This window comes from Aotus nancymaae, unplaced genomic scaffold, assembly GCF_030222135.1.
Source record: "Aotus nancymaae isolate 86718 unplaced genomic scaffold, 86718_ANA_hifiasm-v0.15.2.pri h1tg000032l_0, whole genome shotgun sequence".
In the NCBI taxonomy this organism is placed as follows: domain Eukaryota; kingdom Metazoa; phylum Chordata; class Mammalia; order Primates; family Aotidae; genus Aotus; species Aotus nancymaae.
In genome coordinates this window covers 2,455,610-2,527,698 of record NW_026988445.1, presented here as the reverse complement: position 1 = coordinate 2,527,698, position 72,089 = coordinate 2,455,610, and the positions used below count along the sequence as shown (strand labels likewise).

Below are 72,089 nucleotides of genomic sequence, written 5' to 3'. Positions count from 1 at the left end.
CTTCAATGAACATACTTATCACTCTGCTTCACAGTCACCCATGCAGCAGTTCTCCTTCCCCTCTTGCTTCTGGGAAGCAGTTTTATTCCTACTCCTAACCCAAACCCTGAATTCCCATCTCTTCCTAGGCACAAGGACCTCAAGCTGATCTATATCCCTCCCTTCCTCTCTAGGCACAAAAGCCTCCATCCCTTCTTTCTCAGGGACAGTGCTATTCACCTACAGATGTGATGCTTAAAGGTTTGTAAAGTCCCCTGGAATGAATGGGCCAAATTCAAAAATGCAAGGGCCAGGCTGCCCTTAAAGGGAAAGGAAGAATATTTTCCTCCTCCCTCTTCTCATTTCGTCTTAAGACTAGTACACAAGGAAGGCATCAAGTAAATTCTCAATCACTTATTCTGTTAGATATATAAATAAGTGTATTTTATGGGATCATGTGATTTACTGTATTTCATCATATCTAAGATACAATTATAAGACATCCCATCATTTTATGTTCTACTAAGAAGAAAAAGATGCTACTATAAGTATTAAACACTGTTGATTGCATGATGCATTGCAATTTCAAAAGTGTTGATATTTTTAAAAACGATCTTTAGAATCAACAAAATGTAATACTACATTATTCAGCTCGTAGCCTTTTTTAGTTAATAATTTGCCTGGGAGGTCTTTTTGTGTTGTTTTATAAGAATCTACTTATCGTATAAATCATTTTATGGTATTAATCGTTTATCTACTGAAAGATCTTATTTTTGCATTTGAAAACAATGTTTTAATGAAGATGCATATATTTTTTGTGCATTTTATGACTATTTGTCAAAATTTAATATGATCTAGTAATTCTACCAGAACTACAGTCAATTTATTCGATTAAAAAACCCTACTATTTATAATCTTGCAGTAGTGTGTGAGACTGTTCTTTTCTTCATGCCCTTGTCAAAACTGGGATAATATCAATATTTTCTATTTTTCAAATCTGATTGGCAAAATGGTATTATGTTGACTTGTCTGATTACCAATGAAGTTAAGTAGCTTTTCTTTTTTTCTTCTTTTTTTTTCCCCCTAAAATGGAGTCTCACTCTGTTGCCCAGGCTGCAGTGTAGTGGTGCAATCTTGGCTCACTGCAACCTCTGTCTCCCGGGTCCCAGCAATTCTCCTGCTTCAGCCTCCTGAGTAGCTGGAACTACAGGCATGAGCCACCATGCCTGGCTGATTTTTGTATTTTTAGTAAAGACAGGGTTTCACCACATTGGCTAGCCTGGTCTCAAGCTCCTGACCTCAAGTGATTTGCCCACCTTGGCCTCCCAAAGTGATGGGATTACACACGTGACCCACCATGCCTGGCCCGTATTTTCAAATGTTCATTGGCCATTTTTATTTCTTCCCTACTGACTATTCATGCCCTTTGCCCATTTTACCACTGAATGGTATAATTTTTTTATTGACTTATAAGTACATTTAATGCATTAAGACTTGATAGTCTATATATTCTTAATATACATTCTCTGCTTATTTTCTCTAACTTTTCCCATACTTCTGTTGTTATTGTAGCTGAGATGTAACTTTTATGTGGCCATATCTTTTATTTTACTTCTTTATGGCTTCTGGATTTTGTTTTGCTTAAAATGTCTTCTAAAGTGCAAGATAATTAAATTAGTTTTCCAGAAGCTTCATATATGTGTTATATGTGTATGTGTGCTTATGTGTTGAATATATATTTTCAACATTCTGTCAATAATTTATTTTTGTATATGTCACGAGATGTGAATCTAACTTTATTTCTTTCATATCATTAGCAAATTATTCCTATGCTATTTGTTGAATGGTTTATTTTTCCCTGCTGAATGGAAAGTAATCTTTATTATAGACTAAACTTCTATGTTTACTTGTATTTGTTTCTGGATTCCCCCTCCGCTCCCCTCCCCGCCCCTCCCCTATTCTTTTCTTTCCAAGATAGGGCCTTACTTTGTTACCCAGGCTAAAATACAGTGGCATGATCATGGCTCACTTCAAGCTTAAACTCCTGGACTTAAGCAATCCTCCTGCTTTAGCCTTCCAAGTAGCCGGGACTACAGGCATGCACATGCACTACCATACCTGGCTAACTTTTTAATGTTTTGTTTTGTTTTTCTTTTTATAGAGGTGGAGTCTCCTTGATATGTTTCCCAGGCTCGTCTTGAACTCCTGGCCATAAGCAACCCTTCCACCTCAGCCTCCCAAAGGGCTGCTATTACAGGTGTGAGCCACTGTGCCCAACCTGTTTCTGGATTTTCTAATCTGCTTCCTTGAACTGTTTCCCTCAATTCTTGTATTGATAATACATATTTACTTACTGTGATTATACATTTTGTTTTTATATCTATTGGGGCAGATCATAGAAACAATAGATAAAATATACATTTATTCTTCAAATATGTACTGAGTGTCTTCTATGTGTCAGACTCTGTTGCAAGTAGGCGTCTCTGTCAGCCTTATTGAACTTTAATATAATTTTAATGTTTTTAAAATTGATTTCCTTTTTCACCAGTGTTTTTTAGGTTTTGTGTGAAGCATTTTCTCTTTTTCATGAACTTTAGAATAGTTGTGCTAACATCTATAAACAGTCCCCTGAAATTTAACTGGGATTACTTTAATTTATAGAGTAAATTAATTGCATTAATTTGCAAGTAAAGTTATTGAGTAAATTAGGAAAAATAAGTATATTTATCATTGTGCATGTTTTCATTCAAAAAGTTACCTTATCTCACTATATCCTAGTTTCCTTGTTTTGAAAAATGACGATAGGCTGGGCGTGGTGGCTCATGCCTATAATCCCAGCACTTTGGGAGGCCGAGGTGGCAGATCACCCGAGGTTGGGAGTTTGAGACCAGCCTAACATGGAGAAAACCTGTTTCTACTAAAAATGCAAAATTAGCCAGGTGTGGTGGCACGTGCCTGTAATCTCAGCCTGGGGCAGAAGAATCCCTTGAACCCACGAGGCAGAGGTTGCAGTGAGCTGAGATGGATAATCTCAGTCAAAGTTTAGAGGATGACAGCAGCATTAACTGCCTCATGAAATTTCCAAGAAAATGAAAGAAATCACCTATGTAAAAATCTGAGTGAATTCCTGGAACATTAAAATAACACATTAAATGTTAGTTACTATTATTATTATCATCATCATTATTGTCTGTATCTATTTTTTAGGTCTTTATGGCTTTACAGTTTTATAGCTTTATTCCTAATGTTTTATAGGTTTGATTACTACATTATTTCCACTATATATTCTAGTTGTTTATTTATAGCTTTGTTCCTAATATTTTATAGGTTTAATTACTATTTTATTTCCATTGGATATTCTAGTTGTTTATTGCTAACACATAGAAAAAATAGATTGAAATACACATTAATTCTCCAGATATTTATTAAGTATCATCCAGGGTTTTTTTTCCCATTTCTTCCTCCAGTCTAGCTCTGGTGATACTGGGAAGTATCCAGAGTGGAGAAGCAAAGGCTAGAGTCAGAAATACGTTATTTCCTCTCAACGTTGACATATTTGATCTCCAGAATCAAATATAAATATAGTACATTTTCAGTGCTGTATTGTTCATACTAATCTTGCGTGTGGCCAGTTTGGATAGACTGAAGAATTGACTGCATTGAATATGGAAATAATTATTGCTATTAGAATCTTTGTATACTGGCTTATACTAAATGTGTATATTACTGTGTTTGGCCATCTACTTTGTAAATAGCCATATTATTTAAAAGTTAAAAAGCAAGTTTGTTTTGAAACACTTTGGAGAGTTCAGGATATCCAACAAGAGGATATAGCATGGTGGATTCCAACCATTGCTAAGAGAGGAAATAGCTAAATGTCACATAAACTACTAGAAATTTTAGATGTGATACCTTGAACAAGAGATATTAATGGGTAGAACTCTAGGAAGGACATAGCAGCTGAGGCTGCTATGAGGCTAAAAGAATATCACCTCTTTGGAAAATTATCTAGGAAATTCATCAGTTCATTGGTAACTGAGCCTATTTATTAATACTCAAAATAATAATGTGATCATCCCTATGATTTTTAGATTAAAAATCTCCCCAAACAGAGGTTTCCACATGGAGACTTTTTTTTAGGGGTGGAGCTGTGTCCAGGTCTAGGAAGCAGTCACACAACTATACATTTATTTATATATTTGCATTCTTTCAAATGTCAGTGGAGCCCCATGATTTATGCTTAGACAAGTTTAAAGGGAATATTGATGTTCTGAACATTGTTCAACCTTTCCTTTTCTATATTAATTCTAACTAGGATGGTATCCCCTCAAGCATTATTGGCCTTGTTCCACTATGTCAAATGTATGCAGCAGAGAAAGGGGATACACCAGCAGCTGGAGTGGCTGAGCGGAAGGAAGGACACTAAAACATATTAATCCCATTTTAAGCAACAGGCACTGTGTTAAATGATTTCAGATACAATACCACATTTAATCCTCATAACAACCTTGCAAGGAGAACACTGTCATGATTATATTCATACATGAAGAAACTGAGGCTTGGAAAAATTAAGATTTGAGCCAGGATCTATGTTCTTCCAAAGTCCATGGGTCAGAAATGCCAGCTCATTCTGGTTCCAGCTAGAACTACTAGACATCTTAGGACAGGTCTCAAGAGTCCTTGAGGTATGATCTGCATAATATCGAGGCCAAAGATGAGCCTAACGGTGTTGGAACTACCCATTTAGTGGTAGACTTCTTTACTGGCAAAATATTCTGTCAAGATCTCACCTGATGGAAAAGTCAAAATTCTTTCCAACATAACAAAGACCTGTTGTCATCATGGAAATGCTGTGATCTTGCTCTTTCAGCTCAAAAATCTACTTTCTGGAACCAGGTCATGGACTTAACAGGACTTTCCATCTACAATTTTGTTTAGGGAATTGAGATCAGATGAACAGGGCTGAGGAAGCTGTAGGCAGGCAGAATTAGTGATAATTCTTTCCCACAATACTGCACTCCATTCTTCTAACATACCTCAAGTGCATGCCCTCGGCCGAAACAGATCTGGCAAGAGGAAGATTAACAATGATGACAAAAATAGTTCCTGACTTGATAAAACAAATATCAACTGGGGCAGGAACAAGAACTGACCATAAACCAACCTTGGGATCTAATATGTTCTTCATTAGGACAGGATTGCACCATCTTAAGTATTTCACCTCTTGCTAACTCTGAAGTTAGACCTTATACCACTACCCTTGAACTTAGTCAATATTTGCAAACTGTGAAAAAAAAAAAAAGGATACAGATCAGCATGAGGGGTAAATGTAAGATATTCTGAAGTAATTTTTTTTGTTTTTCTCTAAGCTCATAAGTTCCTATTTGTTGATCTTTTAGAACCAACCTTTGGAGACTAGGTTACTTAAGCAGATGTTTCATGTAATATTGTGTGCATTGGGAGGGTGGGGTGGTGGTAAATTTTCATTGAATAAAATGTGGCTTTGTCTGGGTCTGGGCTGCCTAATTTCCTCTCAAGATAAAGATGAGCTCATTTGAACCTATCCGTCTCTAGATCAGTAAACACTCTGCATGGGTCAAATTCCAGCCCCAAACCCTGGGCTCCTGCACTTCGGGAGCACATTGATTTTCCCTTTCCTGAGGCTTCAAGGTGAGAGGTCATGGTAGGTGTGGGCGTAGGTGGCCCAGATTTCCTCTGCCTTCAGCTCTGCCTCTGTACATGCTCTGCGCAAGGCTCCAATTCCCAGAAGTGTGAGAGTTCATTCTCATTAAGCCCAAAGCAGTGTGCCTGCTTCACCATCTCCTTCCATTCTCCCATTTTGCCTTCTACCCAAACCTTCTGTTTGTGATTTTTGTGCCATCTGTTTTGCAAGTTAATTTCTTTCCTGATTACTTACCCTGAACCCTTATCTTCCTAAATAAAGTTCCTCTGCCTCTTTTTCCACTCTACTCCACTTCTCCCTTCACTGTGGTAAGAACTGCAAACCCACGACCACACTGAGAACAGCACAATGCAGCATTATGACTTGTGTGTATTTGATGCCCATCCTCCCATCTGTAACACACACACCTGTACACCCGTTGGGAGCTTTCACCTTTTGAGGATAGGGCACATGCACTCCTGTTCATGTACTCTGGTTGCCTCCTTTACCAGGTGCACAATGTGGGTTGATTTGGGCTATCACATTGAAGAAAAATAAGAAAAAAAGAATAAGGCACCAATGGTGGCATTTAAAATGCCAGTGACCACCTTGTAGGCACACTTCTCAAGGTTAACAGTAATTTGTCCTATCTGACTTCTTATTCTATCCTCTACTAAACACATGCTGTTATACCAGGTACCTCCCACAGCACATCTCATTTATTACTCAGTTTGAAGGGTAGGTGTTATTTCATAAAAGAACAAACATGACTCAAGACTGACAAGTGAACAAGTCACAGACTAAGCTTCAGACGCAGGTCTGTCTGACTCTGTAGCCCAAGCCAGTAACTGCACCACTGCTCCCTCCTGCCTTCTTCAGGTGGAGTATCTGATGGCCGAGGCAGGCTGGTCAGTGAAGACTGCCCATGGGCTGGCACAAACCAGATAAAGGGATGCATGCATCCAGGCCAGAATCTTGTTTCCTGTCTGACAGTGAAGGATACATTTACCCCCAACCCCTGCTCCACTGCTTCTCTGCCCTTGTCTCTTAATATGCTTCCTGCAAACAAATGTTGTGTTTGCAAAAAAAATTTCAAACACTATGGAAATGCATAAAGCAAATGTAAAAATTGACTCCTTATCTAAATACTTCCTTGCCTATCTCCATTACTCAGAAATTATATTTATTTATTTATTTTAAAATTATTTTAAGTTCTGAAATATATGTGCAGGATGTGCAGGTTTGTTACATAGATAAACGTGTGCCATGGTGGTTTGCTGCACCTATCAACCCATTACCTAGGTATAAAGCCCAGCATGCAGTAGCTATTTATCCTGATACTCTCTTTTCCCAGCCCATCTCTGACAGGCCCCAGAGTGTGTTGTTTCCCTCTCTGTGTCCATGTATTCTCATTGTTCAACTCTCACTTATAAATGAGAACATGCAGTGTTTGGTTTTCTGTTCCTGTGTTAGTTTGCTTAGGATAATGGCTTTTAGCTCCATCCATGTCCATACAAAGGGCATGTTCTCATTCCTTTTTATGGCTGCATGGTGTTCTGTGGTGTATATGTACCACATTTTCTTTATCTATTCTATCATTGATGGGCATTTGGGTTGATTCCTTGTCTTTGCTATTGTAAATAGTGCTGCAATTAACATACATGTGCATGTATCTTTATAATAAATTATTTTTACATTCCTTTGGGTCTATACCCAGTAATGGAATTTCTGGGTCAAATGATATTTTTAGTTCTAGGTCTTTGAGGGGTTGCCACACTGTCTTCCACAATGGTTGAACTAATTTACATTCCCACCAATAGTATAAAAGTGTTCCTATTTCTCCACAACCTCATCAGCATCTGTTGTTTCTTGACATTTTAATAACGACTGGCATGAGATGGTATCTCATTGCAGTTTTGATTTGCATTTCTCTAATGATCGGTGATGTTGAGCTTTTTTCCATATGTTTGTTGGCCACATAAATATCCTCTTTTGAGTAGTGTCTGTTCATGTCCTTTGCCCACTTTATAATTGGAATGCTTGTTTTTTTCTTGTAAATTTGTTTAAGTTCCTTGTAGATTCTGGATATTAGATCTTTGTCAGATAGATAGATTGCAAAAATTTTCTCCCATTCTGTAGGTCATCTGTTTACTCTGATGACACTTTCTTTCACCGTGCAGAAGTTCTTTAGTTTAATTACTTCCCACTTGTCAATTTTTGCTTTTGTTGCAATTGCTTTCAATGTTTTCATTATGAAATCTTTTCCCATGCCATTACTCTTTTCCTGAATGGTATTACCTAGATTTTCTTCTAGGGTGTACATAGTTTTAGGTTTTACATGTAAGTCTTTAATCCATGCTGAGTTAATTTTTGTATAAGGTGTAAGGAAGGGATCCAGTTTCAGTCTTCTGCATATGACTAGCCAGTTCTCCTAGCACCATTTATTAAACAGGAAATCTTTTCCCCCTTGCTTGTTTTTGTCAGGTTTGTCAAAGATCAGATGATTGTAGATGTATGGTCTTATTTCTAAGTTCTCTATCCTGTTCCATTGGTCTATATGTCTGTTTTTGTACCAGTACCATGCTGTTTTGGTTACTGTAGCCTTATAGTATAGTTTGAAGTCAGGTAGTGTGATGCCTCCAGCTTTGGTCTTTTTGCTTATGATTGTCTTAGCTACATGGGCTCTTTTTTTTTGTTCCATATGAATTTTAAAGTAGTTTTTTGTAATTCTGTGAAGAATATCAATGGTAGTTTAATGGGAATAGCATTGACTCTATAAATTATTTTGGGCAGTATGGCCATTACCATTTTCACAATATTGATTCTTCCTATCCATGAGCATGGAATGTTTTTCCATTTGTTTGTGTCCTCTCTGATTTCCTTGAGCAGTGGTTCATAGTTCTCCTTGAAGAAGTCCTTCACTTCCCTTGTAAGTTGTATTCCTAGGTATTTATTCTCTTTGTAGCAATTATGAATGGGAGTTCATTCATGATTTGGCTCTCTATTTGTCTGTTGTTTGTGTATAGGAATGCTTGTGAGTTTTGCACATTCATTCTGCATCCTGTGACTTTGCTGAAGTTGCTTACCAGCTTTAGAAGCTTTTGGGCTGAGACAGTGAATGGGGTTTTCTAGATACAGGAGCATGTAGAAATGACATTTATTATGATGTGGTGTGTTCTCACACATTGTGTGTGTGTATGTGTAGATGCATTGTGTGTGTGCTTTGTAGATATACATAAAGATTTATCGCCCCCCGCCACCACTTTTTTTTTGAGACCGAGTCTTGCTCTGTTGCCCACGCTGGAGTGCAGTGCCATGATCTTGGCTCATTGCAGTCTGCCCCCCAGGGTTCAAGTAATTCTTGTGCCTCAGCCTCCGGAGTAGCTGGGATTACAGGTGTGTGCCATCACACTTGGCTAACTGTTGTATTTTTAGCAGAGATGGGTCTTCACAATATTGGCCAGGCTAGTTCACCCACCTTGGCCTCCCCAAAGTGCTGGGATTACAGGCATGAGCCACTGTGCCTGGCCGATATATCAACTTTTTTAAAAGTACAAAAGTAAAGTTATGTTATCTAAAAATATCCCTATATTTACTTTTAAAATGCCACAATATATTATGAATAACTTTCTACTTCACTTCATAGCTATAGCTCAACCTCAAACTTTTAGTGGATGATTAATATTTCACAAACCATGGAATCAAAATATAAATTTACACCTAAAAGCACAAATAAAGCTTTTTTTTTTTTAAACAGGTATAATTTTTGTGTGGTTATGGTGATAATTATTCTTGGGGTTAGTTCTACCCAATTTGAGTTCACCTTAAAGAGACATAAAGTCACACAATTTAAACAATCCCCATGCTGATGACATTTGGTTTGTCTACAATTGTCTATTACTATGTATAATCCTGCAGTGACTATTGCTGAAAATGCAACATAAAATTTAGATGTATTAACTGAGGCCCTCTTGCTTTAAACTCCAGTTATCTGTGACTCTTTCCCATTCAGTCATGGGCAAGTCCTGCTTCTAGAAGGGATTCATAAAGGAAATGCAGGGACCAAAGAATCCAGGTTTTGACCACTTACATTTCTAAATAGGGTCTTAAAACTCAGTGTTGAGAAAACAGTATTGAAAATCAAGGCTTTCAATTTACTAGAGCATGGCTTTTTTGTGTGCATGATAGAAAGAGTGTTGTTCTTAGTTTCAAAAGTTTCAGCACCAAAGAATTGAGACATAAAGCTTAAGCCAGGGGTGTCCAATCTTTTGGTTTCTGTGGGCCACATGGGAAGAAAAAGAATTGTCCTGGGCCACACATAAAATACACTAATACTGATGATAGTTGATGAGCTGAAAACAATTAAAATATTAAAAATAAGGAGACACGTTTCATGTATTATTTCTGCCGAAGAGTCCTGTTGCCTGTAATGGCCACTCCCATGAGCTTTATCAAATTGCTTGGGGTCAGTACTGCCCAAGTCAACACTTATCCTACTTATCCTTTCCTCTTAGAATATAAACGGTATTTCAATTCAGTATTTTAATTTTTAATTTTAATTCAGTATTTCACAAAATAAATATATCATGATTCCCTTTATGTAGAATGAATGGCCTATCTTTAATTGGCATTACTTTCCTGGATTTTTAAAATTCTTCTCTTTTTTTTTTTTTTTTTTTTTTTTTTTTTGAGATGGAGTCTCACTCTGTCACCCAGGCTGGAGTACAGTGATGTGATCTCAGCTCACTGCAACTTCCGCCTTTCCGGTTCAAGCTATTCTCCTGCCTCAGCCTCCTGAGTATCTGGGATTACAGGCACATGCCACCACACCCAGCTAATTTTTTTGTATTTTTAGTAGAGACCAGGTTTCACCATGTTGGTTAGGCTGGTCTTGAACTCCTGATCTCGTGATCCATCCGCCTTGGCCTCCCAAAGTGTGGGGATTACAGGCATTGCACCTGGCCAAATTCTTCTCTATTTAAGTTATTGAGGGAAGTCCTTAACGCTGCACGAGATGAATCTGGCTTTTTCTAAAAACTCAGAGTTCCAAAAAAGATATGTTCAAGTAAGACAGGGCCTGAGTTAGGCAACCTTGCAAACTAAAATGGCTGAAAGAGCAAAGGCTACTTGACCCTAGTAAAATAAAAAATTAGAAGACAGTAGCACATAGTGATTGAATTAGCTGGCAGCCCAGAAAAGAAATATTTGCTTTTACCATTATTAAGAGTTAGAAAAAACTAATTAATCTATCAAGAAACTTGCTTCTAAGTGAAATGCAGGAGAAAGTCCAAATCTTTCTTCAAATCAGCTTGGTGCAAGTAATGAGCCCGATTTGTAGTATATTATTATTTTTGCTATATATACTGCTGGACTGGATTTGATTATGTTTTGTATTTATATTAATACATGTGGATTTTGTAAAGAAATTGAGTTATATATATATAAACTGTGCATATATGTATAAATACTGTATATATGTGTATATATATATATATATACTATTTACACAATATAACTTATTTTTGAATAGTTGATAGAATTCACCCATAAAACTCTAAAGGCCAGGTGCCTTTGGGGAGAGGAGAGGAGTTTTGATTTGATGTTTGTTTTGTTTTCAGAACAACTTTAAAATTTTCTTCTATGGCCTTGATTTTCTTGAAGGTTTTTGCTTCTGGAGTAAGCATTGATACCTGTATTTTGCTTAGAAATGTATCCAGTTTACTGAGATTTTTCCACATGTGTAACCAGTGTTGAGTCTACAAATTCCTAGATGTTAAGTGAAGAAAAGACATAAATAATGCTCCATTGGTAATCTACATATTGTTCATAGATTTTTCTAGCAGGAGACACCTACATGCAGATGCCCATGCTCATATTATGCTTGGACATGTGCGTGCCTACCTTCCTTTGTGCTAGACTTCAGGACTTGCTCAGTCTTACTGTCAGTTGCTGAGCCGTGAAGGGGAATTCAGGGAACACATTTTGTTTTTCTGGTTGCTAAAGATTTTTCAGTTGTGAATAATTGGAAGTATGACCATTGATTTTTGGGAATTATTTCCCAACAGGTCAAGGGTAACAACAATGACAAGAAATCCATGACTTCAATTTTCATGGTCTAGAGCTACTTACATGAAGGAATTTCCAATACCAGCAAAGCACAGAGTACTATTTGCACAAGCACTGGGGGAAAACCCAGTGCCTTCTACACTGGCAGATTTATTTGCAGAGACATAGGCATTTTTTCCAGGGTGGCTGCCAAACTATCTCCTGAGCCTGTCTAGCTAGCACCTGGGAGACTCAGCAGGGGGCTTTGCAAATAATACCCTCCCCTTTGCCAGGATTGAGGCAGTCTAAGTGATTCTGTTTCAGTGTGTTATGGTACCTTAATCTTTCTAAGCTGTGCCACTCTTATTCTGGAGCCTAGGCAAGCATGGCTGGCGGAAGGTGTGGCCACAGCAGTTATATGCCTAAGGCTGAAGGCTGGGGCCTGGGGAAATGGCAAGAGTGGGGCAGAAGTTTCCAGTTTCTGCAGCACTTCTGTGTTCTTCAGAATTTGAATGTCCTGGGAAGTTGGAATGGGTGTGGGTGTTTAAGCCCTTAGATCACATCTTAAAACAACACGGCAAGGTAACTAAAACCACTGACTAGAAGAGAAGAAAGAGAATAGAGATTCAATACAAACCAGGTGCCAGGCTCTGTGCTGTTTCCGTGGTACAAAAATAGTCTCTTTTTTAAAGATATGGTAGAACTCACATGTGTTATTACCTATTTTAATTTTCCTGTTCCTCCTTAAAGGTCTCTTACCCTACCCAATGAGAGTATTGAGTTGTGTTGTTGAGCAGAGAACACCTTTCTTCAAATGAAGGTTTGGTACTTAATACTCACATTTATACAGAGAAATCTGTTTTATCATACTTAAAGAGATCATTGTTTTAAGCACAGAACTCCTTTTACTAAATGGATATTTTACTATACCTCAATATAAATATGAAGCTCCTTTTGTTGAGGTCCTAATCTAGTGGCCCCAAGATAATAACCACATTTCTCTAGAGATCTAGGGAATAAAAGTCACTGAGTTAGGTTATTTCTGAAATATCTTCAGTGATAATCATTTGTTTTTGGAATGAGAAAAACAAACTTCTCTAGTGGAGAAGTGTACCTTCTCCTGTGAGTTCTTATGAATGAGTTTTGGAGGGTTGTAGAAGGACTCTATGACCGTGGGAAGGAAGCCAGTCCTGGAGACGGAGGGGAAGGAAGCCTGGGAGACAGAAGTGCCTTGACACATCATACTGCCATTTAGCAAGGTGCAGCCAAGAGTGATACCATTCAAATAGCCTGGCCTGATGTTTGGTGGGGAAGGCCTCTGGTCCATAATCACTCGCTTTCAGATGACATCAGACCTATACAGAAGCAGTAAAAATGTATTCCTGCAAACTGCAAATCTTTTTATGATCGGCAAGAGAAATATTAAGTCAGTGATATCTTAATGTTAACTTTAGTAGACGGCCTGTTGCTGTGAACAGAGGGTGGGCTGGGGGCAACCCAAGAACACCAGCTGCTTGACAAGAGGCAGGGACACTTACCCAAGAGAGAACCAATCATGAACAGAGAGAGAAGGATCTAGAGTCACACTTGTCTCTCTTCAGAATTTTGCCCTTGTCACTTAAATTGCCTTCTCACGAGAAGCAAAAACATTGTAACACACCATTTTCTTGGCAGGTAAGAATCCTTTGGTGAATGTCAACATGGTGACCACACTGACCCTAGCAATCCTTTAGCTCTTGTAATTATTTCAATTCTTCTGGAACACTCAAGCATTAAGTGACTTGCTTAGCTTTCCCTGGGTAGGCTGTGTAAAAAGTTTTAGAATTGAATGGATTAGAGACAGGTCTCCTAAGACCCGAAGCAACGCTCTCTTGATGACTTCTTTAGTTTCAAAAGCTACTTTTTCACTTTTTATCCCAATGTAAAGCCTCCCTCTACCAAAATGTTTTATCTTTGGTGAGGGAGTACAGCACCATTTATTTCTTCAGTAATCTTTCATAACTTTGCTTAGTTATTATATCCATTATTTTCTGAAATTGTATCTGCTATTTTCCTTTGTACACCCTTCTCTTGTATTTTATGCCTTTTAAAATTCAGGAATGTTCATAGACCCCAGAATTTGGTAGTACGTGACAAACATTTGATGTGTTTCTATGACTTTTACTCAGGAGCATCTGTATCTCACCTCTACATGTGTTAACTAATTAATTGTAAATATGTGCTGATTTGTAGCCTTGCTTTCAGAGAAAAACTTGTTAATTATTTAAAATGACTTTAATGGAGATAAAAATGAATAAAACCAGTCTTTTCTTTGTTATGAGCTTGGGAAGCTTAATGTTCAACTCCAAAGTGGGCACTGGCCACACTGAGATGCATGTGGAACAGGGTCTGTGATCATGGCTCAGATCAGGTGTTGAAGGTGGTGCCTTTTATTCTAGATCAATGACACAAGATAATTTAGAGTCACAAAAATAAGGGCTTGAGGCTACGCTTTTAATGAACCTCCTACCAAAAAACATTTCTACCTGCTGTAACTTCTTAGTGATTTGGTGGCTATGGAAATTATCCAATCTGGTATAAAGGAGATAATTGTTAAGTATCAGAAGATGGAAGAGTCATTCATGCAAATGCCTTTTCTCTTCCAAGAAGAGATCGTGGAAGGAGGGAATTTTTTCTCTCCAATCAGGGAATAAATATTTTGGCATAGAGGGACTTAGGTATGCTCTTTTGCTCAATTTGGTTAAGAAGACTAGAATTTAAATATGTGCCATTGATAGGAAAAAGAGCTGAAAGTAGAAAGATGCTATTATCCTTTAATAAAGTTTTAATATTGCGTTAACTCCAGCCACCCTTGGGTCAACAGGGTCAAAATATAGTTTTCATCATGTAGGTGAAAGCAAAAGAGGAAACCTGAGAGGTGATGTAGACTCAGTCTGCAACAGCGTGTGCAGACGCACGCAAGGTACAGCTGCAGTTAATGGTGGATAATAGTCAATCTCAAATAGCAGGCGATTTCTGCTAGTTCCTCTTGTTCCTAATTTAAGAATAAAGGAGACATGATTTTAAAACAAAGTGAAATAGATAAAAGAAATTTTCAATAGCCATACGACCACTGATCGTAGTACGGAACACGCTGCCAGCCATGTCAAGAGAAACATTTTAGAAAGGTTTTGAAAATTTACATTAGTACTTAATTCTGAGTTCATCCAAGGTAAGAACAGTACAAGGCCCGAATCCCCATATTTTAAGTAATATATTTGCCATTCTGTGACTTTTGGGAACCTCTTTCCTTGTTCTTAGAATCATTTGACATTAATAATTGTTGAATTAAGAGTAAAATGTTACTTTGAGCTAAAACTTTTTTAAGTCTGAGGGCTAAAGTTAAGCCTGAAAGAAGATGTTACAGAGAGAGAAATTCAAGCAATTACTCCAAGCATCTTAAGTAAAAAGGTTGTTTTTAGGAGCTGCATGTTAGGCTAACAGAATTAAGAATTGCAGTGAAAGAAAATCTCCATACTTGATATTACAGGCACAAGTACCCTACTGTCCTACAACTGGATACAGGTCCAAAAATTAAAAAGCCACGTTTCTTTAAGAAAATCAAACGGCACTGAGCTTGTAATGTATATTTTATTTTGCACAAGCTTGCATATATACTGCACATACATTCAGTTTAAGAGGAGATGGAAGGCACACAAGGCAATTGGACTACTGTATCCTTTAAGTGGTACAAAGCAAAAGGTAAAAGTTTGGAGAGTATACAAAAGCTTAAAACACACAAAGTAAAACCCCTTTCCCACCCTCCCCACAACAACTTTTTTTTTCCTGTTTTAAAATTTAGTAGCTGCCAAACTAATTTTTTTACTTTTCCTTTAAAATCAATTGTCTACTGCACCTTTTTTATTTTCTTTTTAATATGGACAGGGAGTCTCATTGTGTTTATCATATCAATTAATATTACAGTACATCCTTGGTAATACAAAATTGTACACCTTCATCAAATAAATTAGGATAAATTAAACCAATAAATTATGTAAAGTCTTCAGAACAATAGACAACAACAAAAATCCACAATTGAAATTGCCTCTAGCTAAAAAAAAAACAAACAAATCAAAAATTGACTTTATCAGTTCAGTTATTGTACTATATTCAAATCAAAGGGTTTTTATTACAAAAAAGAGCTTAATAATGCTATTTACAACATATTGCTAAATAATATAAAGGCAGTGTTTTGTCACGGTTTATACTATATACATATGAGAAATGGCTGGGACAATATTGAGGGAAGCCATGACCTTTGATTCTTCTGGGTAGCACTGAGACCAATCCCAAATACATTTTTTCTTAGTTTTCAATTTGAAGTGGTAATATACAATTTTAAAATGTTTTCTCCCCTTTTGTGGAGGAGTTGAATATTAAAAAAAATACAGAATGAATACATCTTCACAAAAGAAGTTAGGCTTGTTTGCCTTTTCTGCTGATGTTTGTGCATTTTGAGGGGGTGTCAGATTTGAGAGAGGGCTCAGTTGAAAAGACTCAAAGTCCAGACACTTCCACATTCTGTTATATTCTTAGAAGTATAATTATAAGAAGATGCAAAGGTTAAATACCAGTTTTGATCCCAGCTCTGAATATGAGCATTTTAGCTTTAGTTTTATAGATGGTTTACAACCAACAGATCTACAGAAAACAAAACTGCATTTCCTTCAACATAACATTTAAGTGCAATACAGTAACTGCTTACTCATATAAACCAGTTACATTTTTTAAGGGGAGCTTTTTGAAAACAATGCTTTTTGTAATTTGCAAACACAGAGTTTGTACCAGAAGGAAACATTTGTACTATTCACACCAATGAATACGCTATAATACACATGGCAAAGAGATTTTTGCACTGTCTTCACATATACACTGCTTCTTTCAGGGGAGTCTGTAAACCACTCTTTCTTTCATAAATTTATGATTGTTTCTGGAGGACATCCTATTTTTTAAAGCCCCCAAATCTTTAGCTTTATGACAATGTGTGTGTGTGTATGTGTGTGTGTGTGTGTGTGTGTGTGTGCACATGTGTACGCATGTGCATGCGTGCACACGGGAAGGGGTTGTTACTAAATGTCTTCATGTACATAGAAAAAGAAATTTCATAAATTCACAGAAACTGCATTACCCTTGCCCTTGACATCTGATAAAAGAGATTGTTAACTTTTAAAAGGAGAGAGCAGGATTTTCAAGAATGCTTTCAACTGTCTATACAGTCACTGTAGTGTTCCTAGTAAATTCGACAGATGTCGTGAGAATGTAGTTATTTATTAAAATCTCATGTCTTACATCATGACAGCCATGAGGTTAAATATTTACATTGCTTTATAAAAGTTCCCCTCTTGCTTTAGTGTTTCTGTTTTGCTTTTTTTTGTTGTTTTAAATTTTTTAAAATGATATTCACCCACACCCCTAGTACAGTAACAAAGATTCTGCAAACATAAAACACTTTAATTAAATAATACTCGGAGGCACAAAGCAAACTTCAGGAATATGTGGGTGAACGTTTACTTAAATAATTACTACATTCTAACATCTTCCACGTGTATTACCATTTAATGTGAAACATCCTCATTAAACAGCCAGAGATACAGTAAGAATTAAATGTTTTGTTGCAAATAGAACATTCTTTTCACAAAACATAACAAATGTCTAAAATAGGTTCTTAAATCTAGATAGGAAAAGGTAAGCTTTCCACTTCACACGCATATATATATATGTATATTTTTACATGTGTGTATATGTGTGTATGTGTTTTTATGTTCACACATCTGCACACACATATATAGCACATGGTATGAAATATTGCTTCTATACTACTTTTCATTAGGCTAAGAAAACACAAGATTTGCACCACAGTTACAAAAAATTGGCTTCTACAAGAATTTTCAAAACTCGAATGCTGCTCAAACAATTGAGGAAAAAATAATTTGCGGTATCAAACTGTTCTAAAAATTCTCTTCTTCAAAAACGTATTCTCCCGCTTTGTTTTAAAAAGACACAAAATATGCATAGCTATCAACGTTATGTCAAACAGCCAGAAAAAAAATCTAGTGTTTATTGCAGCTGTAGTAATTGGAAATAAAGTCAAAAAGATGAAATCGAAAGCCACAGAAGGCACAAGAACAATTGTACTTGTTGGGAAAAAACTGGTATTTTGAAGGATTTTTAAAAATCCCCCCCGCTGGTGCATTTTAGGTCTAGGCACAGACTATAACCTCAAGCATATACGCAAAAATAATTTAGGGTTAGCAGAAAATAAGTGGTAGTGTGGTTGTTCAACATGGACTTTAGACTTTTTTTTCCCTGTGTAAACTGTCCCTCATCCTTCTTCACCGTCCCACCAGAGAAAGTTAACTTTCCTCCCAAGTAGCCAATTTTCACTTGGTGAGAGTTGAGCTAAGATTTGAAAAATGGTGATTTAAAAAAAACACCAAACTGTTAAATAGGAATTTGGAGAGACAGGCTTTTGTCATTTTCCAGTGCACTTGGGAGGCACAAGATTTTGATTGTGAAAGGGAAAACCACCGGAAAGCATAGTGATAAAGTTCTATTTTCAGAACAAAGAGGTGAGTTTATCCTCATGCTGTAATTTCTATTCTGAAATAATTTCTATGCCTCAGTGAACATTGAGAGGATATTATCAGTAAATAAGGGCATCAACATTTGGTTGTGAACACACACTTTTGCTTAATTTGTCTATTTAAATTAGAAAGAGAGGGGAAAACAATACCAAAAAAATCCAAATAAGTCTGGAATCAATATTGAACTTGCCCCAGATCAAAAAGATACCTAACAATCTTTCTACATAGGTGAATACACTACAGCTTTGCCTTTTACCTTGCAAATGGCAACACAATGTTAATATGAATTACACAGAACAGCAAAAACCCAGTGGAATACTGACATGAACAAGGAATGCCATACTCTTTTAAATGAAGCCAGTCAAAACGTGGCTACAAGTTAGGATTGCTTCCCTATTTTGTGCTGATTGAATTTTTTCCCTCTTTATTCCAATGTCATGATTATCCAAAATTCTTTTTTTTATTTTAAAGCAAGTCTGAAAAATAACAAATTGGATCTAATGACTCTGTGCATTAGGAGAGTGTGAGCTGAGAGATATTTGAGGCTGCGGGTGCAGAGTGAAGCGGCTGGTCCCCCAGCCCATGCAGCTGCACTCTCTGTCCACACTGCGAGGCCCTGTTAGTCTCCTGGATGATGTGCAGGGCATCATAGGACTGCACCATTTAATTTAAAGTCAGCAGGTTTTAAGGCTTTGTGCTGACAATAATTGAGTTCATACATTCCTGTCCATCAGCAGAATTTATAAATGACGTTAAATTACAGCGATTGGGTCAGCTAGTAAGTCATATGGGTCAAAACCTGTATTCTCCAAAGTCAAATGTAATTTTTATTAAAATTGAATAAAAAATGGCATTTATGTTCTATATATTCTAAATACCAGATTTGTTACTGTTTCATTTTAGGAGGTGTAGATCAAATTACCTAAGGGAAAGGAGGGGTCTGGAAAACAGTTTTAGGATGAACAATGAATTCTTACTGCATCTGCACACAAAAACCCACCTAAGAAAAAAAGGTGAATGCCATATGATTTTTTTCAATGTAAGTATGGGACACTGTACATCATTGAAAAGCAGGGGAAAAAGAGGAGAACCATGGAAGAAAGCATAAAATAGCAGCTAGCTTTCTTACGTGTGCTGGAATTGTTTCTTTTGGGTTAACCCCAAATTTTCCTATGCTATACACTCTTCTCACGTTTTGGTCAATATTAGCTTCTGAATTGGAAGAGGCATTATCAATTACTTTAAAATGTTATATCTAAAATGAAGAAACACTGAGTTAGACTGTCACCACTTTGAATACCCATCAGGATAGTGTGGAATTCTATGTGAAAATACACGTGTTCCTCTCAGGAGATGAAGATCAAGCCAGCTCACAGCTGTCAACAAACTTCTAGTGTAGGCAAGAATTTCATGGTCAAGTTGGGATTTTCTTTATTCCTTACTAGAGCAAAGTATTCAGAAAATAGTATTTTAGGGGAAAAAAGTGTTAAGTAAACAGAAATAATCCTTTTCAGCATATAAACAAAGTTGAGCAGTGTAAATTCGAAACTTAGTCCCTTTTAGTATCTGGAGAAAAATGATAGCAAGTTACAGGGTTTTTCTTTATGAAGAATGATATAAGCTCACTTATGAAGAAGAACCAATTGAAAGTTTAGAGAGGTGGCTAGAAGACCAGGTGTGAATTTCTAGTCTCATCTTGAGAGAGCTGGTTTTGTGCAAAATTGCTTTGCCTCCCTAGGAAACGGATACTACTTTCAGGATTTGCCACTTTTCTTAGAAAAGGCTTGATAGTGATTGTTCTTCTTTTTTAATTTGGCCTTTTGGGGTACTTTGGAAAAGTGAGCCGCTCATCTGTCACTGGCATTATTTTTAAACCTGTAAAGAAAAGCTACTGATTGAGTTAAAACCAAACAAAATACTTAAATGTATGAAGTGGTTTCATTGAAGTTTCAGACCTTAGCAGTAAAAACAAGACACATCACTGTCTGTAGAGCTGTGCTGTGTCATGGGTTTTTCTCGGCCAACCGCCATTTGCAATAAGCCATCTATCAAGTGGATGCATTGTTAATAAATTCCCTTCCTTGCTAATATAGACTTTACACACGCCAACATTCTTTTTCCCTGAAAATTAACCCTATTTTAACTGTCCAAATGTTAAGGGCCTTGGGCAAAAGTAAACTAAAAGCAGAAGGAAAAGAACCATCCCCTTGCAATGGAAAACAAAAGGAAATGAGAGAAAGATGATGAGGAGGAATTACCAGCTGATTTCATAATATATCCATGCCTCCCATACACATATACATGAAATTAAAATCTAGACACGTATAACTTGGACATCCAAAGGGGACTGCTACTCTTCATACATTCAAAAAGAGTTGTTGAAATTTCTACTCATGAAGCAGCTCTTGTAGGCAGTTCGGGGATTTGAAAATCTCAGGGACTTCACTATCCAGCTTGCAGATGACCTTGTATATGGCCTTCTTCCAGGAAGGATCAACATCTTTGCCTGCGATAATGGCATTGAAAAACTCCCGTAATGTGATCTGAGCAACTTCCAGGAATCTCTCTGGAACCTGCTGATACAAGGAGACAATGGCATTAATAAAGTTTTCAGTTTCAAGTCTATAGTTATTCTAAGGAAACTGAGCTAAGTTCATTCTTGCAGAAAGGGGCTTACATGGCACCTGCATTTTCTAAAAATGTCTGGCCTCTATTCTCTTATGTAAAGTCATTATATATAGCAGCATTGTGATGAGGGGTTGACAGCTTTGTTTTAAGAAGAGTGTGCGAAAGATCCACGCAGACCTACTGAAAAACTAGGATATCATTGTGAATATTAGGATAGGAATATGGGATATGACTTTTGGAATTCCTCACTTTATTAAATAGGTGCTGTCCAGAAGAGAGTCTCCAATTAATTTTTCAGAACTTGAATCCTATTTCCTTTGGATTGCCATTATGAAAACAAAATGTGTTCTCAAAATAGAATAACAAATCATTGGGATCCTTTATAAATTAAACCCACACTTTCAATGAAGAAAATATTCTAAAATGTCAGTTATCTGTATTGGAGGATTGTTGACTCAGATGCTAAGTTGTGTATTAATCTGAAATATAAAGTACTCTGTGTACACAAAGGAGTGAAATAATGATGTTAACATGAAGCCACAAAACTAATCCTAAAATATTACTTCAGAAACTACTTAACCTTGAGATTAGAATTGCTCCAATAGAGAGTGATTTACTCAGCTGATATTAATAATACAAACTAACATTTATTGAGTATTTACTACTTGCCAGGCACTGTTTTATGTACTGAATGTGAATTTTGTCATTCAGTTCTCCCAATCTCTCTATGAGGTGTTATTATCCCAATTACACAATGGAAAGCTGAGGCTCAGAGAGGGTAAGGAAATTGCTCAAGGTCCTTATCGTCCAAAATAAACTTTCCCCAAATATTCGTTTTAGAACCCCAATTTGTTAAGGCTTTTCTTCCACAGCAATTAATATGTATGTGTGTTGTGTGTGTGTATGTGTGTGTGTTTTCTCTTAATTACTTATTTAATAATCTGATCTCTTGACTAGGGAAAACAGTAGCTATTGATGTACTTATTTTGTATTCTTTGTAAGTTACTCATAGTAAAGCATGGGCTATCCCCACACCAACATAATGGACTCACAGAATTATCCATGAACTCATAATTTTCCAAGTACACACTACAGTATATTTCTTTTAGTGGGGGTACTTATATATCAGTAAAGTTTCATTTTTACATTAAGTGTAGACATACGGGACATAAATGTACCACAGGCGAACATGTAGCCATATTTATCTACACATATACAAGAGATAAAAGACTTTTCATCCAAGTTCAGATATGCCACTTACCAAAGTAAAAAGGAGGTATTGTAATATAGAACATGTTTCATTTTCTCACCACCTTTGGTGCAATGTACTTTTTAATAATAGTAGTAACTGGTAAAGACAACCAGAATCATCACCCAACATCCCTGTTTTTCACAATTAAAATTAGAAAAAGAAGTTCATTGCTCCCAGTGGCAAGTCAATTGTCCTTTATTAAAAAAAGAGCAATAACTCCACAGAAAAAATGAAAGGGACTTCATTTGGTGCCAATCAGTCTTAAAAATGTAATTATTTGAGCAGACCCTCCCAAAGACTTTCACAGTGGCCCACTTTCTTAGGACACAGTTCCCAATGTTGCCTGGAACATCCTTCAAAGTGCCGCTTTGTCTGCCATGAATGTGCAAAACCATACACCCCAAGGGCCATTCTCTGCTGAAAATTCATGTGGATTTTCCACAGACCTTTGAGTGATTTCCTCCCAAATTTCCTGTATATGTGAGTATTTGTTGGAAGAGAGCTTAGCTCTCCAACTCACCTTATCCAAATAAAAATTTGTGAAGCAATTTTTTTAGTACAGTCAACTCTACCCTCAAAGATAATCCTCTACATTTTATCAAATGAGCATTACTGAGTGAGGGAATGTGGTTGGAGAACAGTGAGGCAGTGCAGCTGCCCACTCTCACTCCTTGGGAGTTGTTAGCCAAATGCTACAGAAACATAATCATAGGCATGTGTTTGTTTATTTATTTATTTATTTTGAGATGGAGTTTCACTCTGTCACCCAGGCTGAAGTACAGTGGCACAATCTCAGCTACTGGAACCTCTGCCTCCTGGTTCAAGCAGTTCTCCTGCCCCAGCCTCCCGAGCTGGGACTACAGGCACCTGCCACCACGCCTGGCATAGAGACAGTGTTTCACCATGTTGGCCAGGCTGGTGTCGAACTCCTGACTGCGGGTGATCTGCCCGTCTTGGCCTTCCAGAGTGCTGGGATTACAGGTGTGAGCCACTGCGCCTGGCCAATCATAGGCATTTATTAAAATAAACATTTCAAAAAGGGTGGTTTCACCGGCCATCGACAATACAGCCTCAATGAAAATCTACATTCCTTGAGCACTCAGGGATGCAGCATGATGTGACAGAGAGCTTTGAGGGGTGAAGGTGTGGGCAGCTGCCCCAGAGAAGCCAGAGAAGGCCGGAAGCCCTGCCCACACCAAGAACTGCACGGGAGGTCTGGGGAGCCGGGGACAGGGGAAGAGCGGGCATTGTCCAAAATTGTCAGAGGAGGGAGAAGAGGTACATCTAGAACATCAGCACCAAGGGAGGGAGGGAAGTGTAACTGAAGGATTTTAATGCTTTTTCAGCAATTTCTACTATTTATATGAGGCACCAAAACCTTGAAAAGCTGTGCCTCTGTAATCTTGAGAAACCACAGAGAAGCTGGTAACTTCAAAGTAAATGGGAATGGTATAAAAGAGGCCCAGGAGGAAACTTTGGTTATTGGTTTATGTTTGGGAAGGAATGAATTCTTTGTGAACAAATGAAATGATTAGATAATATAGTGTTTACTTTGAGGCAATACTCATGCAATGGACTGGACTAGATGAAAGAAAGTAGTCCGGACACAGTGGCTCACGCCTGTAATCCCAGCACTTTGGGAGGCCAAGGCGGGCAGATCATGAGGTCAGGAGATTGAGACCATCCTGGCTAACACCATGAAACCCCATCTGTACTAAAAATACAAAAAATTAGCCTGGCATGGTGGCATGCACCTGTAATCCCAGCTACTCGGGAGGCTGAGGCAGGAGAATCGCTTGAGCCCAAGAGGCTGAGGTTGCAGTGAGCCAAGATTGTGCCACTGCACTCCAGCCTGGGCGACAGAGCAAGACTCTGTCTCTCACACACAAAAAGCATTATAATGAGACACTAAACTACTGGAGCAGCTCATGTCTTTGGTGGCTCCCAGAGGTACACATTTGGGTAGCAACTGATCTTCTGAATCTTCTGAGAGGGTGCCAGTGAATTTCATCAACAGGTAGAAACGTCACCCGTGGAAAAAGAGACCCTTGCCTCTGCTTGAAAACTCCCAGCTCCATTGAACAGAAGAATAGGGGGTACTTTCTGATGTTTTGTGGGAGCATCTTAGAGATCAGTCTTATCAGAATGATGTTGCCCATATTTTTCTGCACCTCTTCACACCTAATGGCTTTCCAATCACCAATAAACATCTGCAGAAAATCCCTTAGTGACAAGTAATCCCTTATCTAGGTTTCTTTTAATAGAACCCAACAATCTGCAGAATGAACACTAGAGTATCTCCTCAGCATCAGGTGGTAACAGTCAATCAAGTCACTGGAATGCAAGACAATGCAGGCTGCTGGGGGGGAGGTTGGGAGGAGGAGGGGAGAAGGCCGTGCCTTTGGACATGCCACAGGGAAAAAACAAAAGGCTTCCAAAGTCTTTGGCTGGAACTCTGAGGCTATTGTGGGAGCTGCTTTGCCCAGCGTTCCTCAGGAGAGGAGAGTGGAAACTTTGTTTTGATAAAAAGGCATCCCAATATAGGAACCTCATCCCAGATGGTCTTGCCTTGATATTTGGGGGAGAATATAAAGTAATGAGGTACTTGAAGATATGCATACATTTGAAGGGGGCTGGGTATCAGCCTCTACCAATTTCATCACAGTTTGTACTTGAATCTCCTCAGAGCAAACAAGGGCCTTGTGGGCTTCCATGAAATGCGGAATATGAGAAGAGGTTTTCAAGTCTGCCCAGTCCACAGCTGGGTTGCATGCACGCACACACACATGCACACACACAGACACACACGCACACACCGTGTGTTGGTTGGGTGGTTGTTTTGCTGTTCTTTTTTTTTTTTTTTTCCATCGGAATGAGTGGCAAAGACACATTTTTTCCCCCGTCTTCCTCCTCCTCTTCCCAGTTGCTTTACCTTCAAGGATGATTTGTTTTATTAAACTGACTGTCCCTAGCCTCTGCAGTACATAATAAAAGCCTGACATAGCAGGCTGCCTGCCTTCTGTGTCCTGCAGATACTCATCATAAGTGTCAGGACATACCAAGGTTAGCGGTCACTGGAAGTGTGCTCGCTGGCCCAAACCTTGCCAAACGCTCTTGGCAGCTGAATGAATGTCACAGAGAATAGAAGGGGAATTACAAAGGTTAAAAAGAAGACAGCCTCTCCTATTTTCTGGAGACAGAGAAGCTGATTTTTCACACCTCTGAACTGTCCGTAAGCTCATTCATCAGCCTCTTGCGGGGGACCTAAACCTTGCCCCTTGCTCAGTTCTCCACGGACACTCCTCCATCCTCAATCCCCTTTAAAAATTGGCCCTCTGGCCTCATTTCATCACTGAAATGATCTTCACTGAAATGGACAGAAAACAAACCAGGCATCGACTTCTTTCCCTAGCTACCCACCCCCCAAGCCATAATCAAAGACTCCAATGGCCTATCAAGCCTATCAATAGATTACAAACTTATCAAGGGAAATCATCTTCACAGTTGGTCTTTCAAGCTAATTTTTTTTTCAAACTTGCTTTGATGGAGAAATGGAAAAGGTTGCATGTGTACCGGCAGGATGGCTAACGAATGTAAAATCCTGCCTAGTATTTTGGTGAATTAGTTTGTATGTGGGTTTTCCTTCTTCCTCCTCCATTTTTTTTTAATACTATAAAAGGGCAATAAAATGCTGACTGTAAGAAGACAATGTCAAGGAGAAAAGGGTACTGGTATTTTGGATACTCTTCACTGCTCGCCTTGGAGAGAGAGTTATTCTTGTCACAAACCCTTTTGTCTGCATCTGCTGACTGCTTGCCTGTAGCCAGCAGCATACTTTAACTGTTTTGTCACCTCCTAACATCACATGCATCAGCTGTTGGGCTTTTGTTACGGGTATTGTAGAACTAATCCGCTGTGGCTGTTCTACTGTGCAGTAAATAAAACAGAAACGGGCTTCTCAGACTATTCTGCATGAATATTTCAGATGGCTTTTACAACTCCGATTCACAAAATCAAATAAATAAATAACTCCCCCAGCCGCCCCCCAGCTCCTCCCCACACCCAGAAACAAAACCCCTCCATCTAGCCCCAGATGCCTCCAAGTCAAGTGCATTGAAGTCGCTGACTTGATCCTTCAAGCAATTGTTTCAGAGAACTTGAAAGAACTTTCACAGTGTGGAATTCATATATATTATTAGACTTAAATATATCTAATGCTGACAACTAGGTAAGCAGCTCTGAAAATGTGGAGAGAGTTACTTTTTGTCCCTTTGGGCCTTTAAAAATATATAGGTAATGCCATAAAAAATACATAGAGTTGCCTTGTCAAACTGCTTTTATTGTTATCTGTATTTTCTTCCCTTCCACTCATCTGGAAGGGGTCAAAGGAAGATGCTTGTTCATTTAGTTTATCCTAAGAGTCTTTCCAAATGGTTAACCTATACAAGAGCACAAAAGAAGAATCAAACTTTGCTGGGTTTGAAAACCTGAATCTGCATCATGAGCTCTTTAATGGTATAATGATGTACCAATCATACGTAGTGAGGTGTTTTTCTAGATGACTTCGAAGTGTCTTTGGAGAAGTTAAAAAGAGAAAGTGCATCTGCACACGTGTGTGTGCACACACACGCACACAAAGATCTTAGGGAAGGAGACAAACAGTTGAAGTACTTTCCCGAGCATTCATTCACCCTAGTGTGCACATGATTCCTCTAAACAAACTCTCCCATCCCTGCTGTTTGTTAAGTAAATATTGATCAAGGAGAGACGTATCTCCTGACAGCAGTGGCACAAGCTGGGGACTTATACTGCAGACAGAGTGGACTTAAATGGATAAACTCAGATGCTTTAGTAACTCCTCATAGAGATTATCAGATGAAAAGGCAAGAACAGATACGTTATTGCTGCTCCTCTTCACTGTCTCACTCACACTAAAGTCTGCCAGAGGCAGAAAAGAGGAATCATGGAGCTATAAAATATGGTCACAAGATGCAGTTACTAAGGGTCTCCCTTTGCAGTCATGCGTGCATTTATCCTGTGTGTACAGCCAGGGACTAACAGGCCCTCCAGAAGAGAAGGAATCGTGCAGGATGCTACACACGGTGAATCCTGAGATTCTATTCCAGTGCCTTCTTATTCCAGAGAAGGATCAGATGGGAAATCAAACATGAATGCACTTTGGGAAGTGTAAAATATCATCCAAATATAAGGTGGTTTACAAGTTTGAACCTTTAAAGAGGAGCCCTAATTCCTGGGAGGCATTTCACTGTGATTAATAAATGTCTGCCAAGCACCGTTTTGAGAGGTGCTCTGAGGAGGTTCGCTTGGGTGAGTTTGTTGGCTGAGTCAACCAGTTGAGAAAAGTTGCTTTGTGTTCCCTACGTTTTATTTTGGCCATTTCACAATTATGAGTCAAAATCCTGTTTTCTGCACTGTTCGTAGCTGAATGGATATGTGTACTTCCCTGGGAAGGTCAGTTTTAAAATCATCTTTAGAGATTAGGTTTTGTGTATTGAACACTGAACACCGTGGTCAAAGGGCAAGATGTTATATTTAGAGTTCCCAATGGCTAAATGGTGTTTGAATTTTATTAGGATGATGGTGTTTGGAAAGACTAGTAGGATCCAGGAGCACTGGCTGTGAAGTTGCTTTCAGGTGCCTGCTGTGTTACCCCAAATGAGGCAGAGGAAGGTTCTTCAGCAACATCTGTGCTTAGGCCTAAAGTCTCTCTCCCTCTAGTGCTCCAGGTGGCATTCACCTTTCAGGAACCACAGAGGATTAGATTCGTCTAATACCCATGCAGTTTGGACCCACTTTCTAGCTGCGGGTTTTCCTATTTAAATATGTGAAGAGTAAATGCTTGTAGGAAGTGGCTATAGTTCAAGGCTGTCTTAAAAAAAAAACCTAAAAACTGTGTTTCCTTGGTCTAAGCAAAGGAACACATGGCAATAACAGTCAGTATCTTTTTTTTTATAAAGCTTCGAAAGAACAATGTTCTGTTGAGCAAAATTCAGTAGCATTCTGTAAACATTAATTTAAGGAAATCAATAGACTCAGTGAGCTAAAGCCATATTGCAAGATAAACTGGCCAGAGTGCCACTTTGTCAAATAGATTTTCGTTTTCTCGGCTAGATAAAGACAGTTTCAAAACGGGGCAGACGTGTTGCAACCAGGGTTTGAAAAGTATGTGGCCTTCAAACAGTCTGCTTGTTCCTACTACAAAGCTGGATAAACATACTTTAAAAATGATAAGACTGGCTTAGAATTTATTTGGCTTTCAAATTTTACATATAGTAGATTTCTTGGTCATCTCACAGGAAAAGAATAAAACAAAATACCATGCATTCAGAATAGAAAATGTACTTAGGTGAAAGGGGTTAAAATGTCTTGAGAGACAGAGCTTTGGGAGCAGTTTCAGTTGATGCTCGACTTTAAAAAAGAAAGGAAGAAAGAAATCTTTATTCATGCTGACCTGATGGGCAATCAGCCTTCTTGCCAAAATCCCGAAGCCAAACTCTCTAGTGAGTTTGGGATCAGAGGTTTCAGCTGGTGGAGGCTTGCTCTCGTTCTGTGCACACCAGGCAATGTCATGTTAATGTGTGAGGGGGTGTGGGGGTTGGGGGACGCAAACCCAGGGAAAGGCTAGGGAAGGAGCCGAAGTGATGAGCCACCCAATAGCCCCAAGGTTTTTGTCAGCCAGACCAAAAGAGCTGCAGGGATCATCAGAAATGGTGGCAAAAGGAAAGCAGGTCTCTCCTGTCACCTACATGGAGTTTGTGGCAGTACACTTCCATGTCAGATGGCTTGACATCCTCCAATGCCACACTAGCCCTTATAAATGCTGATAGCAACCAGATATGACATGGTGGAAATGGCCCCCTGGAGGAAGTGTAATAAAAAGAATGAACAGTCACATGGAAACTGCCAAGGAGGGAGGTTAAGGATCTACCTTGAATGAACAAGGGAACTTCATGGAAAAGGATCACAGGAACTGAACTTTGGTCTGTGGTGTGGGGATCTTGGGGGCTGCTATTGGCCAAACCCCTCACACAGACTTCTCTGACCACAGGATGAATGAAGGGCAGAGACACATCCTGAGTATCATCTTTATTTTTCTACCTGAATTTGAGTCTTTGTCTTTTAAGAGTGGGTATTTAGAAAGTACAAAATTCACAATAAAATTTCTACAATATTGTGATGTTGATAACATATGTTGTTAAAATATTATTATCAACAATGTGCTAGAGTTGAGCATTTTGAATAATTGTGACTTTCAGGTAATAGAAAAGCATGTCTTAACATCTTCTATTCTACCTTTAATAAACTGTGCATACATTTTAAATTATGTAAGTATTCCATTGGCAAATCTACACATAGAAATAAAGGTAAATAAAACCATCTCTTCCATAGCCCCAGTAAAAAGATAGTACTAGCTTGCTAGGAGCAGAATGACAAAAATCTATGAGAGACTGTCAAAATTATTTTTTGGGTCTGAAATTTAGTTCAGTGAACATGCTTAAAATGGCTAGTTTATTTGCTCACACATGGAAGTCTTGGTGTTATATGTGTTAGGAAACATAATTGTCACTTTATTGGTTGTAATGAAGTAAATTTTCCTTCCCTTCCTAACTCTGCTTAGGTCTTAAAAGTGATTCCAAGTTTAAACGAACAAACAAATATGCAAGCAGAATCAAAGAAAAAGCATCAAAAACTCAAACCTAATACCTCTTTCTCTCCCCCTGAGATACTACATAGATACTTTTAAGATCTTAAAAACAACTGGAAGCACTGTGCAGAAATTGCTCATCTGGTAGGCTGTTCAAGCAAGAGCTGGACCAAGACTATTCTCCATCAAAGAATCATAGAATTTTGGAACTTGAGAACTAGAAGGAATCTCAGAGAGTTCATGTCCCACAAAGGAGAGAAAAAACCTTCAGCCAGTGGTCAGCAAAATTCGTCAGTAAAGGGCTAGATAATAAACACATGGGCTCTATGGGCCATATTTGGTCTAGGTTGGATATTCTTCCTCTTTTTCACAACTGTTTAAAAATTTAAGTCATTCTTAGCTTGGGGCCATAAAAACAGGCTGAGGGGCAGATCTGCCCATAGGCCATATTTTGCCAGCCCCTGCTTTTAGCGAAACTTGAGGGCTAACAACTTTTCTAGAGGTCTAATGGTCTTTCATTCTGCACTGATCCTGGGTGCCTCACTGGGTGGGCACACCAGTTTTTGCAGGATAGTTGGGTTTGATTCACCTGAATTCGAACTGCAATGTCACACCATTCCTCTGATGTAGGTTAGGGTGCCCTTGTCTGTGGGAATAGAGTTAATAAACCACACACGGTGGTCAAGGACCGGGAAGACTTCAGTCTTACTCTGCTCAGATTAGGAACCTTTAATTGGGAGCTTTCCTGCCAGTAAATATTTAAATGTGCTAAACGGAAGAATGTATCCCTGCTTCACGACACATCTGACAAATCAGCTCAATACTTAGATGGAAAAATAGGCCCTGCAATCATATACCAATCACTTTATAGTGTTAACAAATTTTCCTTTCAGTCAGCCCCATAAATTTGATGCCATTGGTGTCTGAGTTCAAGACAAGCTGACAGTGCTTGAAGTTGAACATTTGCTAAATTACTGGGTGAGGTGGTAAAAGAAGCAGGGCCAAGCTTGGTACCATGCTTGGATGGGAGATTATCCAAAAACAACACAGCACAAACACTCCAATATTGCATGAAGGGAAGCTGGGGCACAGATAATCCACAGTTACTCCTGTTTCGTTCGAGAATGCATTACGTGATTGTTTTCTGCCACAGCTTTACCTTCATAATTAAGCTTTGCTTAGGCTAATATTAAAACTAGTCTGTGTGCCCTGTATTGCTACTGATGGAGCAATATGAGTAAGGAGCCTAGGGAGAAGCTGTTAGGAAGTGGGGTTCAGGCAGGTTGCAACAAGACGGGATTGCTCATAGTAAGCACCAAAGAAAGCGCTTGTGATACAGAGGGTAGGAAATCAGACAGAGCTTCAGAGAACACCAGTTCATGGGGGATGCTGGCACTCTGCTGGCAATAGCTTATGACACCCCAAATAATATCTGGGTTGCTTTAGGAAAGGCTGGGGGTTGTTGGCCCCAATCCCATCTCTTGGTTTTGACTGCGAGATCTTTGTTCTGTCAGAGAAATTCTGTTCTGTATTTCTAGGGAATTCTATTGGCCTTTCCTGTGCAATCACCCTTTGCAAAACTAAGGATGGGCGGTATTTCAAAAGCTACTTAGGAGCTTGTGAAGGGCTTTGGAATCCCTTTTTTGAGGAAGGTAAATAGATTGGAAAGGCAGGCAGATTGCAGAATGAACTCAGGGGCTTTTGGAAGTCCACTAGACTCCTACCTAATGGGACTTGAGGTGACATTTAGGGTGGGGCATCCTAGGGTGCTGTCAATACCTAGGATTGTCCCTGTTGAAAAGCAGTTTTAGGTGTCTACACACAGATTATCTTGTATACCTTCAGGTCACTGAAAATGATAAATCTTTGAAAATGGATGCTCTAAATGAAAGGAAACACAGTGGCCTTGAAACCATGAGCTTCTTCTACATACTTCAGTTTCCCATCATTTCTCTGCCTTCACCTCTACTCGAAACATCCCTCCCTGCCCAAGTATTTACTTGTGCTCAGAGACTATTTTATTAAAAGTCACTTTTAGCACCATATTCTTATTTAAAATGTTGCAGTAGCCATAAGAAAACAGAACTTAGGTGCAATAGCTGTAAGAAATATGAAGAATACATATCCAAATGGCTTGTGTGAGGATGCAATACCTCCCAACCCCAAACTCTCACACATACAAAACAATCCCAAAGGAAAAGACTTTTATGATCTAGATGACTATCATTTGGGGAATATTGAAAGAAAAGAGTGGTGTTGCTTTTGCAAAAACTACCAAGCAGGCTTAGTAGGGAAGGTAGTTATATCATCTAAAACTGCCAATTCTGGCCAGGCATGGTGATGCACACCTGTAATCCCAGCTACTCAGGAGGCTGAAGCAAGAGAATCCCTGGAGCCTGAGAGGTGGTGGTTATAGTGAGCTGAGATCACGCCACTGTACTCCAGCCTAGGCAATAGAGCAAGACTTTGTCTCAAAAAATAAAAATAAAAGAATAAAAAACCCCCAGCCAATTCTGCTCTGAAAGAGAGGAGATGTACATTATATAGAGGTTAATGCATATTACAAACGCTGGTTGTGTTGAGGCCTGCATGGAATGTGTGTGAGGACACTTAGTTTGTTCAAGTCTGTACTACCTCCTAGAAAACCCAATGGCATGAGGGCTTCACTGACAAATTTCCTCATTGTTTGGCCACCCCAGCCAAGGCAACAAATAAAGTGAGCAGCAAGTCTAATGATAGTGCCAATTCAGTCAATAAATTGTTTATGAATTTGAAAAAGTAGTCTCTATAATCCCAGTAAGGGAATTGCCATGTCTCCAAGGGCACTGTTGAGATTTAGAATTGAAAAGAGGGCCTTGGGAGAAAATGAAAATGGGCACCCTGGAGATTTTGACTGAGATAATTAAGCTGCAGCAGAGTCACCAGGGTAGAAGGGTCCCCACATGGAAGCCATCTGGATTCCCAGGGCCTCTATACTCACTGCTTAAAGCTTTGCATCATGACCAAGACTCAAAAGATACTTTATTTAGAGAATGCAGAATGCCCCTCTATTCTAGAGTCACAACGTTTCAGAGCTAGAATGAAACTGCCCCTCTATTCTAGAGTCAAAAAATTTCAGAGCTAGAACGAAACTCTTGAGTTTAATCTTAATCACTTTCCAAAAGGTGAACACAGTAGAGCCCGATGAGGCAGGTGTGGCCAGAGCCAGACCCTCCAGTCCAGCACTCCTTCCACCGCCCCCTGGCATCTCATCCTGTCCTCCTCATCTGGAACAGATGACCCCAGAGTCCTGAAGCCGTTCCAGGCTAGTGTTGCCTTTTCAGCCACATTCAGAGCAGGAACCCTTGCTCTTATGAAAACCAGTTTTACGTTGAATATTTGTCCCAATTCTGATGAGAGCTCCCTCATTGCCTATTTGTTTCCTGTCCTATTTAGGGTCAGCAAGAAATGGTGCAATAGTTGGGCTACAGATATCACAGCAACAAGGTGACATATATTTGGCTCTGCAAATGAATTCACATGAATGCTTATACAGCACTTACTTTGGCTAATACTCTTGTGTACATTTATTTAATTCTCACAGCAACTCTGTTGTGAAATAAGCACTATTACATACTCTATTTTACAGATAAGAAAACTGAGTTACAGGCAGGGTAAGACACTTGCCAGGGTTTCACTGCTAGAAAGCAGGAGACCTGGGATTTGATCCCAGGGCCTGGCTGGAGAGTCCATGCTCTAAATTCTACATTGGTATTGATCCAGGACCACTGATAGTGGAAAGATATCCCAAACCATTTTCTTTACAAGATTTCAAGGGGATGCTTTTATATAAAATATTGGCTACTTGCAGGTGAACATTTCATTTCCTGCCTGAAAATAATATCAAATAAAGCAGAAACTAGAGCTTTCCCCCAGAGTTGTCATTGTTACAGACTCAAGTTCAAGACTAAGGCTATCTCCTCATGATGTCAGATAACCCAGTGCTTGATCTACAAGAACACAGAAAACACCTGGAGGTGGATCTGCCTACTTTCTCTTTGGCTGAGTATGTCCTGTACACACAATCATATTTGCCAGAGTACTTGCCAAGAGTCTGATCAGCTGCTCTCCCAGGATCATTTTAACCAATAAGCATTACTGAGATCCAACTCAAGAATTCCAGGTTCTGAGGATAAACTTGTGGGGTAATCAAAAAAGTCCCATTGGCTGTGCACGAGGCACCATCACCAAACTGTGGCATGGCTGTCCACACCTGGAGTTCTGCTGTGTGGGTTAGTAACTGTAACTGTCCCTCAGAAAAACACAGTCAGGCTGGAAGCGCATTACAACAGGGCAGCTAAAATGATCCGGGGCAGCCTACTTACTGTATGAGATTAGGCTTTTAAAAAGGATTAGAGCTCCTTAATCTGGAGAGATGAAGATTAAGAGGGAGTAATGATCAAAGTCTATAAAATCAGAAAGGAAATGGAGAATATGGACACAACCCTGTTCACAAATCCCAGGATATTATAACAAGGGATATCCCTGTGGAGTTCTAGGGGAATCACTTTTGAAACCATAAAAAGAAGATACTATTTTCTCAGCAGGTAGTACATTTAGAGAATTATTATCTTAAGGAGTGGTATATTCTGAGAATGAGGTTAAATTTAAAAAAGGTTTAAGTAAACTTATGGGTGATAAAACCATAATGGTGGGCAACTGGGAGGTTAGGAATGTTTTGGATACATCTTGAGCCTTTTGAAAATGATTCAATGACAGGGGCCAGCCTCTTCCAATATGCTCCCTGCCCAGGGCTGACAGTCGGTTGGGGAGCCCACCCATCTTCTCTGACCACCTCTCTCCTCACCTTGTTGGCTACATTGGTCCTAATATTTACAACATGCATATTCTTGTGCCCCTCTTTGAGAGGGATTTGAAAATCTCAGGAGCCTGGTACAATGTGGCAACTCATTCCTCTGAGGAAGTTTTCTTTAATCCTGAACAGAGTCTTTGTCTTGAATTTTGAATTACAATTCATGGCAGTGACCATGGTTCCTGTAAAATATACACTTAACTCCTTTAACTACACCCAAAAACTAAGATCTTACGGTTTGCTCAAAGATGGAGACATTTAAATCATTTTATGTTGTTACAGTAGAGAGAATTTAAAAACTGGTGAAACGCTATTGGAGAACCTGCTTGTAATATGCAAACACAGATCAATTAATTCAAATTTAAGGGGAAATTAAACATACCAATTATGTAGTACCCATCACAGCCCAAGATATTAAGCTCTAAAATTTACTGCAGCTGACGTAGAAACCAGCACACCTTCACAAAAGCTGTGGCTCTGTCAGATATATAGAATAAAGCTTTAGAGAAAGAAATGTTTTAGCTGTTTCCAAAACAGCCAAATGTTAATCACTTTAAGTATCTAATAATAGGTCATTGTTGAGGGCTGGGGCAGGAGGAGGAGGCAGTGGTTTTGGGAGAGGGTAGAGTGGAGATGAAGATTTCACTTAGAGAAAGGAACCTTCAGATGACTATAACATGCACAGTGAGGCATGAAGAGTATTTTCTGTACTCACATTTCAAAGTGCTTTTGGAAAATTGGTAAAATGTGGCAATGCACAGATGCAAATAAAGGAGCCAAGGAAATAGGGAGAGGGGCAGAGGTGGGGATGGAGGAGGAAAGCACGCAGATAATAAGCAATACCTAATAATGCCGAACTCATTTTAACCCTGTCTCTCATCATAAACTGGAAGCCATCGCTTTTCAAATTGCAAGTTTGAAAACGTTAGTCCTCACGGTGGGGAATTATTCAAAGTCACTATTCATTTGGGGGGAAAAAAAAAGTAGGAAAGGTGGTCAGGAGTGGGGAAGGGTTCAAGGGTAAAGAGTCACTTCGTTTCTCATTGTAGACATTGGAGTGATTTGGGCAAAAAAACTGGGACATCTGGAGTTCAGAAGTCGAGGAAAATGGGGAAGAACCAGGAAGATGAATACATGATCATCAGCTACACAAAAGAACGGAGCAAAAAGAAGCCGGGATTTGGGCACAGGCGTCTGGCAAGGAGGCCGGCAGCAGGGCTAATGAAGCATTTGCGGCGTGGGACATTTGCCAACGCAACAAAGAAGATGTGCTTGGGCTCTGCAGATGTGCCAGGGCCCCCAGAGCAAAATAATGACATAATCACCATCAGTGTCACAGACCAGACTGTACACAAGGTGACAGGGGAGGGGAGGCCTGTAATGCGCACACAGGGAGGCCTCCCACGGCCCTCGACGGCTGCTGCCCTGAGGGTTGGGATGCAGGCAGGACTGCCCACCTAACGATGTCTGTCTAGATCTTAAATCCGAAGGTGAGGTTTGTGTCCATCTTTGGTGGGTGTTTTCTGTCCAACCCTAGTGAGGCAACAGAAATCCAAAAACAGCTTAAGCGAGATTTGAATTGAAGGGAGGGGCAAAAGGAAAAGAGGCAGCATAGAGTTATGTGAGTCAAACTCCCCCGTCTTCTGCTAGAAGAGCGCAAACTTCCAGGAACCCACGCCTAGCCACACAAGCCTAAGACAGAAATGCAATCATGGCCATCCATGTGGCACACTGCAAAGAAAATGCACAACATATTTTGGGGGGCCTGTTTTGGGGTTGGGCGGATACGAAGGAGCAGTCGATGGGCCATCTCAAAGTGAGCGCGAAAGCAACGTTAAGGCATGAGAAAGTCACCCCTGCTCATTTTCAACAAGGTCTCTCAGCAGGCCTTGTCACCTGCCAGTGGCTCTGGCTCAGTAAGGTGGGTGTGTTAGTACAGCTGTCTGGCTTTTAAGTGACTTTTGTCAGTTTGAAAGTGAAAGTCTGTTTGAGGAGCTGAAAGAACAATAGCTCAGAGCCCGGAAGAAGAGCTTGTAGCACAAAGAACTTGGCTACACTAGTGTCCCTTTTCATTGCTTCTCATGAAAGATTCATAAGAAGAACTTTAATTTTTTATGACCCGCTTTTTGGTATGACTATATTAGTTGTGTCAACTTCCATATACAGGTTCTCTTTAAATACCAAAAGGTCTGTTGTGAAATTGTTTTCAAAGAGCAAAGAGGGCAGAATCGATTCTGGCCATCCTGTCGGTCACTTCCTCCAAAAGAAACTGCTATAAGAGACGCAGAGATTGCCTTTAAATATGGTTCCCTTCAGCCTTGAAGTTGCCATGAACACTACAATGTAGTTATTTTAAACCTCTGCGATTTGCTAGTTCAACTGCTCCTCGGAAGAACGATTATATTTGTTTTTCTTGGCTTCACCCTATTTAACAGGAACAGTAGTATAATGATCATTAATAGACGGTTCTCTTTTCCCTACCCTTCTCAAATAGCTCTCTCGACATTGCATCTTTATTTTGTGTCTCAGCCGAAAATTGGGGGGTGTGGGGAGACAAAATGTGTTTGTTTCACGTCATCTTACAAGATAGAATTGAAGATTGGCTGAAGGCAGTCATTGAAGGAGAAACAATATTTTTAAACTAATTATCTACTTTCAAGTATTAAACTTGCATGCTTCATCAAAAGGAATGTTTGCAAAAAATCGTTTTGTTATAAATTAATATTGATGTCTTTAAGAGCAATAAGTGAATGGTCATTAGAATTTCTGCCCTGCACAAAGAACCAAACAGTTCAGGTTAAATACATTCCTGGGGTTGGGGGGTAAAAATGAAGAAATCTGATCTAAAATGTTATCTGACATGTGAAAAGGGATCACCAACTTCGAACAAGCTTTGGTTTGCTAAATGAATTTGTTTCATCTAGGCGAAATAAACAGGCTGTCTTTCAAAAGGTTGTTAGAACTTCTTCAGACATTTAATCCAGGATGGGCTGAACACAATGATAACATCCCACTGAAAGCTACAGCCGCCACCAGTGGCTCTCAGAAGAGAACTTGCTCTCTTTCTCCCATTGATAACCCTTTGTGGGATGAAGAAAAAGAAGCGAGGCAAGGAGAACTGAATATCAGACAATAGGCATCACTCCACACACTGTTTCTGAACTTTCCTCATCGCTGAAGGACAATTAATTATGAAGGCCTTAGGGGTAGGTCGAAGCAAGGGAAAACCCACCACTGTCCCAGCGCCACAGCCGCTACCTCTGTGTTTGCTAAATGCTTCGCCTGTTGGGGTACAGCCGCCAAGAGAGCCAATAGATCATTGGGGGGGGGGGTGCGGGAGGTGAGGGAGGAAAGCAAAGATTTTTTTGTGTGTGCGCCTGCCCTTGTATAATTCTATTCTCACTGTGAACTCATCCATACACAAAACACAAGGACGATTTTTTTTTTTTTAAAGAGAGAAAAGCCACAGGGTAGGTTACAGTCAGAAACGGCCTCTCAGTGGTGTGTTAAAAAGGATGGTCTTTTCACCAAATCATTTCACAGAGGCAAAACAGACAAACACAAAGAGTTGAGACTTTTTCTCCTACATTAAATGGAGTAACTGATAAGGTCAGACATATGATACCTAAAGACATGAATCTGTGAACTCTTGAAGTCAAAGGGCCTCTCTGTGCCGAGGAACAATCTTTCAAAGGAAATAGATCATAGAACTCCACTGAATCCCCTTTAAACTTTATGAAGCAGGAGGAGAAAAAGCTCTAAGTAGGGAAGCTTGACAGAAGAGCCTTGAACTATTTTCTGAAGGAAAGATGAGACCCTCCCTAGGCTGCCACAAAACATCTTTTTTTTTTCTAAAGGCTCCTCTGAACTTTGATATGTGCCAAGACACTGCTATTGAAAGCTGTATAATTATGTGATATAGCCACTGTAGAAAATGCTTTGTTCACCCCAACAAAGGACAATAAGCAAAGTAAAGCGACATTACACTGTATCTTTTTCTTTAAGAATGTTGAGAAAGGTCATGGAATGCTATAACTAATAAAGCTGTTGAGTAAGGAGGTTTTAAAGTTGATCTTACTGTGCTTGAATGTAACCCAATGACAAAAAAGACACAGGGAGCTAAAAATGCAATGACATTACCAAATAGATGATAAATCAATGAGCCCGCTTCATTATACTGATGAACACCTTGAATCCCAAAAGGACAGCGGTACAAAAATGAAGCCTCATACACGCACAGAATCCTACCTCCACTCCACCCCCTAGCCCTTCAACCCCACTTCCAACCTGGTGTCTTTACTGCATTCTCCTTCAAATTTCAGGCAATCATTCCGTAGAAGGACTATGTTTCCAGGCAGCCATGTGTGTACATATATTTAGCGAACATTCATTTGGTCTCTTAAAAGATCAATTTGGCTTGTCAACGGTAGGACTGGCAAGGGAAGAAATGGTAAGGGTTTCTTTTTCTCCTCACCACCCACCAAGAGTGTGTTATGCGATTATTTAAACGGCTCAGCAGCTTTGAGGCCAAAAGACTGCAACAGCAGTGAAAGGCTTTCACTCATGTGCCAGTTTTCCAAACGATCACTCATGTTTAAGTATCTATTTGGAGCAGGGGGAAGCGCTTCCTAAATCCACCTGTCCTCATTTTTCTTTAAAGAGATGACAATGCGAATAAAAGTCTTCCAGATATATTAAATCTTCTGAAATGTGGGTTCTGTTGAAAGTGGGAGTAGGTTGGGAAGGGGGTAGGTATGGGCAGAAAACATATTCAGCAAGCATGTATGTGTTTGTGTGTGCGGTGGGGGGAGGGTGATGCTTTTTTATTTTCTATTTCCAAGAGGAATATAAGAAAACACATTCAAAGGTGTGTGAAAGTACCCTTTTTCCCTGTCATGTGTCACCCAGAAAAATATCAAATCCATAGGCTCTAAGATGGAGCTGCTGCCCAGTGAGGTAATATTATTACTACCTTAGAAAATGGCATTCATAAGCCCACTAATCAGTGAATCAAGTTCTCCATTCAATTTATTTTGAAGCCTCCCATCCCTAAATCTCGGCCTCTAGTGAGGACAAGAGAGATTTGTCATTCTTACTGGAAACTTACACCCTGCTTACAGGTAAATGGCTAGCCACTAAGGGACCCAGGAGGGATGCGTGGCTTGCCATGATGTGGGAAACACTACCTCACGGTACCCAGGAATGAGAAGGAGAGCTCAGTGTGCCTAGATGAAGGAATCTGTCACATTCTTTTCTCAACTTACACTCAGGCCGTCCCAAACCCTCCGACCTTTGGATGATTCTGCCATTTTCAGCTGTACTATATAGACAGGCTAATCTAGGTAATACAGTCCAATCTAGGGTGCGTGCCTTTTGGCTCCTTACATTGTGCAATTAATCTTCGTGAGTTACACAAGTTAGTTGTCTCAGTAGAGGTCTTTGCAATACAGGTAAACCAGCCTCAGAAACTGACAGTGATCGTCATCTTCTTTTCCTGCCACAGTTGTGAGGAAAACAACAAAAGCAATAAAATCCAACTCATATGCCCCTAAAGTCCCAAGTATCAGTATGATTTAAAAACTGGGAAGGAATCCCAAACCTCCTTTTTGTGCCCATAAAAATTTTTTTGGAAGCTCTTCAAAGTGAAGGGAGAATGAAGCATAGAAATATATACCATCACACCTGGAAAGATAAATTTATTGTTGCCAATCTCATTAAATGTGAGGAGCAGGAGTGAAGGATACAGCCCGTAACTGCACACCACTCTCCTGCGTGCCTCACACACTCATGCGCAGAAGCAAGACACCCACCCGTGTGATATGGCCAAGCTTCCTCCCTTTAGTACAAACTAAAAGTGTATTTTGTATTTTTCCCCTTCGGTGTCTTCTTCCACATCCCTTGGGTCTTCTCAATCGCTCACCACCCCAAGTCTGCACACCATGCCAAGAATCCTGGCCATTGTGTAAACTGATACAAAAGGCAGAACAAGCTCTTCTGCCACTTAGAAGGTCCTGACTCATAAAGGCCAGGAAATGCAGGGTCTAGGAGAGGGGAGCGATGCAAGCCACTCCCTCTCTGCTGCTGATAAACCTTCCCCATCTGCTTTATTTTCCTTAGACCAGGGGTCAGCAGCCTCTCTAGCCTTGAGAGTCATCCGCAGCAGGGGCTCGACAGGGGTGGTGCTAAGCAGTGACAGAGGTGCCACCAGCAAGCTCATGATAGAGGCAGAGATGGAGTAGAAGACTGAGAAAAGACAAGGGGTAGGAAGAGAAAGAAGGAAGAACGAAGCGGTAGTGAAGACACGTCAAGCCCCCTTCTCTCTCCCTGGCTCCATCTGCCTGCGCCCAGTTAGAATAACTTGAAGAGTAGTAAAGCTTTGGGCAAACTGAAGTTTTTCTTGTTATTATATTGGTATCATTGTCATTATTATTACCCATGTTAAATAAGCCCTATATTGGTAAAACACTTAGAAGAGTCCCTAGAACATTGGTAAACAGTCAATAAATGTTAGCTATTTTATTGCTCACAACAACTGATTGAGAAATCTGGGAATGCAATCAATAAGGCATTTTATTATTTGACCGGCTACTACTAAGCTGGGTGACACGATTCCTTGGAATCGACTGGATCTTGGGGCATCGTGTAGACGTAGCTTCAAAGTCCCTCTACCATGTTTTAGCTCTGTTTAGAAATTTTCAAAAGAAACAACATGCATAGTTCTCCATTTTGCCATCCTCTTCACTTGCTCATACTTAAACTGTGGGTTCATTTTACTTGACCTTAAGAGGAGAAACTTAAATATAAAAGTAAAGCCGTGCACACAGTATCAGTGAAGGTATTCAGCTGAAGGTGCCGGATCTACTTTTGGCTCTCAGCCACGGCCCACACTAGCGAAACTACCGCGATAAGAACGGTGGCTTTTTAAGCATCTCACTTAAGCAGTGACCTCCATGCACAAAGGCATGGAAAAGAAGGGCTCACCTTATCTGAAACTTTTGTCAGTAAATGAGCCAGACGGAGAGGCTAAATGAAAAAACGATGTCATGATACTAGGATGACGTGTGCTGGTGGGTGCGTGTGTGCACGTGTGGATGTGCGAGCGTGTGAGTAGGGGGCAGGGCACACTCCATGGTCCTGCTTCTTTCTTCCCTCCTTTTCACTGAAGGAGGAATCAGACCCAGAATAGTCCAATAACTGTCCAAAGTCACATGAGAAGTGACAAAATTCCTGTCCAAGCCCCATACTCCTTGCAGTGAAGCAGTCTTAAAATAGACACTGCAGATAAAGGAGAGGTGGCCTGGCTAGAGGTGGATATGATTCACAGAGAAATATTAGATGTTAATCATATTAACGAGGATTTAGATGATGCTAAATGGAGCAGCTTGCCAGGTACCTCCTGATGCCAGTCGTCCCTTGTTTGTGTCATTTTGGTCCCTGGGCTGTGGGTAGGGGATTAAATTCCAACCAGGTAAGGTTTAAATAACCCTAAAAACCCTCGTGTGCACTTTTAAGGATTTGTCCTTTTGGGTATTTGATACAGCAAAAATGCAGAAGCCGTCTCATGAATCTTGGGCAATTCTTTTGTGAAGTTTGATGTATGCTGCCAAACAAATACTTATGTCATGATATAATGTAAATAATTCACCAGCACACCATAGAAATCTCTTAGCTTAAGGTTTAGGGCAACAGGCTTATCAGAAGGGCGAGGGAGAAATGACGCTCTTAATAAGATTTCTTTAAAATGGTTAGCCATAATCATATTCTTCAGCTTTAGAAGAAATCTGCTAGGGCTCTGTCATTAGAGTGAGCCAGTGCTCTGTTACAACTGAGACTTTAAAAACAGATTTTAAAATAGTGGAGCAGTACATGAAGAATTTCAATTTTAATGTATTTAGCAAAAAACAAAAAAACCCAAAAACACCTAAACTTAATTTATTATACAAGAAATATATTAATCTTAGAGAGCAAAGATAAATTAGTAGCTTACACTATAACCACTCAAACTTTCAAAGAAAAACCACGACTTCCCCATTGCTGAGCTTCCATATTCAGTTCTATATAAGCCACTATGACTTGTCTGCATTGCTACGAACTGTAGGGACAAGAGCTGAAAAAACAATGGGCAGGCAGGAAGAGTACTAGGGGTCACGCCCCTTAACTGACAGAGCTAGACCAAGGTGCCCTCTTTCCTTTGAAAATTGGAACTTCCTGGGTATTCCTGGATACCTAGCTACATGAAGAAAGCAAGAATATTAACATAAGGTCCAAGTGCACACAGATGTGGGAGAAAAAATTCCCACCTTCAAGGTGGCACAGCATCTAACCAAGATAATACAAGAAATGGACCAACTTTGTCAAGCCACAGCCCGTCTGCTCTTAGCATCAGGGAGTTCGGCCTGCAAAACTCTTGCCATATTCCCACCTCCAACTACTGTTGCCTCAGCCAGCAGGACTCAGCAAAATGCCTTTGTGAGTACTGGGAGATTTGCTAGTGTTGTCTCACAGAGAGTCATCATGTTGTGATGAAAACTGTTTGCTGAGGCACCACATTAGCCCATAAAGAAATGCCTTACTCATAGCCACACATCTTTCATTGTTGCATGGATATTGCTTTCCGGGAATTCTCTACGCTGCTTTGTGTGGATCTAGAATATACATGTCATAGATATATATAAGTGTGTATGAGATTGTTTGTACGAAGAGCAGCATGCTTGTGAAGGTACACCTAGGTGAAATAACCACATGAGTCTCTCCTCCAAAAAGAACAAAAACAGAAACAAAATCCAAAAAAAAAGATGTCAGTGGATCTCTTATGATATGTACTTAGTAAATTCTTATACCATTTCCTCCATAAAGAAAATAAATGTCAAAGTCAGAAACCATGGAATCTCTTCCCCATCAACGTTTTTAGACTTTTTAAGAAAACAACTTTGGTAGCTACCATTGCACATAGCACGTATCAGCTCACTGACATCTCAGAACCTAAATATGAAAAAGGCCTTTTCGAGTAGGGACCTCTTCCTTGGAAAATGAATCCCTCTGTCTTTGCTCCTTGCTGCCATTTTTCTTTGGATTCTACAGTTCCCTTTTCTGTGGCCAAATGAGTCTTCCACACCAGCTGGAAAACCAGGGAATGGGGAAAAATGGCAGTGGGTTAGAGCCTCATGATTCCAATGGGGACTACGGAAGCTCCTCATCGCAGCTTTACCTGTTACTCTATTGGGGGATGCTTATATGCGAAACCAACACAGAAACAGACTTGGGTACATTTCTAAAGAAAGTAAAGTTTTTAAAAAAGGAAAAGGGAGATGACCAAAAAATAAAGATTAGTTCCTACCTCAAAGTCATTTGCTTTATTGTAGTGCATGTTCAGAGCCCTGTACAGCTCACAGTCTCTGGTTATAGACAGCTCTTCAGTACTGGTGACCCCATCGTTGATGGCTTGACGTGCGTACTTCTCCATCTGAATGTAGTAAAACTCACGGAAATTGCTAAACCACTTGATGAGCTGAGAGGTAATGCATCTGTTGAACTGTTAAATTTAAATGTTGAAAAGGATAAGAACATTGCCATTTTCTTCATTGATTTTTTAAGTGTCTGAAGCATTTTTTAAAGTTCCTCTCTCTTCTTTACTTGGAAAGATACGTATTTAACTCCACCAAAATGGTGACAGGAGAGGCAAGAGGAGGAATATACTCACAAGAAATTATAAAAACCTGTCCGTAATGGAAATCATATCACAACCTCTACCTTTCAAGTGGAAAAGTCACGTTCTAAATCAGACTTTCCTTAAGCCGAACATCTTTATTTTTAACCATTGTTCTTCATCTTTCAGTAGAACAACTTGCATTTATATACTTCTTATGGACATTCATTGAAGTCATAGAATCCTGGGAAGTGTTCTTATTCCCAAGTACCGGAGGTGCTATGCCACATGACTCTACCACTAGTTTGATATACTTTTTTTTTTTAAATGAGGATTTGTATCTCCACATCACAGCCCCCTTCAATGCAGATAAATGGCCTTCCCATAAAATAGGAGGAGTTGGCCTTTGCTTATTTTTTTGGCAATGAGTGATTCCCATGCCCATACAACTATGATTCCACTTAATGTTTGCCCATGGCATTCATATCTGATGAGGTCTGGTCAGGCCCTGGTGCCTGTTCATCTGCTTCCTGCAGCCAGCATTGGATAAGACCCATGTCCCCGTCCTTCCCTTGGTATCTCTGCCATTTGGGAGGCGTGGTTAGGACACGGTACACAGATGGCATAGGCAGGACCTTTATTACATTTTTTTAAATGCCAAGTTACTATAACATGGTTAGGCCTCAAAACTTTGTTTACCAAGGTTTCCTGATGACGTTTGAAACAAAGATGCCTTCCCGGATGCACTGCAAATGATACCATCCTTACTGACAGTCCTCTGCTCACGTAAAGGACAGATGCGTCTCAACTTGCCAAGTCAAAACCAATAAATCCATAGCTCTATATCAGGCAAGCTGACAGACAACCCCCTGCCTTTTGTCATCACAGGCATCCCCTTCCCTGGGCCCCCAGAAAAAGATGTACATTCATCAAAAATCAACAAAGAGCACTTATCAAACCCTGGCCATGAGAATATCCAGACTCCAACAAGATGACAGCTAAAGTGTGTATTGGGGCTCTAATTACTACACAGAAAGTTGTTTCTATACCAGCAAAGATAATAAATGAATGAAAATTTATGGCAGAGAATGGAAGTCACAAGGAAACAGAAGCAGAGAGACTGGTGTTTCTCCCAAAAGGCCAACTTGCATCATAATTGCCATGGAGTTGCAAGGGCCCTTACAGATAATTGACCAGAAAATGATTAAGTCATCAGCAAATCGCTTCTGCTTGCAAGAGTTCAAACATGTACTTAACCTATCCAAGAATTATATTTTCACTCTGTGTGTCTGCTCTGTCTCTATTCAGCCTCGCGGGGAACCCGATTAAAAAGACAACTGAAGGACCCCCATTATCTGATCTTCTGGTTGCCGATTTCAATAGAACTTAAACCCATTACGATTTGCTGAACTTGGAGTTCTTTCCATTTTATCTCAGCAGTAAAATACACTGTCCAAATTTCCAGACACTGAGATAAGGACTACAGGCCCCCGTGACGGCTTACTGTTCCTTTTTAATTCTTTTAGAATAAGAAACAAAACATTACAAAATGATAGCAGGCTGTGCACTGGGGAATGAAAATTGCTTTGACATGGAGATTAGGCTTCTGCATTGTTACAAGACATTGTCTCATATGGACAAGAGTACTGTAGAGGAAAAAAATAGAAGGGTATTTTTTTTTTCTAGAATGGTCATGAATGACCTAATGGGGAGGACAAAAAAGTAAGTGCACTTGCCATTATTTACGAATGGGACATAAAGGGAGATTTAAAGCTTATTGTTGGAGAATGGAAATACCAGAGAGAAAGAATGGACAAAAACAACAGACTCCCCAAACATGAGACAAGCGAAATGACCAGCAGAACAGCCTGAAGAGCAGAGTTTCCCTGCACGAGAAGTCAACTAAAATTTGTTCAGTTTTAGTTGCTGGCTAAAAGCAAAAGCACGTCCCCTCTTTTCTAAATGTTCACGCTGGGGGAGAAAAAGTATTAAACTTTAAAGAGTTAATTTCCCTCATTCTGTAGTTGGCTTACAAGAAAAGGATCAATTGTTCTATAAAGGAAAGCTCTGTAGTGTGTTAATGTGTTACTGCAAAAACTAATCGCTACAATAAAGAGGCTGTGTTTCCACAGTGTACGAGTCTCTGTGACTTTGATTAATGCTTCCCACGGGACATCTCAGCCTCAATATGGGCTGAAGAAACTTCCTAAATATTCAATGAGCATGGTCAAAAGATGTATAAAACAAATCAATCTGACACCTTAATCTGGCTAGGCAGCAGTTGACTCAAGGGGTGGAGGGAATGAGATACATCATTTAACACTGCCGGCTTGAAAAGCTGTGAGCGTCTGTTCTTCAAAGCTAAAATGACACTGAATCTGTTGTACTTAGTGGTCTAAGAGTTATTAGTTTGTACATTAAAATCAGCACCCAGTAGTGAACGGGGAGCTGGTGCGGCCCATCGATCCCTGGCAGCTCTCTCACATTTGTCCACTTGTCCTTCTCAAAGGATTTGAAGCCCCGATGAGCTGAGCTTTTTGTCTGGCTAAATGTCATTATGAGGGAATTAAGTTGGGCTCTCTGTGAGAACACAGAACTTTGTTTAGATTCTTGATCTAGGAGTTAAACTAGGTCGGCCCTGGTTTCATCCTTATATACATCATCCCTGTAGAAGAACTCTTGCCATGCCAACATCTCTGAATTGTATGATTTCCCTCTACCTGTTTCATTCCAAGGTAATTGAAAAGCATTTACCTCTTACCCAAGTGGAAGTCATTTGTGGAGAGTTAAGCACTGTATCCATTCCTAAGGAGAAATACGAAGGAGTGGGCACCACCTTGGCCTGACTCACCTTCTAGAGCAAGTCAGAGGATTTACTCCATCTAGTTCTATCCTCCAAGTGTGGCTTTGATGGACAACTACGTTATACCATATTCAGCAAACAAGATATTTTCTGCTCATGCTTGTTCTCCTTTGTTTTTTTTTTTTTTTTTGCTTGCAAAACGAACTTTTGATCACTAATAAAACTTGAGGGCCAGGCATAGTGGCTCACGCCTGTAATCGCAGCACCTTCGGAGGTCGAGGCAGGCAGATCACTTGAGGTCAGGAGTTCAAGACCAGCCTGGCCAATGTGGCGAAACCCTGTGTCTACTAAAAAAATAGAAATATTAGCCGGGCGCAGTGGCATGTACCTATAATCCCAGTTACTTGGGAGGCTAAGGCAGGAAAATCGCTTGAACCCAGGAGGTGGAGGTTGCAGTGAGCTGAGATTGCACCACTGCACTCCAGCCTGGGTGACAAGAGCGAAATTCTGTCTCAAAAAAAAATAAAACACAAAAAAACCCCAAAAAAGCAACTGAATAAAATAACTTTATGATTTGAAAGAGTACATTTTATTAGAGTTAGGAATTTTCTCCTAGATGAATGTGGCCACTACCAAGTAGAGGCTCATGTCATTATGACAAGCACTACATGGTCTTGTTCCAGAAAAATGATGCAGGGTTTCATTTCTGAGAAGATCCTAAGTTCTCTTCCCCAATTTCTCTAGTGGTTTCTTGAATCCTGGCCAAAATAAAAATTTGGATTTATATTCACATATAAAGAAATATCTATTTCTCCCAGCCTTGCAAATAAATAAACACATTTGTCTATCTGTGTATCGATGTCTAGCTATAGATATGTGTGTATGTGTATATGTATATTGTGCACACATGCACACGCACATATATATGTGTGTGTATACATTGTCAATATTCAAATTAGAGATTATCCTTAATATTAAAGAAGTCCCAGAATGTTCTGCCATTGTTTTCTGAAAAATTTCTGGACCACCTTGCCTGGACTACCTTTCCCTTTCTATGCATGACTTTCTATTCTCATCTGTGTAAGCTTGAGGAATGCAAATTCATTTATTACTTATCAAAGAAAAAACATAAGAAAGTTAAAAATGTATAATTCCTTCCAAAAATAAGAGAAATGACCTTCAGTGATTTTCTGCTTTGCCTGATATGTCCTACTGTTTCCCCTCCATTAGAGTGGATAATTGATATGTAACCAGACTCACGTATCCTTTAACAGCCTTCTCTTTCAGTATGGATAAGGTATGGATAGAATCAACAATCTGAATATTAGTGCTTCTGAAAATAAAATAGTCACTCAGGTATTTCATTGTTATCTACACAGAGTCAGTGGTCATTTGCAAAGCTGACTTGCTAGAGGCATTCTAGAGGAATGGGAACAGTTTCTTGTTGGTTTCTATCGTGGTATTTATGAAGCTGCAGATCAATAATCTTCCCATTTTGCTTGCCACCACACAGCACACACATGCACGCATGCATGCACTCACACAAAAAACACGAATGTTTCTAATATTGACATCTACTGTTGAGTAGTGTTGTTGGCTCAGAATGGCTGCTGTTTCCCACCCTCCAGGTGGCTGTGTTTCCGTGGTGAGTAAGTGATACCTATGTGTGCACTTGGTAAAGTTCTTTGGCCTCCTTCTGGATGAAAAGTACTATACAAAGAATATAAGGTATTGTCATTATTATTTCACAACACTGCCAATCATTGCCCTAAAAGGAATGAGTAACACGGACATCTGCATACACAGACACACACACACACACACATATATGTGCACACAATAACCCTTTCCTCCCTGTCCTCCATGTCCCCTCTTAGAACTATAATGTTGGGAGGATTCCTGAAGACAAACTTTCCAAGATTCTACCAGACTCTAGAAGGTGGTCAGTCCTCAACCAGGTGACAAATTCCCTTCAATCTGTCTCTTCTAGATCATCCTCTGCAAAGCCCAAACCCTCTTCCTGGCATCTGTGTCACTCAGCCTTGTTCGTGCTTCCTTAGTACTAACGAGTCATTTACGTGATGGACTTTCCCTGCCTCCCCATCTTGCCCAGTTTGTTGGCACTGAACAAGGAGAAAAGAGGCCTTCCACTTGAGGAGCACAGCCAGGGAAGGAGAAAGATAAAAGGCTGAAGTTGATACACAATTCAAAAGCAAACAGGAGGGAAAACAGAACTTTTCTTATAAGGCCAAATAAAACATCAGTGAAGGAAACTGAAATGAGTTGGCCTGCAAAATGGGGCCAGTGAAGCCACTTGGGCATCAAGCAGAAAACAAGCTGCGTGCGGGGAGCGGTGGAAGAGCGAGCGTGTTTTGGCAGCTTGTGAGTTCTCCATGGCAGAAAGAAGAACTTGTACATATGGGGGTGGGCAGGGGAGGGGTGGGGAAAAAACACCCACCCCTAATAAACTAATCTCAGCTAATGTAGTGTTTATCAAGTTCCTGGGATAATGATACCATGTGTGTCATTATCATCATCAAAACCCAATCTATGTTTTAAAAAGTTACAGATGATTAACACAACATCAAGTTGATGCAAACAATTACTTAAAACCCACACACAGACACAGACACACACACACACACACACACACACTCGCATACACAGACACAGAGAACCAGGAGGTCCCAATATTCTGTAGAATGAGGGAGGCTGCAGCTGTAGGCCGACAGCTTTCATATCCTCATTTGAATAATGTGTCCTGAATCTGTCACTTTATTCATTCTCCTTATGCTCAGTGTACTCTACATCAACAACAAATTAAGTTGTAAATAAGAGACAATCATCACTTTTGTTTTTAAGCAGCTACTGCATAGAGAATTTCAATGTACGCTCCTTTTCGACAGGGGGAAAAAGAGGTGCTAGAGTTTGCTTTCATAAGCACAAATATGGGGAAACCAACAGAAACAAACACAGAAACAGTTTACTGTTGCTGAGAGGAGGGAAAAAAGCATTCTCTAAAGCGCATCCATCCATTACCAGCTGAAATTTCTTCAAAGAAGCTACTCAAACGTATAAAGACAGAGGCTAAGTTTTTCAGACCACACTGGAAACCCATGCAACTTCTTAACACTAGGCTTTCAGTCTTAATACACAAGTGGCATCTTTGCTTAACACACCTTTAGACAAAAGGACAAGTGCATTAAATCAATTATAACACAGGTGTAGGAATTAAACCGATTCCACATTCGTCTCCATTAACTTCTGGGAGTTCAAATTACTGCCACATGCACAGAAAATGAAACAATTAAGAATAAAAAATGTCCCTACCTTTACATCGGAGAAGTAGGTCTTCAGCATATTGGAGCTGGGATAACGGGTATAAAAAAACATGAGCTTTGCTTTTTTCAAGTGATTGGGTGACAATCCTTCCTGCATGTAGGATGCAATTGGTTAAGGAAAAAAAATACCATAAGCACAAGGACTCCCACCTCCCTCCCTCCAATCCCCACCTCCATAGAGTCTGGGGGTCCAGCAAGCTGCCGTGGGAGTGCTGCAAGGTATATGACACTGGCTGTGGCATCCATTGCTAACTCTCTGGCATTTGCTCAGTGACCGTCACCTATCAGAGGTTGTCAAATGCAATGGTGAGGATGCACAATTGAGTTGCAGAATCTTGGCTACTTTGGGGTGAGGATGGCAAAGCATTTCTCTTGCTTTAGGTTGGTAGGCTATCTATACGTTCACTTGTTGCTAAGGAGACAAACGCACCCAGCATGTACTGCACAACTCTTGTCATAAGAGGTTTTTTTTCTTCCTTGCAATTACAGTTCTGTTTGTTCTTCTCTCCACACTCTGCAGCTTAGAGCATATTATTCTGCTAATGTACATGAAAACATAAAATGTATTATTTTTGAACACTGTTATGCAAGTTTCACATTTTACCTTTTAGTGTTAATCTAATGGAGCATCTTGACTCACTTGCTTTTTATCTTATTATATCCTTTTAATTGTTTCCTTTTAAATAATAGCTAAAACTTGGGGAAGAGTAGTTTTGGCATGGAGAGAACAAGGAGGGGGCTGTCTCTTTTGTGAAAGCAACGGTCCAAAACCAAATACAATTTGCCTGTCTTGGATTCATAGTTAACTCCTTTGAGAGTGACACAGTAGTTGGGGCTAACAAATCAATACATGTGGGTTAGCAGATCAATAAATGGCCACTTACCCAAAATAAGAAGGCCTATTTATCTGGAAACATCATTACCTTTTAGATCTGTAAACAGCAGCAACTAAAACAGTTCCCAAGAGAATGTGAGGCTAACCATAACAATCCAGGCTTCCTGATTCTCCCCCAGATTCTTGGCACTCCTCAGCAGACTCAGAGCTGGGATGGCTCTGGTCACATCTGTGCCGCAGCCTGGCCCTGCCATTTCCTCAGCAAATTAATGGCTTTATAATTTATCAGAAATGAAGATGCACGTGGAGAAAATCAATGTGGTCCCCCACAAGGTCAATTAAGGGTCCTTCCTAGAAGCTTCTCTAAGGATTTTCTCTTAAAAGAGTGTCTGGGAAAATAAGAAAAAAAGAAAAGAAAAGAAAATGTGCATGTGTGTGCAAACATACACACACACACACACACACACACAAAACTACCCAACAAAAATTTCACACCTTAGGCAGAAATGTCAAATAAACCCAGATATTTAGGAAAGGTAAAGATTTCCAAATGACATTCATCAAGTCTAGCATGACTAATCTTAAGAATAGAGGGAAACCAGAAAGTTACTGGAGAAGCATAATCAAATTAATATGGATAAGCTCTTGACTACTTATAACAGGGTGTTTAACCAAATATTCTGCTGAGAATTTGTTCAATTAACATTCCCTTTAATATCCCATGCAATTTTAAAAAGATCACCTTGGTCTGTAAATAGAAAAGTTAAATAGTGCAAGTTTTTTTTTTTTTTTAGTTAAATTGAAAATAAACCCTAAAGAAAGAAATTTTGATTTTATATCTGTAAGCCAAAGCAGCTTAACTGAACTTGTGTTTTTGTTTGAGATCCTTAATGATTACAAAGACGATAATTTATGACTGACATACTTCTTGTGCCAAGGAGAGGGCTGAAAGGCCCTCCAGTAACCTCCATTAGACTGATAGAGAAGACTAAAGGAGCCCAGCACACTTCAGGACCATCTGTCCAAATGGATAAGTGAAATAATAGTTGCAAGCTGTCTCCTACTGCCTTGTGATAAGAGTTTTAGGCAAGTCCAAACTTTGACAGGCACTTTCAGATCTGAGTTCTAATCTTTTCTTTCAGATGGCTACATTCAAACGACGTCATACATTTAATTATAAGTCCCAGATCTTTTAAAATTTGGTCTTATACAAAATACAGAGTGTTTTTCTGTGTTTCTTAGCTGAGCACTGAGCTACCAAAACTTCCTGAAGCTTTCAATACATCTAAATTATGCTAAGATGTTTTCATTCTTTTTATCTAAAAACAGTAAAATATGCATTTTATTTTGATCAGTATTTAGAGGCTTTTTATCTTATAAAAAATTATTCTGATTTGGACTTCTCAAGTTCATTTTTGCTTTAAAATGTTTCCTGTTGGTAATACTCGGAATTGATCAGTTGAAACGGAACAGAGAATTTCTCTCTTGCTTATTGTGTAATTAAGATAAAATCCCATAAAATATATGTTTCTAATAAACTATTAAAAATAACTAATGAAACATTTAAAAGGCAACAGTTAGATAATCCTTTTTTTTCTCCTCAAAATAAATCTGAACTGACCAATTGGTTAATTTCCCTTTTAAGTGCTTGTGCTGAAAAGCAACTGTTCTTCCAAGAAAGCACTAGCTGTTTCCAGGATACTTACACACGCACAATGACTCATGATGGAATAGATTCAGTAAACATACAGCTGTACTGAACACGAGCTAAGCTCCATTCAAGGCCAGGAAAGAAAATGAGCACAAATAAATATTAAGGAGGTAAAGGGGGGTGGGGTGAGGGGGGATGGAACGCAAACAAGATCTGTCCAGGCAGCTCATGTGGCTGTGCCTCAATTCTCTTAGCTATAGCTTTGTGAAGACAGATGACATTCAATTCTATGTGTAATGCAAAATAGACAATAACTGCTGAAACTTGAGACAGCTGCCAGGTGTAAAAAAAAAAAAAAAAGAAAAGAAAAAAGGAAAAAAAAGAAAAGATGATAAATCCATAAATTAATGAAAGACATCTGCTCGGAAATATAAAAGATCAGAGAAGCAGGGTACTGCAGCTGAACCTAAAGCAGTGTTCAGACAACCTGAGAATCTAAGTGTTGTCTGTTTACCAAGTACAATATAACCTTACCTAAACAGCAGCCACGGGAGGAACAGCGGAGGCAGCAAAAAAGCAAGTGGGAGAATAATAGGCTGTGAAGGCGGAGGAAGAAAATTCCTTTTTTCCAGCTAAACTCTGGATTGTAGCTAGAGAGTGTACGTGCTGCAGTTCCAAGCAAATGGGTTGAGACTACTCACTTACATTTTGTAAACATTTGAAACCTAAAGAATTTGAGTTCTGCCTTATTCCCTAATTGGCTAAGTTTCTAAGAGGATTCCCCCTCTTAGAAATTAAAATGGGGAAAAAAGATCTAAACTCTCTCACATAGTGAGTGATAGAGCAAGTTGTTATTCCAGTAGGAAGTCCAACACGATCGGAGGGATGCGTGGTGTATGGAAAATATTTTTTAAAATTTACTTATTTGATAATATTTTTCAGGGGAGGGGGTCAGTTGAGGAGCCCAGAGTCTTTTAGTCTTTAATCTACATGTTTCACTAATATAAGTACCATAGCCCCCACAAGACTTCTACAAATGTTTAAGATCTATTTCTGTGGATTGCTTCAAATTTTAGAAATTCATTTCTATCCATGTTTCCTGGTTGGATTTTAATTTCAAATGACTAAACTATTTTCCTTTCTAAACTCAAGCCTTCTTAATAATCTTCCTAAAAGTTGAGTAGAAAAAGCCAGCTGTTTCAGAAAACAGGGTTAATTTCTTTACCTGCACATCTTAAGGGCTTATACTACTCCTCTTGTGCTTTAACTGGGTGCATGCAAATGTTTGGGGCCTAAACAAGGCTATTTTTCTTGAGATGCAAAGAGGATGAATGACAAGGAACATCATGAAGAAAAGCAATTGGCTGACTGTTTCTTTTGGAATTTGAATAAAACTTAATATTTGATTAAACAGATTCATTTGCAAAGATACTGAACACATTTTTAAAATCCAAGACATAAGCCCTTGGAGCAGGTGCACTGACATTCAGTTTAACTTGCACACATTCACTATGTCCCTTCTACTAGATGGGATAATGACATTGTGTGTTCTATCCTATAGAAGATGTATGTTTAATGTGGTGAACGTCGAATGGATTGATCTGATAAGCTGGTGTTCTTAATAGTTCTTATCTTGGCTACTTTGTTCAAAAAACAGATGGTACTTTTTGGAGTGGGAAAGAATTGTTCCTGAAGAATTAAATTATGTATAACAGTTTGGAAAGCCACGAACTAAAAATAAAAACATAATAACAGCAATCACAGTGGTACCATTTCATCGCATTTCTGCTCATTTCTATCGATCTTTTCAAGGAGTAACTGTACAACAAGTTCATGTATGGCCCTGTATTCCTAAAATTGAAGTAACACTGACTCGCTGTGATTCCCAGAGATTTCTTCAAAGTAAAAGCTTGAGAACTTTGCCTACACACTATCAGGTACATCAAGGGAAGAACTCATTGCCATATAGAAGGAGAGACAGGAGAAAAGTGGGCCCAATCTCCCTACAAACAAACAGATCCTCACTGGTTTCAGAATTGTGGAAACTATAGAAAAGGTTGTTTGCCTACCTTACTCTTCCTGAGAAATAATATATCAATGAGATAAATGGTTAAAAGTGCAATGTGTTAATAATGGAGGTGGGAAAAAGAACAGGAGCATACACAAAAGGCCAAAAGGTGGAAAATGTAATCACTAATTGGCACGAGAGGTCGAAATTATTTAGCTATATGAAAAAAACAATTCTGAGTGTGAGCAACTAACATTTCATATGAACATGGGTGTTTCCCAACAGAATCACCGCTCAACAGAAACATATGCTGGTAGGAGAAAGGAGAAGTCATTCCTCTGAAGAAGTAGCAACTATATTTTCTTTAAAGCCTTTGATATGTATTGAAATAAAAGGAACTACTTTCAATTCAAATCCTCAGAATTCCTCAGGGGATTTGGAGGGGCTGAGACAATGAACATAGGCAACACTTAAAGCAATCTAAAAGATTTTTTTCCTAGAAAACCAAACTTCAAAAACAAAAAGCACAACCGTACTTATAATGATCTGGTTATAATGAAAAGTCTGATTTTTTAAAAAAGTCATTAACTGGCATCTTGAACGAAAGAGATTAGTATGGACTTATAGGGGTTTTGAAACTTGGCTTTAAATCTTTAAATATTCATCAAAATTGGCATGCATGTCACTTTACTGTGTGTGTGTGTGTGTGTGTGTGTGAGAGAGAGAGAGAGAGAGAGAGAGAGAGGGAATCCACTATCAGTACTACTTGCTTCAAAATAAAGTTAAGAGATCTCTAGGGTTCAACAGCATCTTATCCTTAGACATTAGCCTTACATGAACCTCTGAAGATGCTCTTTCTGCAAAGGGTACAAAAGCCATTCAAGCCATTGCGTCTTCTTACTTTGCCTTTCTCATCACCAGGAGCAATATTCCAATCATTTTGACCAATATTTACTGCCTGCTTATAATGTGTAAGGCATGGTGTTTGGTGCAGCTTGATTCATGGCTAGTGGATTGAATTTTATATCTTCCAAAGGTCGAAGTTAAATCAACAACCACGCTAAAACTTCCTTTCTATTTTTGTATAGAAATCTCCCACATCTTTCTCTTCCCTTTCTCTTACAATGATATTCTCTTCTTGCTCAGTATAAAAGAGACTCCATGTTCAACTGCTCAAGCGGGTCTCATGATTACGGCCCTAGTAGTTCACCTTATCAGAAATATATACTGCTATCCTGAGAGTTGGCTTGAAGTATGACTGCCACTAACCAGGAAAACATATTTTCACCATAGCTGGGACTTTGCACTTATGTGACAGACTCTGGAGTGGGCTTAGATATGAAAATGTCAATCTCTAGTCATCAAGACAATTGCTCAAAATCCTAAATTTAGTCACAGCCAACTTGATTGCTAAATTTTATATCCATCTGGTTATTTATTATATAAGAAACTTGCCTCCACCTGCCCCCAAATGCTACTATTCTATTACCCCCAAAAGACCAACGACCACAAAATTTTAAAAAATTTACAGAAAGAACCGATAAAGAGAAAAAAAAATCTTCAATTAAAAATAGCTGAAGTTCAGGAGAGGCCTAATAAAAAAAATAACTGTCATCTCTATATAGAAGTCAGTTTCAGAATTTAAAAAAAATCATAAAAAGAGCCATTTTTAAGTCGAATACAGCTGAGTTTTATATTTAATTGTGCTCTTTCGCTTTCCAAAATAATTTGCTTTGTGTATGTTAGGACAAAAGATTTCTGTGTATGGCTGAACAGAGGTTAATCATGCATAGAGGCAGCTGCACCAGACCCAAAGAACAGACCTTGGGTGAACGAGAGAGGCTGATGCTGTCTGAATAAATCAGTACCTGTGTATTTCCTTAAAAAAAAAAAAACCACACACGCACACAAACACAAGTGTCACTTAAAGATTAAAGAGAGAATCTAACTCCCCACCCACATCCATTTTTCTTCCTCCTCAACCTCCCACCTATAAAGTGCTCCTCCTAAGATTTCATCCAGACTTCTTTAAATGGACCAGAAGCCTTGCACATGGTTTACACGGAGCATTCTTCTTATGGGATCTTAGGGATCTGAAAACTGACTTTTCTCCTTATTCTGTTATAAAACTTACCCTCTTTAAAAAATATTTGAGAGAATTCAATCAATATTTACATTGAGATTGTTTTCCCATCTCTGAATCTACTTTTTTTTTTTTTTAAGAGATAGGGATAAGAGGATAATACAGGAAGAATAGCAGAAAAAAGACTGCTGAGAAAGCACATATTAAATAGGAGCTCCTTGAGGCAATGAACAACTTGTGGAAGCTGCAAAGACATTGGTTTAGTTTTAAGCTTTTCTACAATCAGGTACGCCACATGCATGCTGATAAAAGCCTATTCCTTTGAATAATAGGAGAGGTTGCCTTAGGAAGATACGAATCTGCATTACTCTAGATATTGTGTAAACCTAACCTTTTGGGAAACATTTTTTGGTTTTGGTTTTGGTTTTTCCTCGAGGGAAAAATAAAAGGATATTGCACTTCCCGAATAAGGTGAGATTTCAGACATATCTTGAAGATCGCCGCACTCGGACTTTATGAGTGACAAGGAGAGCCCTTCGGCGGTGCTGGGCGGGTGTGCTGGTGAACAAGGGTGGTGGCTCAGGTGGTGAGATGACATCTTGGTCCTCAGACTCGTGGTATCCCTAGTTAAGTCTAAGGATTCAGGAGAGGCTCTGTCTTTTCCAGAGAAGGAGCCAGAGGGAGCACCTAATGGGCTCTGAAATGGATAGGCCATCAAGGGAAGGGGGAAGGGGTGGCGGAAGGTGGACGTGGTGAAACCTGTGGTGGCAGAGAGAGGCGACTGGTGCAGAGGCTGGTGGTGGCCGCCAGCAGCAGGGCCGGAGGCAGACTGGTCAGAGGAGTTTTTGCGGACAACCAGGGGCAGTGCTTCCGTCTGGTCAGTGGAACTGGCCATCTGCACATTGCCAAAGGTGTCCAGGGGGTTCGGAATGATGACGTCGCCAAAGCACTGCAGGCGCTGGTTGGCAGTGTGGAAATTATGGTTTTCCCCATTGACTGCAAATCTGGCCTGGGGGATCTGGAGAGGTGGGAAGACCTGAGGAACCTGGCGGGAGGGCTTGGCCGAGAAGACTTTGACCACAGTGTCCACAACTTGCGACATGGCAGTGTTCAGTTCCTGTTTCAAGGTCTCAGCCAAATGTTTGCCTTCCGGTTGTAAGGAGTTTGGCCCGTGGTCTCTTTCTTTGTTGCTGCCTTCTCGCTTCGGCTTGTTTTCAGCCATTTCCTGCTCTCTGATCAGGGCTCGAGCTCGGTCAATAAACTGTCCTGGGTCTAGCTCGCACATCTCATTATCTGACCTTCCGACAGAGTCCTGGGCCCTGGCATCCAGGATCTCCGAGCGCATGCTGTCTTCAGACAGGTTACCATCTTCATCATTTTCCGAATCAGTGCTGTCATAGATTTGGTAGAACTTTTCCTGCAGCTGGCGCAGCTGTTTCTGCATGTCCTCCAGCTGCTGTTTCAGCTGTCGGCGCTCCTCTCGCTTCTGTTCTTTTCGGGCTGAAACCAGCTGCTGGAAACTCTGTTGCTGCTGCTGGGGAAGCTTTTGCTTGCGTTTGTTTTCTCTGTAACTTTCTCGGGGACTCACAGACTGCGGGGCCATCTCTCTTTCATTTTCATTGCCCCTTAATGCCACACTGGGGGAATGGCTCATACCCCGAATTATATTCTCAACCCGGGCGCGCTTTGCTCTCAGGTGCTCATCACATAAGCGATCCATATCAAACTGGCTCATAGTAGGCCTGCCAAAAGGGGAAAGACACTCTGGGGGGCTGTCTCTTGAAGAGTTGCTGCATATATCCTCCTGATGTACTTCGGAGCCTGTACTAGAGAGACCGCTGGCTTGGAAACTGGGCTCCGTGCCACCATTTTTGTTCATGTTATTTTTCAACAGCTGGGAAATTATGGTTGCTCCTGGAAAAGGCATCATGGCATCTTCATACGAGTTCGCCCTCTTCAGCAGCTTGCGGAGTACATTTGACTTTTCCCCATCTGCATGCTGCACCACTGAATACTCAACATCCTGCTCAGAACCTTGGGGATTCATGGCACTAAAAAACGTTGCTCTTGCCTTAGCAAAAAATGCAGATGCTGTCCCTACCGTCCTTTTCACTCCAATGTCAACTCTTCTCCTCTTGGTTTGCCGGCTTAAGAGGGCTGTGCTGTCATGGTCAGGCATCACTGGACGGTTATTGTGCCATCTTCAAAAGCTCGTCAGCTGGGCACAGCTCAAGAATCCCGGGACCCTGGCCAACAGAACAAAAGGACTGATGAATCATTTTCTTTAAATTTCTCCAAATTTCCTGACCTCAATCCTGAATCAAATACAAAATGCATAGGCTCTGGGATTTATGGCACATTACAATTATTGCAATTTATTATGCACTCTGCTTGAAATGAAACATTTTTAAATATTTCTGCTCCACTGGTTTAAGATGGATTAAGATTAAAAAAAAAAAAGCAAAAACTGCTTAAGCACCAGTAATATGATTCTCTTTCACAAATGCCTAAAATGATACTGTTTATCTTCAGAAGAAACAGTAGATTATAAGAACACAGCCTCTGACAACCAATTGATTAAATTTTGGGCATTGAGATTCATATTATAAGGAAGATGAAAGTGCTCTATACTTAATAAATAAGGTTAAATTTTGAGGCTGTGTGAAATTTGCATGAAAAATTTCATTTCTGCATTACAATTATTGTGGTTTTAATGCTATTAAGGGAAAAAGACTCTAAAATAAATGCAAAAATATGATTGACACCTTTTATTCTTGAATTTTAAAATATTTTTGGCATATCTAAAATGGGAAAGGGAACACTCTCATCAGTAGCATCTTTCAAATATAGATGGTCAATTTAGCATTGAAATAAATGTACAATGTCCATTTTAAAAGTCTGCTTATTTAACTTAGCTGTGCATTTTTATTTGTAAAATCAAATGTGAAGATGGTATCTGTTGATACATCTTAATATAACTATAAGAATATTTATATATTTTTATAATGTCCTTTTTTGACAAATTATTACAAAGTTGGTTCACTGCAAAACAAGGATGTTATCACATTTTAGAAATCAATATGAGGAAGAATAAATTATTGACCAAGACAAAGATAAATATATCTTCAGGACCAGTTTCCTTCTGTTTAAATCTGCCAAAATAATATGTCAAATGCCCAAAGAAACTCTTTAATATACATGATTTGTGAATCTTATTTCCTGTGCCAAATTAAAGGAGGAAAAAAAAAAAACCCAGAAAAAATACTGAAAAGAACATATATAAAGAAGAAAGAAAATAATGTCCATCAAATGTGTGAGAAAGGAAAATACCTTCTTTGTATATGAACTTCCATTGTTTCTTGGAAACACAATATAAAAAGAGAACATCCTTCTTTGCATTTCACAAAAGGCACTTGACATATTGTGTAACTTATTAACTAGGGAGGCTAATCCCAAATTTTGTAGACATATAAGATGTCACCTTTCTGTTTATAATTAACATTTTATGAGGAAAATGAAAATATTTTTTTCACGTCGGGTTTATCTAATATTAAACTTCACGTTTGCTTAACAGAGCACATCTTCACAATAACAGGGTCCATTGCCAAAGGCAGCGTGCAGAGTGTCTGGAACGGCTCCCATCTCTTTCGGTTCACCTGTAAAAACATCTACGTGCTCCCTAGGACTGCATCTGTGGCTAGTTTTAAAGAATGACTATCCATGCAAATAGGCATAATTTCAGCATGAAATAACCTGTAAAAATCAAGAAAATGCTCAATGCTTAGATGGCAACAATATGTATATTTTTTGAAGCGACAGTGATTTCATCATGCAATCTTTGCTCCTGGTTTCTATAGAAAGATAAAACATTTTAAAAGAGCCTGCTTTAGGGTATCATGAAAGAAGATGATGCCTCTTTATATATGTTTTTTGTATGCTTGGGCATGAAATACTTTTTGCATGCTTCAGGATAAAATTTCCTGAACTTGGAATGGAGATGGAGTTCTTAGTAACTCAACATTGGGTTCAAAATTGAATTCAGAATGATTGAGACCCCTTCAAACACTAATAATAAATTGGTTTCAGGAATACAAAAATGCAGTGACAAATACTACACAAACACGTTAGATCTGATAAATCAGGTTAGCTGCCAGATGACAGAAAGAACAAGGAGAGGCTGAGACAAGAAAAAGGATGAATTATTTCAAAGCTCTGTTAATCACAGAAACACTTGCATGGGGGGTGGTTACAAGGAAGACTTTGTGTGTGTGTATATCAGCTTCCCCAAAATAGTTTATTGCCCGTATTTTAAAATTTTACATCTTTTCTATTTGTATGCAAATCCTTTTCTCTTTACTGTCACCTGCAAAGCACATGGATCTCCAATCAAAATGTCGAACAAACTTCCTGCACTATTTTTTTTCCTCCCTGTTCACCTTAACACCCAAACTGGACTTTCCTCCTGACATCCTTGCTATGGGAAGAACACCTCTGCCACAGAGACTTGGAAAGGACATACTGGTGTCACTGATGAGCACAAGGTCATCCCCAGGCATCCTTCCTTTTCCAACTGCCATTTACCTCTGCGTCAACTGCACTTCCTCTCATCCAGCCTAGGTATCAACAGCTGCATCCCTGCACCATGCTGGAGCCAAGAGGAGGGCTGTGCTCTTCCTAAGGTGGAAAGAAATGCTTGTGGGGTCTGTTAAGAACAAGATATAACTCCTATGATAGTCACCAAGCTAAACTAATTTTTAGAATTCTATTTCAGTCAACACTTTTAGATTAAATAACAATTTGTATCTGTCTTGGGCTGAAAGAATTTAAATACTTTTAGGTCTTGTAAAATGTCCAGCTGAAACATAACAAATAGGACAAAACAAGTGGGAAAAATAAGATAAATGATCTAATCCAGCAAGACAAGGCATTATATTAATAGGCACAAATAAATATCTCTCTCCATATAGCTTAGACCTAAATTTGGAAATAAAGGTAGAGTGGTAGCACACACTGGGACCATAGCCCATGGAGGCCATAGGCGTGATTAAATAATAATAACCAGTTGACACAGCACTTTATTGGTGTCACATTTCATAAACTAGACATATATATACGTAAATATATTTACCACATAAGAAAATGCACGGTTACGTTACCATAATATAAATTAAATATCTTAAAAACATTTTCCAAGTGCTTCCATGATATTCCAGTTCAGAACTTAAAGGAAGCCATGGAATGACTTTATCATTGATATTTTAAAAATTCCTTTATTTCTCAAGGTATATATTAAGACATCATGTTTTACCTGAAATTATTATTAATGCATATATTTGCATTTTAACATTAATTTTGAGTTTCGCCAGGCAATACGATGCTTTTGATCAGCACTGGTAGATGTCCAAATCAGTGAGGATGCAGAAAAATACTGATGGAGAATTTGAACCCAAATGTATTATTGATCAGATACACTTACTCTATTCCTGCAAACCCCTCTTTAATTAATGTGAAAGTCTATATAGATTTTTCATCATTAAATATTTTGTTGCATCACTTGGCATAGAACCTACACAAGTGCTTTGGTAATTCTTATACAATGCATATCTTAACATAGCAGATTCCTCCCAGAAAAAGGTATTATAAGAACAAACATCCAGGTATAATCAAAACAGGTTTTAATTACTCCAAAACAGTCTCTTTAATACCTGAATTATCTGACATTCTTTTTAACGTGGAAAATTCTAAGGAAACTGACGACTTCAGGTTAGGAGGAAAGAATTTTCAGTAAAGAATTTCAAAAAACACTGCACCGTGAAGTATAAAGTGGTTAAGTGCTCTACTTTAATAGAGAAGTTATTTCGGGGAGGAGGATTCAACTTTTACTGCATCTATCTGGAGTCCAGATTCTGGACAAAGAAGTGTTTCATTATGGTAATTATCCAGATAGTTCAGACAAATCTTTTATGAGACAGGGAGAGTGTAGGGTTGGCATGGTTTCCTGCTTGGATTATTTAGATGATCTGTCTTTGTTGATAAAATTATTTGAAGAAATTGTGCAAGCCTACACTTGACTTCTTTTAGACAATCATCTTTGGATGGGATTCTGATCTACTTGGGTCAACCTGCTTATAAAATTTCAAATAGAGTATCCTTAACAAAGAATATTTCAGATCAATCTGGATATTAGTGATTTAAAGGGGAAAAATCAGATGACCTGATTCAAGTACCCCCTGAATCATCAAATTGTCCCCTTCACTACATTCAAGAATTTATTTCTGCTAATTAGCAACTTTTCCTTCAGAGATATTGGAGATATTTCTCTTCCCTATCAGGTTAAGAAAGTCTTTGATGTTTATTTTGAAGAACTCACTTGACATAAGTTAATATCTAAATTAACTATGACTGTATTATCAGGTTTTAAAATTTCCTGTCATAGTAGAGTTTTCAAATCATTTAAGATTTCATTTAAGATTCTCCCATCCTATCAAAAATTCCATACATTTTTCACCTGCAAAATGAACACAGAACATTTTCTAAGACATGCCTAAAATATTAATTTCTACTTGTTTAAAAAGTAACAATTTATCAAATTGGTAAATAAGAGACAGAAATAATTTTAAGAAAAAATGCTTTTTTCTTTTTGCAGAAAATTGAACTCTCTAAATGTCCTTTGAGAATGCACAGGCAATAAGATCTGAGAAATTCTTATGTGTATGTCCTTTCCAAGTTGTATATGTACTTAATTAAAATACTATAATAATACATTATGCACAATCCATTTTCATATTATAGTATCAGTAACATTTTACAATTTCTTTTGTTAATCTTAAACCTAAAACTTCTTATATTAACATTGCAAATTCAAGACAATCCCTAACATGATATAAGACATTCATGAAAAGAGGCCTGAGTTTTAAACAAATAAAGAGGAAGTCTGGCAACTTATAGAATAAGCCAGCTTAGGTTTTAAGATAGCATGTGCTGCTTATAGAGGAATGATGCTGGGAAATGAATAAAGTGAGAACAAAGATGCATGTTATGTATGCATGACTTTTTTTTCCCACAAGGTGGTGATTAAACTAAATAGAATTCTGCATAATGGACACATAAAATATCAATAAGTGCCATGCACAGATAACCCCTATTAAAAATAAAGCAAATGAACATAGCCATAGATGACATTTTAATTACCAAAGAACTTCAAAAGCGTCCAAGGAAAGTATTGGGTATGTGTGTGTGTGTGTGGGGAGGGGGCGGGGAAGGCATTAATGTTGAAGTCTACAGAATAAATGACATATACGATCTCATTTTCATGGAAAAAATAACCACCCAAACAACAAAATCAACCACCAGAAACCATTCGCCATCTAACCTATTCCTGTGCAACTCAGTCTACAGAAGTAGCCTGTTTAAAGATAATTTTAAAAGGTCAGGTTTAAAGAAGCCAGATAGAGTGCTTACACTGAATTCCCAACAACCTCCCTTACACATCAAGCCACAGTCCTTAACTTCATCTGTTTCACTATGATATAAACATGTCCATGTTGTAACCCATGGACAAGTTAACACGAATACTCTCGTTTTCCTTCCTCAACACAAACAGCCCATTTCATTTTGGAAACAGAAGTTCTTGCAAGAAACTCTCTATAGAACTGACTTCCCTCATCTTGCATCAGAACAGAAAAGCACAGTTACCTTCTCATGTACTTGAGATTTTCTTTCTCCATCAAATTCATGTCCAGGACATTTGGCACATGTCTGGGACAATGACAGGCTCATTCTACTTTATGAGATTATTTAACATATGACTTGAAAGAGTTTATGCACATACCTATTCTTTCTGGGCAAGGAGAGAGCATGCTTTAAAAGATAAGCTTTAACAACAGTAACACTTTCAAACTGACTTTGGAATTCTTGGCACTTACACACCACTCTTGCTATCCAAACCATACACACACACACACACACACACACACACACACACACACACACAAAGGACAGCTCTCTCTGCCAAGCACAGACCTGGGAGATAGGCATAAACTGGTAGGAAGCAAAGAAAAAGTCAGTCTCCCTCCCCCTCCACCTGCTGCCTAAAGTGGGGGTGCTTTGGGCTGACTGGCAGACAGAAGCCTGGGACACAGCCTCAGCAGTAGTCTGCCAATATCCTTAAGAAAAATAAACAAACACATACCAACTTGCCCTCAGCCCCCACCCCAAGAACTCACATGGCAGGGCTCAAAACAACAACAGCCCAATTCCCATTAGCCCAGACAATCCTATTAACCAGGACAACCATAAATTCATAAACCTCTACAACCCTCGAGCAAGCATTGTGGTCTAGAAATGTACAGACACACACAGACACAGAGGAAATTTGCACCTGTCTTTCTTGACACAACACACCTGTCAGGCCCTGCCCATGCGAACTCTGCTAACAGATTTCTGCCTACCTAGTTTAGGAAAGGAAATGAGTTAAAAAAAATAATAAGGGAGGGCATGAGTGGAAAAGAGAACAGGAGAAGGGACTCTTCTAGCCTTGACTTTGAGAAGAGGCCACCCTGTGCTTGCTCTGTTTTCATAAGCTCAAGGAGACAGCACAGACCTTCTCGGAAAAATAAAAACAAGCAGGTGAGTTCCCAGCCTTCCCCCAGGCAGAGTAACCTTCTGGGTTGCCAAGAACAGCAGTTTCACACTCCAACCTGCCTCCTTGGGCTATTAAAGACTAGGCATGACCCCTCCTTCTAGTTCTGCTCTCTGTCTGCCTGGAGGGCTCTCAATTTCCCAAGAAGCTGGGAAGGGGCCAGAGACCTGGGAGTCTGTGGAAAGCTACTTACTCCTCCTTTACCATCCCCACCCCCCATCGCTCTCTCCACCAATCTTCAGCGTTAGCAGGAGGAGTAACTGGCTGGCACACCAGAAGAACCAACAACTTGCTAAACTGGACTTTGGGTGATGTCTGCACCCGCCCCCTGCGTCCCCCCTCTGCTCAGGCAAGATAGCAGCAGCTCTTTCCCCCTCTTCCCGCCCTCCTCACTAGTCTTCCTAGGAACAATTACTCTCACTTCTCCTGTCCTCCCCCCACCCGACCCAGTCCTCTGAACTGGCGCAAACGGTAGGTACCACCCAGATGAGACCAGACCGAAGCTGCCCAACACCATAGTCTGCCAGCGATGGCTGGGAGATTTATTGCCTCCCATATCTGCTGCCCAAGAACCCCCTACCCCTACCGGGACCGCGATCCTCCGGTCCTCCTCGCGCCGGTGCCCCAATTCCCTCCGCCACGCGACCCTCCGAGGGTCCCGGTGCCGCCTTACCCTACTCAACTTGACCCAGCCCTGGGTCCAGGACCTCGGGAGAGGGGCGCCGCGCGCGTTTCCCGCGACCCATCATCGCACCGCTCCAAGCCTGATTTCCACAATTCGGCTTCGACAGCGTTTTGAGAGGAAAGTAACAGAGCGCCCCCCCTCCTCCCTCTCTCCTCCTCCCAGCTCCCGGTCCTCTGCTGGGGTTAAAAAGGAGAAGTGAAAGGTATGCAAATGACAAGCAAATTGGAAGAGCCGGGAAGAAAGGCAGCTATAATAAACAAGACAAAGAGAAAGGACGAGGGGACCAGCCCCGGAGTTTTAGCCCGGGGAGAACGGAAGGATGGGGCTCGGCGGAAAGCCGGGATCCGCACGAACAAAAAAGCGACCCGGACCCCTCGCGGTCCTCTCTCCTGAGAAGAGAGGGCAGGGGAAAGAAGGAAAGGGAGCAAACGCCTCCTCACACCCCAGAAACAGTACACAAAAGGTGACAAGATCAGCGACAAGTCCAGCAACATCAGCCTCCCCCCCTCCATCGCCACCGCCACCCCCAGCCACCAGCAGGAAAGAGAGAGAAATAAAAGCCAAGCGGATCACTTACTCTTAGGAACTGGGAGGAGCGGAGCGCTGAGTTCCACGGAGGCTCCTGCTTAGAAACTGTTTAGAGGCTATTTTATTATGATTCATTTAAATAATACCATTTTCTTCTGGGGTGGGGGGGGGATGTGTACACGGGTCTGAGTAATGGGAGGCTCTTTTCTTTCCTTCTCATTCAAGAACAAGCCAGTGCAAGTGATTCTGGAAAAGGGGAGGGACTCACGAGGGGAAGAAGAAGATACTTACGCGGTGCAGGGAGCAGTGGGACCGAGCCTCTCTCTCTCTCTCTCTCTCTTTTTTTTTTCCTGCCGGCAGAGAGAGGAAAACACGCGCGCGCACACACGGTGATATCTTGCGGGTGATGAATATGATAATTGGACAAGGGACGGTGAGTCGGTGCGACAGCGAGCGGGGTGAGTGGGAGAGGGAGAGGGGAGAGAGAGGCGGGCGGGGAGGGGAGAGGAGAGAAGAGGAGCAGGGGAGAGGCGAGGAGAGCGAAGACGAGGAGAAGAAAAGAAGAGGAGCGAAGGGAAGAGGAGAGGGCTGGAGAGGAGGAGAGAGACGAGCGGAGGAGAGGAGAGAGCAGCGGAGGAGGAGAGAGGAGAAGGGTAAAGAGAAGAGCGAAGCGGTGAGGGAGCAGGCGGACCCGGCGAGAGCTCTTTTGCGCCGCTCTGCTTTCCCCGGCTGCAATGGTGTATTATTTCAGAGCGCTCCCTCAGCTGAGGGCTCCGCTCCACAACAAGATTTACTTTAAGACACAGCTGAAGGAAACAGGAAGACTGCACGTCACAGTCTATCTGACGTACCCGGCCCCAGCACCCAATCGCGAGGCGCCTTCGGATTCAAGGGGGGATAGCAAGGCAAGAGAACTTGGGAGGAAAAAAAATATAAAAGGGGTGGGGGTGAGGGGCTGGGAAGAGAGGAGGGGAGAGGGGCCCCGCGCTCCCCCTCCCGGGCCTCCATCCCCGGCCCCCACCCCCACCCCCGCCCTGCCACTGCTTCGGGGCGACTGGATCGCCGCGCCTGGGCCGGAGCGAGCCATCTGCGGACACTATGCAAAGCGGGAGACGGCGCGAGGGGCGCCCAGCTCACATTCGCTCTTCCAGGACGCAGGTCCTTTTTTTTTTTTTTTCTTTTTTCCTTTCCCAGATACAGCTGATCGAGTTCGCCGAGTGGCCGACAGAATGAGCGCTCCTCCGACTTGGGTGGAGGAAGGCACGGAAAAGTATACGGGAGAAAAAGTGGGGGATTTAGGGGTGGGGGTGGCATAGGAGGAGGGAGTGGGGGGGATCTGTAAATCATTCCACTTTTTAAACGATCATAGGTAGTGTCAAGGATACGTGTCACTCTTGCTTCCGTTTAAAGGGGAGGTGGATAATAAAATACAGGTAGGTTTGGTATTAAAATAATAGGTGCCAGCGGTTTCGCATCGAGTCCGCTGCATCTGTTATTAGAAGAAGATCAACATTGGCTGAGTCCCAGTTAATCTCCAGTCCAAATTATTAGGAAGAAGAATATTTACCCTTGGTTACCTCTGACATTTGGATTGTAGGTTAAGCAGCCCTTAAAAATATGTATGTTGCAAACATATCTAGCTATTACCCCTTACTAATTCACTCACCCCAGAAAGACCAAAGAAAGTTGTTCAATACAGGATTTACACAGTTTCGACTCCTGGCCAACAAACTTTAAAGTTTATTAGGCAAGAAATTTCAAGCCCTTAAATCTCGGGCTCTAACATAAAGCCCTAGAAAATTTACTTTGGTTTGACATTTCTTGCTTGAAAAATAACCAGCAAGATTTCTTTAGATAATATTGCTCTTAAAGATCTCCTTGGGCTTTGCAAGTTACAAATGCAAGCGAGCCTCCAGCTGCAGCTAGAACGTCCCTTTCACCGGGCACAGTAAACGGCTTTTAATAAAGCAGTAGCGTTTATGACTTAAAGATCCTATAAAAGCTGGGACTTGTAAGAGCTGCGAAGCAGAAACATTCATACATAGTCTATTAGATGCTCATTTTTGTAGGTAGGAGGAGGATACGTATTTTTCGTGTGTCCCTCAAATGTAATCAGATCAAAGGTTGAATCATGCTGTGTCGTGACAACAGGGTATTTACGAGATGTGTTGCGAGTACACTGGCCAAACACTACCAATATCTTCTGCAACACACACACACCGCGCGCGCGCACACACACACCTTTCTAGGAAATTTACAATTCCAGCCCCAAATTCATCAAACTGTAAAGAGGATATTAAGTCCTCCCTTTGAATAAGAATAGCGATGTTAGTATGTCCGAATCTATACCCTGCAGGAAACTTTTGGCACGAATTTCAAACAGTGAAAAGAAGAGAAAAAAAAATTAGGTCGGTCAGGTTAGGTGTCGGCGATAAGAAAAGGGACTTGCGGGAGCATCCCCTGCCTTCTTCTTGCCCCCTTTGCCGCCCCCAGACACTCCCCACCCCCCGCGTCCATTACGGAAACAACACAGAGAAGCGCACACACGCCACTCACACCTCCAACTATTGACTGTTGTAGCAAGTGTTCTAACCGGGATGTGACAGTTTAGGCTGGGAGCAGAAATAATCAACATGCCGATTAGATACAGGATGGAATAATGCTTCTATTGGTTGGGTCCCTTCGAGGTAAGCGGGTGTATTGAGCGGGGAAATTTGGGATCTAAGAATGGATCAAAGCTACTTCCTTTTTTATTGTTCGTCTACTAGTTTTCTTTAAGAATCTTGGTTTGTACATATAAGCTAGCACCAGCCCACAATTAAACTGGTAGGAGTAAGGGCTATATACCTTTCCACACCTTAAAACCATCTGCTCAGTTTGACGTTTAAAAGGGCGGAAAGGAGGGAAGGAGGAGGGGGGAGAAGGGGGAAGAAAAGAGGCAGGGACACAGAAAAAGATTTAAACGCGAAAGAAATGGCTTGCACTTTAGTACACAAGTTTGTCAATTGCACATAGCGCTTGAATGCACGTTTTGCGCACACCACGCCCGGGAATTGCGGCGGGAAAAGTTCCCTGAGTACCCCAGTAAGTCCTGTGTCACGCCGTGGGGAAAAACAGGCCTGAGTAGAAGTCGAGGTAACCCGCTCGGCGAACAAGGAAGCTTCCTCACCCCCTGCCTTGGCGGCGGAGGCTCCCGGTTCGCTACGCTCTGCCGCAGCGGTTCGCAGCCCGCATTAGGGCGCAGGAGCCGCCAGCTGAAACAGAGGCGCGCGCGACGCTAGGCAAGCGAGCTCGGTTCGCAGCCCAGCTCCGTGAGCTGCCTCCACGCAGCCCTGTCCCGCGTCCTGTCCTCTACTGTCGGGGTGGCGTACAGGCCAGGCTCCTGGTAACTTCTCTTGCTGGAGCTACGGCACTCTCCCGGTCTTGGGCGGCCCTGGAGCAAGACTTGAGGCCCGGGCCCCCTATCTTGGGCGACTCCCGGTTTGTTTTCTGATAGGAGAGAGGCGATCAGTCAGCCTGGAGACAAGAAGTCGCCTAGATATTGGCTCCATCCCTGAAACCAGCCGCCAAGCCTAGGGTCAAAGCAACTCCTCCCTCCGCCCCATTTCCAACACAACCCCAATAACTTAAAAGTTAACACTAGTTCTGACCGGTCTTGTAACAAACCCTATCCGTGCAGGTTGCATTTACTTATTTATCTGAAGGGTGATCTGTGTGTTCTTAGACAAACTCGCAGTTATCACTCGCGCATCTGGCTCTGGGTTAAATACACTTCGCCTTGACATTTCCTCGGTGTATGCTTGCCTCCTGTTCTTTCTTAAAGCGGTTGATGGGGGCAGGAGGGAAGGCTGTGTATAAGTAATTTAAAACCTTACAAACAACTGTTATCAGATCCTAAACAAACCAATTCTGGGAATTTCAATCAGATTCAGTTGAGAGGCAAACGTTGACGTGGATTTTGGAGAAGGATGCCTAAGGACCTCCTGGTCACCCACCCACTCACCCACCACCACCACCACCACCACCATCACCACTACCACCCCATCACCATTACCACCCTGAGGAAGGGCAGAGAGGAAAACCAACCCAGGGTGTAGGCCTGCCTGCTGCAAGCTATCTAGAGGCAAACCCGGCTGACGGCCTCTCTCTCACTCTCTGTGTCCAGTGTGACTCCAAGCCCAACCTGGATTTGTTCTGAATGGGGGGGGGGGGGGGAAGTGAAATGCCACAAGATCAGTAGCAAGTAGCAGCTGCAGCGTTTTCTCTCCTGGGAACCCCACTGCTTAGAAGCCTCCCGAGTGATGTTTGTTTTACCAACAGCTTTCAAAGTAAACAGAAGCCAATCACTCCAAATAAGTTGGAATATAACCCTTGCAAGAATTTGGATCCAGGGGTGCTGGCAGAAAGAAAGTAATTTTTCAAATGATAAAGAACCCACTCCCAAATAGAGTCCGCCACATTGCTTTAAGGAGGGCAGAATTGTCATGAAAATATAAATTCATCGAAAGGGCTCATTACAATAAGTTGACCTCGAAGAAAATCACTCTTCGCTCACAAAGACACACCCGCGGGGATGAGGGGGTTGTCAGTGATTGAAGGGACACACTACCACTTGATTTTATGGAACTGGGAGAAAACAATCAAAGGGAAGTACGTTCCCTGCCCTGGAGTAGAAAAGTGTAGACTGGGAGCTCTTCGCCGCCAACCCTGGCTTTGCCTCAGGCACCGAACTTTCCAATACCAAGATATTAACAGATGGTAGTGAGCACATGGAGGGCTGCTACTTACATAATCCAGCCACTCCGCCCGGCCGCCCAGAGCCCGGCGAGGCTCCCGCCAGGCCGCACGCGCGCCTTCCGAGGGGTGCTCCCTGGCATAACTTGCCTTTCTCCGACCCCATCCAGCGTTTTGAGGGTTAGCATTTGAAGAGGCCGTGATTTAAAAAAAAACCAAAACAATCAAACAAACAAAAACATTGATTTGGCTGTGCTTTATCTTCTTCAGTCCATAGTAGTGAAGAAGCTGGAGACCCAAAGGCCGAGAGAAGCGGAGGGGATGCCTTTGCGGAGAACGGGGTGCTCTCCCTACCTATCTGGGGGTGCCCGCGAGTGGAATTTACACAATTTACAACCCCCTTGTCCACCATCTTTGGTTCAAATCA

General features: G+C 40.4%; 1 protein-coding gene across 10 annotated transcripts; it reads right to left on the bottom strand.

Annotated features, from left to right (window-relative positions):
- Window positions 1-15,297: 15,297 nt before the first annotated feature.
- Window positions 15,298-67,861, bottom strand: PROX1 (prospero homeobox 1). Of its 10 annotated transcripts, none has more exons than XM_064383501.1 (6): window positions 67,220-67,861; window positions 61,656-61,748; window positions 57,529-59,320; window positions 50,487-50,594; window positions 44,045-44,239; window positions 15,298-20,885 (listed from the first exon to the last, which is right to left on the bottom strand). In XM_064383501.1, the coding sequence occupies exons 3-6, from the start codon at window positions 59,251-59,253 to the stop codon at window positions 20,697-20,699; spliced, it is 2,217 nt and encodes a 738-aa protein (XP_064239571.1). In that variant the 5' UTR covers window positions 59,254-59,320; window positions 61,656-61,748; window positions 67,220-67,861; the 3' UTR covers window positions 15,298-20,696. The 10 variants fall into 10 exon arrangements, with proteins under 10 accessions (XP_064239571.1, XP_012315058.1, XP_012315057.1 ...); XM_012459635.2 differs by lacking the exon at window positions 67,220-67,861 and adding an exon at window positions 64,770-65,968; XM_012459634.2 differs by lacking the exon at window positions 61,656-61,748.
- Between the last annotated feature and the right edge of the window lie 4,228 nt (window positions 67,862-72,089).

Coding starts and splice junctions, on each gene's coding strand:
- PROX1 (XM_064383501.1), bottom strand. CDS start 59,253: ATGCCTGACCATGACAGCACAGCCCTCTTAAGCCGGCAAACCAAGAGG. Junction 50,595..57,528: donor CACCTTATTCGGGAAGTGCA/ATATCCTTTTAT, acceptor ATTGCATCCTAC/ATGCAGGAAGGATTGTCACC. Junction 20,886..44,044: donor ATAAAGCAAATGACTTTGAG/GTAGGAACTAAT, acceptor TCCTTGTATCAG/CAGGTTCCAGAGAGATTCCT.